The 72,089-nt window shown below is 36.9% G+C and overlaps 1 protein-coding gene across 1 annotated transcript; it reads left to right on the top strand.

The window, feature by feature from the left end:
* Window positions 1-32,823: 32,823 nt before the first annotated feature.
* TMEM47 (transmembrane protein 47) lies at window positions 32,824-63,034 on the top strand. The gene is made up of 3 exons (NM_031442.4): window positions 32,824-33,305; window positions 50,722-50,862; window positions 59,618-63,034. The coding sequence occupies exons 1-3, from the start codon at window positions 33,080-33,082 to the stop codon at window positions 59,794-59,796; spliced, it is 546 nt and encodes a 181-aa protein (NP_113630.1). The 5' UTR covers window positions 32,824-33,079; the 3' UTR covers window positions 59,797-63,034.
* The last annotated feature ends 9,055 nt before the right edge of the window (window positions 63,035-72,089 follow it).

Here is a 72,089-nt window from a genome sequence, read left to right as displayed (position 1 = left end):
TGATACTAAAACCAGAAAAAGGCACCAAATAAAGAAAACTACAGGCCAGTTTCTCTGATTAATATTGAAGCAAAAATCCTCAACAAAACACTATCAAACCAAATTTAACAATACATTGAAAGCGTCATTCATCATGACCAAGTGGGATTTATCTCTGGGATGCAAGAATGGTTCAACAAACACCAATCAGTGTGACAAATCATATCAACAGAAGGAATGATAAAAATCACATAATCATTTCAATTGATGCTGAAAATGCACTTGGTAAAATTCAACATCCCTTCATGATAAAAGAAAAATCCTCAAAAAATTGAGGATAGAAAAAAATACCTCAACATAATAAAAGCCATATATTACAGACGCATAGCTAGTGCCATACTGAATGGGGAAAAACTGCAAGCCTTTCCTCTAAGATCTGGAACACAACCAGGTTGCCCAATGTCATCATTGACATTATTCAACCTAATACTGGAAGTCCTAGAGAGAGCAATCAAACAATAAAGAGATATAAAAGGCATCCAAATTGAAAAGGAAAAAGTCAAATTATCCTTGTTTGAAATGATATGATCTTATATTTGAAAAAGCCTAAAGATTCCACAAGAAAAGTGTTAGTACTTATTTAAAAATTCAGTAAAGTTGCTGGATACAAAATCAACATACAAAAACCAGTAGCACTTTTTCTGCTAACAGTGAACAATGTGAAAAAATTTTTTTAAAGCAATCTCATTTACAACAGCCACACATAAAATTAAATACCTAGGAATTAACAAAAGAAGTAAAAGATCTCTATAAAGAAAACTATAAAACACTGATGAAACAAACTGAAGAGGACACACAAAAAAATGCAAAAATAGGCTAGGCATGGTGGTTCACACCTGTAATCCCAGCACTTTAGGATGCTGAGGTGAGCAGATCGCTTGAGCTCAGGAGGTCAAGATCAGCATGGGCAACATGGTAAAACCCCGTCTCTACAAATATGCAAAAATCATCCAGGCATGGTGGCTCACACCTGTAGTCCCAGCTACTCAGGAGGGTGAGGTGGGAGGATCACTGGACGCTGGGAAGGAGAGGTTGCAGTGAGCCGAGACTGCACCACTGCACTCCAGTCTGGGTGACAGAGTGAGACCCTGTCTTAAAAAAAAAAAAAATTCCATGTTCACAGATTGGAAGAATTAATATTGTTAAAATGTCCATACTTCTAACGGCAATCTACAGATTCAGTGCAATCCCTATCAAAATAACCAATGACATTCTTCACAGAAATAGAAAAATCAATCCTAAAATGTATATGGAACCACAAAAGACCCAGAACAGCAAAGCTAGGCTAAGCAAAATGAACAAAACTGCAGGAATTACATTAGCTGACTTTGAATTATACTACATAGCCATAGTAACCAAAATAGCATGGTACTGGCCTAAAAAAAGACACATAGAACTTTGGAACAGAATAGAGAACCCAGAAACAAATCCACACACCTACAGTGAACTCATTTTTGACAAAGGTTCCAAGAACATACACTGAGAAAATGGCAATCTCTTCAATATATGGTACTGGAAAAACTAGATATCCATATGCAGAAGAATGAAACTAGACCCCTATCTCTCAACATATACAAAAAACAAATTAAAATGGATTAAAGACTTAAATCTAAGAACTGAAGCTATATAACTACTGCAAGAAAACTTTGGGGAAAATCTCCAGGACATTGGTCTGGGCCAAAATTTCCTGAGTAATACTCCACAAGCACAGGCAACCAAAGCAAACATGAACAAATGGTATCACATCAACTTAAAAAGCTTCTGCATGACAAATGATAATACAATCAACAAAGTGAAGAGACAACCCACAGAATGGATTTGCAAACTACCTGTGTTAGTTTGTTCTCAAGCAGCTAATAAAGACATACCCAAGACTGGGTAATTTATATTTTTTTAAAAAAGAGGTTTAATTGACTCACAGTTCAGCCTGGCTGGGGAGGTCTCAGGAAATTTGCAATTATGGTGGAAGGGAAAGCATAAACATCCTTCTTGACATGGCAGCAGGAGAAGAAGTGAGAACCGAGCGAAGGGGGAAGCCCCTTATAAAACCATCAGATCTTGTGAGAACTTACTCAGTCTCACAAGAATAACATGAGGGAAACTGTCTTCATGATTAAATTACCTCCCACCGGGTCCCTCCCACAGCATGTGGGGATTATGGGCACTACAATTCAAGATGAGATTTGAGTGGGGACACAGCCAAACCGTATCACTACCCTTCTGACAAGAGATTAATAACCAGAATATATAAGGAGCTCAAATGACTTTATAGGAAAAAGATCTAATAATCTGATCAAAATATAGTCAAAAGATTTGAATAGATATCTCTTAAAAGAAGACACAAATGGCTAACAGGCATATAAAAAAGTACTCAACATCACTGATCATCAGAGAAATGCAAATCAAAACTACAATGAGATACCATCTCATCCAAGTTAAAATGGCTTTTATCCAAAAGACAGACAATAACTAATGCTAGCGAGAATGTGGAGAAAAAGGGACCCTCACAGACTGTTGATGGGAGTGTAAATTGTAGAACCACTAAGAAGATCAGTTTAGAGGTCCCTAAGAAATCTAAAAATTGAGCTACCATGTGATTCAGCAATTCCCTACTGGGTATATACCCCAAAGAAAGGAAATCAGTATTTCAAAGAGATACCTTTGCTCCTGTATTTGTTGCAGCACAATTTACAATAGCTAAGATTTGGAAGCAATCTAAGTGTCCGTCAACAGATGAATGGATAAAGAAAATGTGGTACATCTACACAATGGAGTACTATTAAGCCATCAAAAATAATGAAATCCAGTCATTTACAACAACATGGATGGAACTGGAGATCATTACGTTAAATGAAATAATCCAGGCACAGAAAGACTAACATCACATGTTCTCACTTATTTGTGGGATCTAAATATCACAACAATTGAATTCATAAGCACAGAGAGTAGCCAGATGGTTACCAGATGCTAAGAAGGTTAGTGGGTAGCTGGGGATGGGGGGAGATGGGGATGGTTAATGAGTACAGCAAAAATAGAAAGAATGAATTTAACCTGCCATTTCATGGCACAATTGAGTGACTACAGTCCATGATCACTTAATTGTGCATTTTGAAATAAGCAGTGTAATTCAACTGTTTGTAACTCAAAGGATAAATGCTTGAGAAGATTAATATCCCATTCTCCATGATTTGTTTATTTCACATTGTACACTTGTCTTGAAACATCTCATGTACCCCATAAACTTATGCACCTACTATGTACCCATAAATTTTTTTAAGAAAAGAAAGAACAAAACCTCTGTGCAATATGGGATTGGTACAGTTACCAAATGTATGACTCATTGGAAGCCCTGAAATACAGAGATAATAAATGAGAGAGCAATTTGGAAACATATTTGAGGGTATCATCGATGATAATTTCCCCAACCTGGCTAGAAAGGCCAGCATTTAAACTCAGGTAATGCAGAGAACCCCTGCAAGATATTATACAAGGTGAACATCCCCAAATCACATAGTCATCTGATTCTCCAAGGTTTACATGAAAGTAAAATTATGAAAAGCAGCAAGAGAGAAGGAGCAGGTCACCTACAAAGGGAACCTCATCAGGCTAACTGAAGACCTTTCCACAGAAAACCTACAGGCCAGAATAAATTGGGAGCCTTTCTTTAGCATTCTTAAAGAAAAGAAATTCCAACCAAAAATTTTATATTCAGCCAAACTATGCTTCGTAAGTGAAGGAGAAATAAGATCCTCTTTAGACAACTAAATATTCTTACTAAGGGGTTTGGTTACCATGAGACCTGCCTTACAAGAGGTTCTTAAGGTAATACTAAATATGGAAATGAAAGGCTATTACCAGCCAACACAAAACAGCACTTGTCATAGACCATTGACATTATAAAGCAAGTACACAATCAAGTCTAACTTAATAACCAGCTAACATGATAACAGGATCAAATTCACATATAACAATATTAACCTTGAATGTAAACTGACCAAATGCCCCAATTAAAAGGCATAGTGTGGCAAGTTGCATAAAGAAGCAAGATACAAATATATGCTGTCTTCAGGAGACCAGTCTCACATGGAATGACACCCACAAGCTCAAAGTAAAGGGATGAAGAAAAATCTAACAAGGAAATGGAAAGTAATAAAAGTAAGGATTGCTATTTTAAATTCAGATAAAACAGACTTTAAACCAACAACCAAAAAGACAAAGTAACGCTTTACATAATGCTAAGGGGTTCAATTCAACAAGAAGACTTAACCATCCTAAATATATGAGCACCCAACACTAGAACACACAGATTCATAAAACTAGTTCTTAGAGACCTACAAGGAGACTTAGGTAGCCACACAATAATAGTGGGAACCTTCAACATCCCACTAACAATATTAGACAGATCAGTGAGGCAGAAAACTAACAGAGATATTCAGGATCTGAACTTGACACTCAACCTAATGGACCTGACAGACATCTACCGAACTCCCTACTCAAAAACAAAAATACATGCATTCTTCTCATCTGCACATAGCACGTACTCTAAAATTGACCACACGATCATCCATAAAACAATTCTCAGCAAATTAAGGAAAAACAATGACCCAGTGTGGTGGCTCATGCCTGTAATCCCAGCACTTTGGGAGGCCATGGTGGGTGGATCACCTGAGGTCAGGAGTTCAAGATCAGCCTGGACAACATGGTGAAATGCTGTCTCTACTTAAAAAAATACAAAAATTAGCCAGATGTGGTGGTGGGTGCCTGTAATCCCAGCTGCTCGGGAGGCTGAGGCATGAGAATCACTTGAACCTGGGAGGTGGAGGTTGCAGTTAACCAAGATCACGCCATTGCACTCCAGCCTAGGCGACAAGAGCAAAATTCCATCTCAAAAAATAAAAAAAATGAAATCATACCAACCACACCCTTGGACCACAGCACAATAAAAACAGAAATCAATGCTGAGAAGATCTCCCAAAACCATACAATTACAGGGAAATTAAATAAGTTACTTCTGAATGACTTCTGGGTAAATAATGAAATTAAGTCAGAAATCAAGAAATTCTTTGAAACTAATAAGAACAAATACACAATATATCAGAATCTCTAGGACACAGCTAAAACAGTATTAACAGGAAAGTTTATAGCACTAAATGGCCACATCAAAAAGTTAAAAAGAATTTAAATTAACAACCTAATATCACATCTTCAGGAACTAGCAAAACAAGAGCCAACTAACCCCAAGACTAGCAGAAGATAAGAAATAAACAAAATCTGAGCTGAACTGAAGAAAAATGAGACACAAAAAAACATACTAAAGATCAACAAATTCAGGTTTTTAGTTTTTGGAGAGAATAAATAAGATTGATGGACTGCTAGCTAGACTAATAAAGAAAAAAGAGAAGATCCAAATAAACACAATCAGAAGTGACAAAGAGAACATTACTACTGACTGCACAGAAATACCAGAAATACAAAATAAAACCCTCAGAGACTATTATGAACACCTCTATGCACACAAAATAGAAAACCCACAATAAATGAATAAATTCCCGAACCAGGAAGAAATTGAAAACCTAAAGAGACCAATAATGAATTTTGAAATCGAAACAGTAATAAAAACCCTACCAACAGAAAAAGCCCAGGACCAGATGTATTCCCACTCGAATTCTACCAAAATGATACCACTCCCACTGAAGCTATTCTAAAAAAAATTGAGGAGGAGGACGGACTCTTTCCTAACTCATTCTATAAGGCCATTCTATAACTCATTCTATAAGGTATTCTGATACCAAAATTTGGCAGAGACACCACAAGGAAATAAAAGTTCAGGCTAATATCCTTGATGAACATAGATGTAAAAATTCTCAATAAAATACTAGCAAACCAAATCTAGCATTTCAAAAAGTAAATCCACCATTATCCAGTATTTTTTTTTCTGGGATGCAAGGTTGGTTCAACATATACAAATCAGTAAATGTGATTCATCACACAAGCAGGGACAAAACAAAAACCACACAACTATTGCAATAGGTGCAGAAAAGCTTTTGATAAAATTCATTATCCCTTCATGTAAAAAAAAAAACTCAACAAACTAGGCATTGAAGGAACATACCTCAAAATAATAAGAGCCATCTATGACAAACCCACATCCAACACCATTCTGAACAGGCAAAAACGGTATGCATTCCTCTTGAGAACAAAAACAAGACAAGATGGCCTGTTTTCATCATTTCTACTCAGCTGAGTACTGGAAGTCCTAAGAAGAGCAATTAGTCAAGTGAAAATAGTAAAAGGCATCCAAATAGGAAGACAGAAAGTCAAACTATCCCTGTTTGCAGATGATATGATTTTATACGTAGAAAACCCCATTGTCTGCTGAAAAGTTCCTAGATCTGATCAACAATTTCAGCAAAGTTTCAGGGTACAAAATCAATGTACAAAAATCAGTAGCATTTCAATACACCAACAACGTCCAACCAGAGTGCCTAATGAAGAACACAATCCCATTCACAACAGCCACAAAAAGAATAAAATACCTACGAATACAGCTAAATATAGCGGTGAAAGATCTCCACAATGAGAAATACAAAGGCTGCTAAAAGAAATCAGAGATGACACAAACAAAGGAAAATATATTCCATGCTCATGGATAGAAAGAATCATATTGCTAAAATGGTCACACTGCCCAAAGCAATTTAGAGATTCAACGCTATTTCTATCAAACTACTAATGACATTCTTCACAGAATAAGAAAAAAAAATTCTAAATTTCATGTGTATTAGTACCTTCTCACACTGCTAATAAGGACATATCCAAGACTGGGTAATTTATAAAGAAAAGAGGTTTAACTGATTCACAGTTCAACATGGCTGGGGAGGCCTCATGAAACTTACCATCGTGGTGGAAAAGGAAGCAAACATACCCTTCTTCACATGGTGGCAGCACGGATAAGTGCTGAGCAAAAGGGGGAAAAGCCCCTTTTAAAACCATCAGATCTCATGAGAACTCATTTACTATCATGAGAACAGCAGCATGGGGGTAACTGCCCCCATGATTCGATTACCTCCCACCAGGTTCCTCCCATGACAAGTGGGGATTATGGGAACTACAATTCAATTCAATTGGAAAAGCATTTAAACAGCATGGGATAATAACAACCAGAATGCTTAAGGAATTGGTTGCTGTTGATTAATTAAATTTTTTAGCTATTAAACAGTTTGCTATAACTTTTTTGTAAAAGGAGAGACAATATTGTCACATGCTACAACATGGATGATCCTTGAGGAAATTATGCCAAATGAAATGTCAGTGACAAAAAGACAAATACTGTATGATTCTACTCATATGAGCTGTCTAAAATAAATTCATAGAAACAGAAAGTAGAATGCTGGTTACCAGGGGCTGGGCAGAGGGGAAAATGGGGAATTATTATTCAATGGGCATAGCGCTTCAGATCTGCAAGCTGAAAAAGGTCCAGAGGTCTGTCTTACAACAATGTGAATATACTTAAGACTACTGAACTGTAAACTTAAAATGGTTAAGATGATAAATTTTATGTTTTGTGTTTTTTTTACCATATTTAAAAAAAAACATTGTATGTAGAGCAGTTCAATAAGAGTATTGTCAATTCCATAATCGTCTTACAAGAGAATATAGTTGCTAACAGCATTTAATAAGACCAGTCATGGTGGCTCATGCCTGTAATCCCAGCACTTTGGGAAGCCGAGGTGAGAGGATCACTTGAGACCAGCAGTTCAAGATCAGCCCTGGAAACATAACAAGACTTTGTCTCTACAAAAACATTTTTTAAAAAAATTTAGCCGGGCATGGTGGTGCACGCCTGTAGTCCCAGCTACTTAGGGAGGATTGCTTGAGCCTAGTAGGTTGAAGGTGGAGTGAGCCATGGTTGCACCACTGCACTCCAGCCTGGGTGAGAGTGAGACCCTGTCTCAAAAAACAAAAATAAGTTTCACCTATAGCACTCACCTAGCCTTTAAGATATATTTTTACATCATTGATCTCAGGAAATGTACTTTCAAATGAGAAAGTGAATGATTATTTCCTTTGGTGTATAGAGTAGATCTACACCACCACTTACACTGGTTATTTTGCTGTCTGAACCACCAATAGTAACATGAAAGTTCATTTTCCATACAATTTTAGCTATCTTTAGAGAAGAAATTTTTGAAGCGTGACACATCTTTGTCCTTAAGAAAAATTTTTTTTTAAATTTAAGTCTACGTGAAATGACCACTATAGGTAAAATGACCACTATAGGCTACTAGTCTTATTCGTGATTAGGTCTGCTTTTTACATCCTGACAAAAATCAGCCCCTCCTGCATAGAGGGATGTTTATTCCTAGGTCAAAAACCCTATCTAACTGCCAAATTGCTAGTAAACAAAATGCTATACTCCCTGCAAATGAGCTATTTAATATTTTAGCTCTTGGGCCACAAATTAATGTACCAGTTTCTTGGAAGAAATTAATGCAGTTCAGGGTTCATTTCTTTTATTATAACTGTAGGGATAAAATAAACTTCAGAAGCTTTTTTTGTTGTTGCTAAAATACATGCATTTTAGCAGCACTTTATGCATGAAAGATTTTCTCTTCTTTTAAAAATATTGTTTATATATGTGCATCTTATCTTTTACCCGTGGTAGAAATTTAATCATCCTTCACACTTTCTCTTAGAAATCACCATGATCTGGTGATTTTATCAAATAACATTATGAAATTCATTTTTTTGATCAGTTGGTGTTGTTACATTAAGAGTGTAGACTCTGGAACAACATATCCTGAAATGTGTCCAAGCTCACCCATCTCATTCAGTTCAGTTTGCTGAACTGATTTTCAGCAATGTACTTAAAATTTTTGTGCCACAGTTTCCCAAAAATGGATATACAAGTAATTGCTATTGATACCACTGTTGTGGTAACTGACTTATTATGTAAGAAGCTAAAAATGGGTTTGGCACATACACACTGCTAAATAATATTAGCTACTATCATATTGTCTGTATTATCATTATTGTAGTTTCAAGTTTCATGAGCTCATCACTGAAGCTCTATAACAGTCTCTGAATTGGTCCACTTCGATTCCATCTCCAAATACCCTCTAGAGTGACCAATCTGGAGTGCAAATCTGACCACATCACTCCCACACTTATAATCAATTCACAGCTTTCTGCCACTGACAAGACAAAAGACAAAATGTCCTGACATGGCAAACAAGTGCTTCCATGACTAGTTGGCATATTGTCTCTTCAGCCCTATTTCATGCCATTCAGCCACTCACATTACATTCCAACAGCAGTCAAGTATTTATGGTTCCCAGAATATGTCATGTATCATGCCTTCATACAAGTGAAAACATGCTGTGCCCAGCTGCATTTCTTTGAATGTTTTCTCTAGCCACTAAGGCCCATTTTTTCATCTACATGGTAAGCAAAAGTGCTGGGGAATTAACACTTCCCAGGAGAAACTCTGACTAACAAGAACTGGTGTATAAAACACCAGCTCCCTCAACCCTCGCAATCACTTAAGAATAACTCAAAAGTGCATATTCTACACTGTTCCCCAGAACTCCCTAGCAGGATCAAGCTCAAATTACCAATAATAAATGCTTGAAAACAAATTTTCTATTGTCTGCTAACTGTTCATCATCTTACTTCCTATCTGGCATGTCCTGCTGTCACTTCCCAAATAAACTACTTGTTCTTGAATCCTGGTGTTGGCATCTATTCCCGGGGGATCCCAAACCTAAAACGTACTGCATTAATCTAGGTAATTTACACTACCTACCACTAAAGCCAGGGTTCAAAAATCTCATCACTAAACACAATGTTTGTTTCTCACTTTTGTAAAGTCAAATCAAGACTAGTCAATCCTTCTCCATATTGAACACCATCACATGCACAGTTTCCTAGGGCATGTCTGAGAGCAGAATGGGATGGAAGAGGCTGATGAGGTTTGGCTCTGTGGCTCCACCCAAATCTCATCTCGAGTTGTAATCCCCGTGTGTCAAGGGAGGGATCTGGTGGGAGGTGACGGGATCTGGAGGCAGTTTCCTCCATGCTGTTCTCAAGATAGTGAAGGAGTTCTCATAAGATCTGGTGGTTTAAAAGTGGCAGTTTCCCCTACACTCTCTCTCTCCTGACTCCTTGTGAAGAAGCTGCTTGCTTCTCCTTTGCCTTCCACCATGACTGTAAGTTTCCTGAGGCCTCCCCTGTGAGTCAACTAAACCTCTTTTATTTATAAATTACCCAGTATCAGGTGATATCTTTATAGCAGTAATGAAAACAGACTAATACAGAGGCATTCCTCATTCTTAACTGCCTTAGTTAAGAAGTGACTTAGGCTATCTCTCACTCATTGTCTATTGGCCAGAACTAGCCATATGGTCAAATCTAACTGCAATGCAGGTTGTAAAATATAGATGGGATAACTATTCAGCACCAACTGTTTCTCACCTACCCAACCTCCAATGTTTCTGAAAAAGTCCATTATGGCTCAACCCCTTTGTCTTATCATACTGGATCAAGGGTCTTTGTTATGTGATTCCATGATGCTTTTTATAAATCTATTCACTGTACCCATATAATTTATGTTTTTGTCAGTCAGGCTAAACTACCACCCAATGATCTCCTTGAATATAGAGATAATTTTTATTTTTCTTTTAATTTCAACCTTTTAATTTTAATTTTTAATAAAAATTATATATATTTAAGGTGTACAATGTGATATTTTGATGCAGATATTCATAGTGAACTGATTACTACAGTCAAGCTAATTATCCTATTCAAACCCACATAGTTAGCATTTGTGTGTGTGTGGTTTGATATAGTCCCACTTGTTTATTTTTGCCTGTGATTTTGGTGCTACATCCAAAAATATTTGCCAAGGCCAATATCAAGGAGTTTTTCCTCTGTTTTCTTGTAGGAGTTTTATGGTTTCAATGTATTGTATTCTGAAAAATTGCTAAGATAATAGATATTAAGTGTTTTCACCACGATAAAAGATAAATGAGGTAATACATATGTTTATTAGCTCAATTGAGCCATTCCACAATACAAACATATTTCAAAATATCATGCTGTACACAAAAAATATATACAATTTTTATTTTTCAATTAAAATTTTAAATAAATACATAAATGCATAAATGCATACAAACACAAGGATCCAGTTTCATTTTTTTGCATGTGGATGTCCCATTTTCCCAAAAGCATTTATTGAAGGAGTTGTAATTTCTTCACTGTGTCTTGTTTGTGGCCTTGCCAAAAACTGGTTGACCATATATGCTTGGGTTTATTTCTAAGCTCTCTACTCTTTTCCATTGGTCTATATTTCTATTTTGGTTCCAATGCCATACATTTCTGACTATTACTGCTTTGTAATATAATTTGAAATCAGGAAGTGTGATGCCTTCAGCTTTGCTTTTCTTTATCAAGCTTGTTTTGGCCACTCAGGGTCTTTTGTGGCTCCATACAAATTTTAGAATAATTTTTTCTATTTCTGTGAAAAATGCCTTTGTAATTTTGATAGAAATTGCATTGGATCTCTGTATCATTATAGATAATATGAAATTTTAACAATATTAATAGATTTTTCTTATCGAGGAGCTTATCATTATTTTATAAAAGATTATTATTTTTACTGATATAATTCTATGCTCTTTTAGGCATATATCCCCTGGTTGTCAGAATGGAAGTCAATGACTTGACAGAAATTAGAAAGAAGTTCAGGGATTGCATTTTATCCATCTCTCTTTCATAGTACCTGTCCAATTACCTAACATTGCTGGTGAAAGTTAGAAGAAATATAACCCTAAAATAGAGATTATATTGTGCTGTTTTTGCTTGTAGCTTTCAGATTCCCAACTTGGAAAATGGTTGTCCACATTTTATACTAATAACTGTGGTTTACATTTGGGTGGTTTCTAGTAGACTTGGGTGATAATATAGTTGAATATTTTTCTGTGACATACTAAAATATTGTTTATTTCCAATTTTACCAACAATTATCAAATTATCAGGATTAATTCTTATCACAGTTTTCTCTCTTCAAAGTAATCTTCTGGGAGAGGGTAAAGGTCATACAATACCTAAACAATACTGTACACATAAAAGAGGAAAATAATGTACATGAAGAAAAAGAGTTTGTAAAGTGGCTCTATTTGGAGCCATGTGGCTGATTTCAAACCCTGAACATCCCTTCTAAGAAAAACAACAAAAAGTTGCATAAAATATGAACTTTTTCTTAAATGTCACCACTGATATGGCAAGAAATAAACAATGAAAAAACGACAAAAAATAAAATGAAAGCATAAACATCAGAATGTAAGAGATAAATAAGGAAGCCTTTGTCCACAGGGCATCTGTAAACCTTGGCAACCTTGAGCAGAGCATTATTTGCTGCTACAGAAGGCACAGGGACAAGAGAAGAGTCTAAGCCTTGCTCAAGGCAGGAGTCTAATACAACTCTGAGGATAAAGCTAGGACCCAAGAGGGAAAGACCTTCCATGTAACAGTAATAAGAAATAAACCTGACACACCAATAAGACAGCAAGAAAACTTATTGTCTTGACATTCACCTTGTACGAAGGGAGGAAACAACCTCCCCTGAGAATTTTTAAACACAGACTAGTCTCATGCAAGTTTGCAGCCTAAATTCGTGAAACCAGAAAACTCGAGAGGTGTATTTAAGATAACTGTTCTGAACCCGCAAATGACTGAAATAATAAAACAAATCCTCTTTGAGGGAAACAATTGCAACCCAATTCTCGAATAATTTCCAGAGGTAATAATCTAAGGAACATGAGTTCACAGAAACAAAAATACAAAAGCCACAAGAAGCCATTCACTATAACTGAGAGAGAGAATATGATGTGCAATGAATTCCAATGTTGGAATCATCAAACCCATAATACAAAGTAACTACGTTCATATACTTCAAACCATAAAATAGAAGTTTGAAAATTTAAACAATGAATAAGAAACAATAGAAAATACAAAAGCATATTTGAAATAGAATCAAAGGCATTTGTAGAAATGAAAATCATAATAATTAAAATTAAAAACTTGATAGTGGGTTAAACAGCAAATTGTTCAGTTAAGAAGAAAAGAGATAAATAAAAGATAGATCCATAAAGGCTCTCAAGAATGCATCTCAGAAAGAGTTGGAAAATGTGAAAGAGATTAAATAAATTATGCATGTATGAAGAATGTGTACAAAGTAAACTGAAACTCAATAGAATTTTAAAGAGTTTATTTGCACAAACAATTCATGACTTGGGCAGCTCCAAACCAGAAGCAGTTCAGGAGCTTCATGGAGGAAATACAAAAGGGAGGCTTTTATAGGACAGACACAGAAGTAAAGCAAAGAAAATATTTGATTGGTTAGTTATATGCTTGCCTTATTTAATCTATTCCATTGGAAAGTCCTCAGTTGTAGAATTACAAGTTTGTTGGTTGCTCCTGATTGGTTGAGCTTAAGTTCTGTTTTTCTTTAATATCAGCATTTATAGGAAATAACTCAACTTAAATTTCACTTATGTTTGCAAATTCATCAAGTTTAGGTCGCTTATGAGGTCTAACTGGTTTTGTCTACTCAGGGAATCTTCAGACATGGTCTCCATTTTAATTTATTTTAACAAGAGTTTTACAAGGTGAGAAAAACATTTAATTTGCAAGAAGAAAATTATTCTTAACTTATATGTGCCTAATAGTATAGCCTCAAACTATATAGAGCACATATTGACAAAATTAAATGAGACTTTAACATATATCTGTATCAACTGATGAATCAAATAGATTGAAAAATTTAGCAAAATACAGAAGATTTGAACACCACAATGAATAAGTTTGATCTAATGAATGTATATGTAACACTGCATTCAGTGATTGAAGGATATACGTTTTCTGCAAAAACTTGGAGAACATTGTAAATATTGACCATGCTCTAGGCCACAAAGCAAATGGAAATATGGTCTTTTTGCTTCCTTTTTCCCCACATTGTTTATTCTCAACTCCACAACTATAATGATCCTGTGAAAATCTTAGCTGGATGAGTCCTACCTCTCTTCATATTCCCTCAGTGGCTTCTGGTTTTGTCTCTCTTACCTCATCATGTCATCTCCTCCCCTCTCCCTTATTCAGTCTGCTCCAGATACACTGGCCTCTGTTGTTCCATTACCACATTAAACCTGATTCCACCTCTGAACTTTTCACTTGCTATTTCTTCTGTCAGGATCCTTTCTGAAAATATCTGAACACTCGCTCCCTCGTATCCTTTAGGTCTTTTACAAAAGTTTGTTTTGTTTTGTTTTGTTTTTTTTACTGAGGCCTTCGCCAAACACCTTCTTGATAACTCAATCTCTATCCCTCATCCATACTTTATTTTTCTCCAAATCATTTCACACCATATACAATATTACATATCTTATCATCTGTCTCCCCTCTCTAGAATGTAAACTCCCAATTCCTATAGTTTTCATTCTGCTATATTTACTGTTATAACACTAATGACTAGAATAGTTTCTGGTACTTTCTACATATGTGACAAATACTGGTTGAATAAATAAAAAATGAATGAATTTTGCAATTTAAAGCACTATTTGATATAACCTTTGAGTTAGAAAAAAACATAAATGAAAAAATCATAATGAAATTATAAGCTATTTCAAACTAAATAACAAAAATTATACACATCAAAATTGTAGGATATAGCTAAAGTTGTACTTAGAGAAATTTTTAAAGCCTTCAGTATGTATATTGGAAAACAATAAACATTTAAAAATAACTAACTAGGTATCCAACCTCAGAATAAAAACAACAGAGCAAACCTCACCCACATAATAGGGAATAAATAATAAAGATTATTTAAAAAATTGGAACAAAAGAGGCCAACAAAGCCTACCAAAAACCATTCTTTGAAAAGACTAATAAATCCTTAGTCATAATAATAAATCAAATAAAATAGAGAAGACAAAATAGACTATTAGAAGTGAAAGAGATGAAATAACCACAGATACTAAAGTGATTAAAAAGATGAGATACTATAAATAATTTTGTCAATAAATTTAAAATATTAGATGAAATGGGGAAAATTTCTAAAAAAATATAACCCACCTTAATTGGTTCAATTAAAAAAATTAAAAATCATTAAAATATAACATCAATAGTTTATTCTACCAAAAACACAGACACACACACACGCAGACACACACATACACACACACACACACACACTAGAATCAGATGGCTTTACAGGCAAGTAAAGAAAAAGAAGGAATACTTCAAATTATTCAATGATTCCATAAAAACCTTAATAGCAAAAATTTTTAAAGAATAGTGTATTAAAAATGTATAGGACTGGGCTTCCCTGAGAAATAGTTGATTCTAGGACTTGGGCTAGAAATGTACAAGATGAGCGTAGAGCATCTTGTAGTGCTAGAAAGTAAGGAAGTGTTTGAAAAAACAAAATGAAACAAAGTACAATGATTGTGATGTGTGAAGGGATCACAGGAACCAACATATGAGCAACAAAATAATGTAGCATTGGATTGTAACCCAAACTATAAAATAAATATCTATGAGTCCATAGCTACATAAATAAGTGATTAAATAAATATTTGGAAGAAAATAAATAAATCTCTTGTGCAGAAGATTTACAAATAACTTATGTAAATACTCATCCTTCAAGGAGGTAGATGATAACTCTCCACTCCTAAGTGTGAACCGTGTATAGTGACTTCCTCCCAAAGAGTGTGAGATGCAAAGTTATGAGAACATTTCATGAATATAGATGTTTACTCATAAGCAAACTAGTAGCAATATGAATATAGTCTTGTTTATTTTAAAAAATCATCATCAAATTGCTATCTAAGGAATTATTTAAATAGTAATAAAGTATTAGTGCAACTCACTACTTTAAGAGACTGTAAGAGGAAAAACCCAAGATGAACGTATCAATAAATTAATAAAACACATTTGATATAATTCAACATCCTTTCCTGATGTGAATTTTTTTTTAATTAGAAATGAAAGGGAATCATTAACCACTATTATTAACTATGGAAGGCAGATCAGCCATTGTCAGAAGGTTATTGACTGCAAGGGAAAATGAGGAAACTTATAGAGTTGATGAAAATATTTTATATCACGATGAGGGTGGAGGTCAAATGACTACACATTAGTAAAAACTCATTGAATTGTACTCTTAAAGTTAATTTTACTGTATGCATATTTTATTTCATTAAAGCTAATAAAAATCAAAAGATAACTAATAACTCGATAAAGGATACCTACAAACAAAAAATAACACAAGAAATACAAAAAAATGTTGTACTCTCTTATGTATCAACTCTTATTTCATCCCCTGCTTTAGCAACTGCTTCCATACTGTCTTTAATGAGCTTGCTCAGGAGTTACCTTAAAGAGCTCCCTCTCCTGAGGGTACACCCTGTACCTCTCCTTTCCAGAATCCATGCTGTCTATGGTTGCCTGCATGAACTCACCTGCATTCACATATATGAAACCTAAAAGTACAAGGTAGTTAGCTAGCAGCACATGAGTCTGTCTTCACCAGAAGGGTAGAAGAACCCGTGGATCAATCAGTCCTTCCTTCCTTCTTCCCCCAGGTGGACAATTCTGAGATGTTATTGCAAAAGCTTCTCAATAACTCAATGCTCATGAAAACATGGATCAACATAAAATTTATTTCATTCAGTACTGGTAGAAGTATAAATTGGAAAACAGTTCACTATTGTCCAATAAAAGTAAATAAGATTATACTTTATAACCCATAATTCCACTCCTGAGTACATAATGCTTGCACATACACCCTAAGCAATGCTTACAAGAATATTCTTAGCAGCATTGTTCTTAAAAGCAATAAATGGAACTAGCTCAAATGGCCTTCCACAAAAGAATGGACACATATTTACTCATTGTATGAATATACATTGGAATATTATACAACAGAAGAAATGAATGGATAGCAACTACCTGTATCATTGTGGAAGAAACTCAGAAAAGGGTCACAGAAAAATGCGTGCTGTAGAATTACATTCATATAGCACTAAATGAAGTAAAGCTAAATAGCACATTGTTCTTGTGGGAAAAATACAAAGTAAAAGCAAGAGAAAATTAATATAAAATTTTGTACTGTGGAACCTCTAAGCTGAATAGAGAGGGGAATATGAAGAAGAGCATACAGGGGTTTTAAGGTGCTGATAATAATTCTATTCTAAATGTGGGTTGGGCACATGAGTGTTCAGTTAATTGTTGTTGCTTATATTTATACACCCTTTGTTATAAGTATGTTGTACTTCTATTAAGAACTAATTGGGAAGAAACATGGTTTTAGAGTTGGTAATTTGCTCAGAGGCAGAAGCTGCCCAATGTGAACTTGCTTCTTTGGTGTGGAGGAACTCATTTACCATCTATATGGTGATTTGGTATAGCAACCTCTGAGGACCTATCTACACCAGGTTGCAATACCCATCCCAACCCCATCCCACGCCCACTGGTGTTTTCACAAAGTTAGAACACTGTGCATGAACCCAGTGGAAACTGAAAAAAAAATTTCTTCAGCTGAGAAATTACCCACCACTGTCCAAGCTATGTGAGAGCTAGTGACAGCTCCCTCCTGAACAAGTGTGAAGTCTTGTACATCTTGTAAAAATCCATGGCAGCTACTGCTTCTTCTCAGAGGATTTCTCAGTATTCTACCTCTCCACTTTTCATTGTGGACCCTCTAGATATCATCTCATTCCTTCAGTCCCATCTGGTTGCCATAGGCCTGGATTTTACTTCCTGGTCTGCACCTTAGGGTTGAAAATCTGTTGATGTGTTTTGCCGGGTTTCTCCCCAGGATGCAGTCCCTTACATGTCTTCAATTAGCTGCATTCATTGCACTGCTCATGAAGAAGTAATGCTCTGGCCCAATGCCAGAGCTCTCTCATACTTCTTTTCCTTCTTTTTCATGAGGGAGGAAGGGTTATAAGCACCTGCTTTAGCTTAGGTGTTTTAACTACATATTTACAGAATATTTATGAAGCTAAAAACAAATAAGCTGGGTGGAACTAAGTACAGACATTGGCTCACTGTGGTAGCCAAAGCAAGAAAGCCTATGTTTTAACTATAAAGAATATTTCTAGGGTATGTACCTATAAGTGGAATTATTGGATAAACCAAAAGCAAGAAAATAATGTTAAATGCAAGACATTATACAGGTTGAGTATCCCTTATCCAAAATGCTTGTGATAAAAAATGTTTCAGATTTCAGATTTTCGGGGGCTTTAGAAGAGTTGCATTATACTTTATTGATCATCTCAAATCCAAAAATACAAAATCTGAAATGTTCCAGTGAGCATTTTCTTTGAGCACCTTTTTGGGGATGTTCGAAAGTTTTGGATTTTGAAGCATTACAAATTTCAAATTTTCTAATTTGGGATGCTCAATCTATAATTCTTTTTTATAAAATCATTGTTTCTCTAAGTCTGTATCTTCTTCCATTTGCAAATAAAGTGATACTAAATAATCTTTTGTAAAGATAGCTAGATTTACATTCAATCTAATAATATGTCCTAAAATCAGGTTTAATGTGTACGACCTTCCTCAGTAGGTTGAGATGTAAACACGGTCACATCTCTTTTATTTTTCTAATGCATTGTTTAAAACCTCACATATCTTTATTAGCAGAACATCCAGTTTCTTCTTTTTAAGCCCTTTAGCTTGCAATCAGCAAAAAGATAATTTACTTGATCCAAATAAATCCGTTTTCCTCCCAAAAGTTATCCTTATAGAGGGCTAGAAAGTCCTGTTCTAATGCCATTGTGTTGTTGCCATAGGGATTCTAGTTTAACTCTGGTTCTCTAAAGTCTGATGGTTGCCTGACCCAGGCCTTTGGTGATTTGCACCCTTCATGGGACACAGGGGTACCCTGGCAAGGGCTCCAACTTTATCTTTGGGGTGTGTGTGTGTTTGTGTGTATGTGTGTGTGTTTAGTGTCACACTCAAACATTCTCAACCCTTGTTCTTCAACATAAAATAAGACTTTCTCAGAGTATGAGCATCAATTGACCAATCATGTGATACAGGCTCAAGAGACTTTCTTTGAATAAAGGTCCACAGATAGAAGTTCCCTAATATCTTTCGTGAATCAATTATTATTCTTTTTGTTCATTTGTTTGTTTGATTTTTAAGAAGAAAGAAAATTTAGATGATTTGGAGTTATTCTGGATTTGGGCTGCATCTAGATTTTTGTCCAATTATTTCCAAAGCTCTACCATTTCTTCTTCCACAGTTAATTTAACAATTACTAGAACATGTGCAATATCACAATGCGGTATCACAACAAACACAAACCCTTCCTGGTAAATATCTCCATATGTGAGTGGGCCAACAATAATGTGGTCTACTAGCCACGCGTCTTGCATGAGTATGTCTTGGCTTGCTTTACAGACAGAGTGCAGAATATTAAGTTAGTGAGTTGGATAAGTAGAAATAGATTCCTTACATGAGATCATGATACATCAAAATGATATATAAAGTATTATAGTACAAAAGAAATCTGAACTAGGAAACAATAGTGTACTGACATCTATTATCTCTCGCTTGAGACACATCCATTCATCTCTGGTTAATATACAGATAAAGCATCCTTAATCCAAACATCTTAAATTGAAAATGCAGGAAATCTGAGTCTTTTTGAGAAGCAACATGTGACCAGAAGTGGAAAATTCTACTCCTGATATCATGTGACAGGTGACAGTCAAAAAGTAGTCAAAACTTTGTTTCATGCACGAGATTATTTAAAAACACCGTACAAAATTACCTTCAGGCTATGGGTGGAAGAGATAGATACAAAACATAAATGAATTTCATGTTTAGACTTGGGTCTCATCCCCAAGATATCTCATTATGTATATGTGAATATTCCAAAATCTAAAAAACAACCCAAAATCCCAAACACTTCTGGTCCTAAGCACTTTGGATAAAGGATATTAAAACTGTAGTAGTCTTACAAATTTTTTCTTTGTATGTGTATTCAGATCATGCTTTACATAAAATTAACTTGGTGTGTGTTTTTTTGTAAATACTGCTTAGTCTAAAAGACTCAGTCTCAAGGTGGAAAGGCAATTAGCAATACCAAGGCGAAAAGGGGGAGTGATGGGAGTCAGTCCTGAGCTGGTCTACTATAGTTGTAGGAATAAAACAAAAGGCAATTAGCAGTGCTTGTCAATCCTTGTTCCCTCTGTATAACATAGCTTTTATGTTTTATCAATTTCAGTTTACATAAGATTAAAATTTCAGCTTTACTACTTAATTATGTGGCCTTAGGGAAGTAACTCAAACTTTGTGCAATTTGGTTCCCTAACCTGAAAAGAAGGGCTAGCATCTAGTGTACTTATGTTCGTTTAACACATATAAGCACATGTGCAGAACACCTAGAAAATGATGGCACATAGTAGGCATTCAGTAAGTTATAAAAAATGATATTAGTAAAATAACGTGCAGTAAAATCTTATTAGGAGCTATTTAGATCTCACATGATGTTATTAATACACACCTGTGATAAGATTTAAATCTCTGACAGTTCTTGACCAGCCATCTGAGTGATGTTCATACTGTCCCCTCTCTTTTTCAACCTCCTGGCCAAGTTTGGCAGCACATTGTAACTGGGTGTCATAATGGAACTCCCCTTTCCTCAAATTTAAGTGAGGTGCCAAATAGAACAGATACCAAGACACCAGAGTGTCTTGATAAAGGTGAAACAGACCCCCTTTCTCCAACTGCTGAATTTACAAGCAAAACAAAGTGGGACCAATTTCATATTTATTGAACCCCTCAGCCTGATCAAAGACATAAAAATATCCCTAGAAGGGAAGCAGCACCCCTTAAAGAAAGGCTCAGCTTTATATGTCTGACCTGGATCAGGCCTGAGCTACAAAGAAGATTTAATGCTAAGTCAAGTTTGAAGTTTTGATTAATGTATTGCAGCTAGCTATTCTAATAACTGAATTGAGATTGTATTTGCAAACTAAAGTGATCATGGGACTCTATTACCTGAGAGTGAACAGAACCCATGAGCTCTGTAAGAGATTTCAACTAGGAGTGAAGAAAAATTAGCCCATACTAAAAATGTTTAAAGTGACCTTGAGAGAGAATGAAAAATAAAGTTGCCTTTTGAATCAGGTTTTTTTTTTCAAACAGACTGATTACCTAAAAATTGTGGAATCATTTCCAACTCTTCACTCTTTAGCATTCACATATCTTGATTGTTTCCAAACAGGCTTTGCATTTTTTCCTATGCAATGCTTTTCCTAATGTCTCATTCTTATAGAATCGCTACCAAATCAATTATTCAGTGTTCAGTGAACTCTGCTCAATCTAGACTAACTTCTCTACTTCTGGCATCTCTGCATTTATATCATCATTAATGATCACCACCAAAAGTATCCTCTTTTATGCACATATTCTACTTTTATCTTACATTATCCTTATGCTTCCCAGAAGGGATAATGATAAGGCAAGAAATACCTTCCAAGACTAAATAGTGCAGTATTAATGCGTATGATGAGAAACTTGGGCATGGTCAGAAAAACATTTGGAAGTGTGAAGGCAAAACGGAGTGAGGACAAAGCCATTTAAATGCTTGGCTTCAACGGTAAAGAAGTTTGAGAGGAGAGATCAAGGACAGAGTGAACATTTTGCACTGCAGATTTAGCAATCCTATGTTGCAAATTTGGCAAGACATGCCTGATTTTTAATATTTTGTCTAGTTGTTCCTTCGGAACACCTTGTCTAGTTTGTCACACCTTGTGTCCCAAATTTGTGTTTGATAAACATACTGGTTGGCATGGATCTGACTTGGTAATGGCAAAAGAAGCACTATATTCAGTAAAATGGCAGTAGAAATATTATCCCCAAATATGCAGATAGTTTTCAGTTTGGTGAAATGTGACTATACTTCAGAGAAAGATGGTTCTACATCTTTCCTGGGGCAACACAAGAATATTCACAAGGATGGGATGTCACAAAATAATACAGTATGGTCTGTGTGTATGGTGTATGTGTGTGTGTATATATATATGTGTGTGTGTGTGTGTGCCTGTGAATGTGTGTGTGTTTTCACACAATTTGATTTACTGCTTTCTTATTCCAAAAAAATGTGGATCATGCGAGAGACTAAATAAAATAAGAGCAGAAAAAGAAATAAAAAGTAGTAAGATTTTTTAAATGGAAAAATTGTAAATTTGCATACGTACTTTAGGAATGCCTTTTGACTGTTTTTATCTCTTTCTGTCTCTGTTTCTCTCATTTTGGATTTGGAAAATGGTAGTAAACATTGAAAACTATCAGGAAAATACCATAAATGTAAACTGATATCATAAATGAATATAGAATTAAGCATGGAATAACTAAAACTATTTTGCAGCAAGTCTATAATTATAACCATATCCTTTAAAATAATCACCACTTTGGTTTTGCTGACTTTAAAGCAAAACTTTAATGTATTTATTTTCTTTTACATTATTTGATCCTCCATTCAGAAACTTGAACAAATAATGAAAAACAGATTTGTTTTTTTCTCTTAAGAGAAAGCCTGTTTCTAAGAAAGAAACATATTCTAGGGAAGGCATGAGCAATGCACATTAGTTCAGTCACTGAGAAACTAATGCTGTAAAAAATAAGAAGACTGAAGGCATGCATACACACACACACACACACACACACATTATGTGCTCCCCTTCCTGAGAACACTCAAAGTATTAAAATGCATGACCAAAGAAATGCCCAGAGGTTGAAATGAAAGTGACAGTGAATTGATAAAAAGATTCAAAACCTTATGAGAAAAATTGTAATTGGCATTGAATAGAATATATTGGAAAAATGTATTTCTCTGAATATATTTAAGAATCTGCTTTATCTGTCTAGCTTTATCAAAATTGGTGATATCTTGTCAAGAAATAATAAATGGTTATCAGATATCACAGCTTTACTTAGTTCACTGTAGGGCAGTGGTGTCAAAACACAGAATGATGGTGTCAATCATCCTGATTCAATGTCAGCCATGAAAAGTTGATCCCTACAAAGGTAACTAGCCTGTCCTTTAGTCTTAATTATCAACTCAAGTAATCAATGTTTTATTTCTCTTCTATTTTTTCTCCTAACCTATCAACCATTCATATATAATTGAACTTTTCTAATTCTATTTAAAGTAAATTTTACTTGGCTTCCACTTTAATTTTCTCGCCATCATTCTAAAAACCCTATATCCACTATCTCTGTACATCATGTCACCTGGATCCATTTTTCCAAATGCCATCTCTAATGTGCTTTGGCTTCCATAAGCGGCTTCTATTCACAGCACTGTTCATGGGCACACCATTTCTTGTTTGTCAATTAAGAAGACTATCCTAAAATCTGACAACTGGGTTGGCTAAAGATAAGGGATTGAAAAGGAGCTCAGAGAGCAAATGTCAACGTGGCCACAGTTTGAAACCACAATGCAGCTTCATCCTCTTACTTTAACTAGAGATATCATTTCCAAGTCTGTGACCCTTCCTATTTGATAGTTTTTATCAGTGGGGATTAGCAGCTTTTTTGTACTTTGTTTCATGATGTTTTTTCAGATGACTTGGATAAATGAACTTTTGCTTTTTACTTCTAAATTTCTAGTAGTTTATTTATGCATCGTGAAGCTGTATGAATGTCACAAACTGAATTCACAAGAAGCCATATGTCACTCTTTTTATTCCTCTGTCTTAAAAGTTGGTGTTTTAGGTGTACCTAGAGAGACATCCTCATTTATCTTTATCAGCCAATTAATACATTGTCAGAATCACGGGCTGCACTGAGAATCACAGCCCCCAGTAGTGGGAGCATAACAAAACAAGGTGGTTAAGAACAATTGAGTGAAGAATACACTTATGTCAGCTAAAACAAAGCTGATTCATCATTGTCAATGGGCCCAAAATCAGTGACAAATAGAGCCTACTGAGAAGTGGACATGAAAGAAACACCATTCACCTGGTCACCGCATAATGTGTTGAAAGGTAGGGTATAAAATAGTGACTTTTTATTCTCTTAACTTTGATACAGCTACTGGGGTAGACGTTGAGCCCTAACAGGCCTGAGAAGATGAGGTGGATCAGCACTTTTCAGTCTTTAACCTGTGCAAGAGTCACTAGGAATCCCGTTTAAACTACAGATTTTGATTAAGTAGGTCTGAATTTCTGGTGGGGCCAGAAATCTGCATTACCATCAAACCTCCAGGTGATGCCAGTAATGATGGCATATGCACTTCATGTAGCAAGAGTTTAGAGCACTAGGGATGGAAACTACTGAATGAGCACTGGGGAGAAAAAGGAGGAGAAGGCTGACAGAGAAGAGGGCGCAGATGTGGGTTCTGATGAACCAAGCAAGATATGGAAGTCTTTCCTCTTCACTGTGTAGCACCCCTTTCTTATGACTTCTGAAGCAGTCAGAAAAGTCTTGTATTAACTCAAAACTAAATAGTGCCGTTTGATTTTTTTTTTCCAGAAATTGGTAAAGGGGCTGGCATTTGCACCTAGGTTTTCAAGGGGAAGAATTCAGTGTAAGATGCAGAACCAAATGCAGAGACAAGAAGAAGTAAGAATTTTGGAAAGGACTTTGTACTCTGAAGGATCATGAAATTGGAGATTTGAGCAAAGTTTACCTAAATCTCTCAGGGACCAGGAGGCCCTCGTTGACATCTGGATTATAATAATGTAATAATCATGGTTCGTGCATACCATATGCCAGACATTACACCTTATGTAAATTACCACATTAATCCTCACAACAACCCAGTGATGCATCATATCATTTTATAAAGGAGGGAACTGAGGCTCATGGCGTGCTCAAAGCCATACAGTCAGTAGGTTCCAAAGCGAGTATTTTAACCTTGGTCTTGATGAATTTAAAGAGATTCCTATTCTTATTTACCAAAGATAAGAAAGCTTGAAAGGAGAGGGGGAAAAGTGTGAAACATGTAGACTAGAGAAAAGTTGAAAAGAAAATGATTCAGAAATGACATAAGCACAGATCTTCATATTGTTCTAATATTTTTCCACCTATGTTTGTTTGGACATGAATCAACTGACATTTTGAATTTTGACAGACTGTAGACATACCATGCAGTAATACTCACTTTACAGACTAATATTAAAAGGTGAAATCTAAAGGTGAGAGCTACACTGAAAAAAAATTTCTAAGAGAATCTTTATTCCACTATCCTCAATCCCCTGGTACTGCTGACATTTAAGACCAGCTTTTGGAAACTCAAGAGAAATAGCTTAGCTGCATTCTTCTAAGTTGGAATGTGAGTATAAACTGTTGTAGGTATTCTTTCTACTAAATGCTTTTTAATTTCAGTTTTTCCTTTAGTTGACATTGAGCCATCACTATACTTTAGATGTATGATTTGGGGTCACTTTTGGCCCCATTGTACATGTGAGTCCTTCAGACCACAAAGGGAGGAGGTACCCATACTTCCTATGAAGGAGAATTTTCTGACGCTACAGATACTGTGTCCATCAGGAGAACATTGGGGAAGGGCTCCCAGCTACAACAGTTTTGAGATTTTCTATATTACAAAAAATAAGCACATGGCAGCGAATATAACAGTGCTGGTCATCTTGTCAATCAACATCTATTGCTAACGTGGGAAACTGACAAAATAGGACTCAAATTCAGGAAGGGGGTGTCTAAGCTGGAAATTCTTAGACTTTTTCCATCTATCTGCAAGCATCTTCATTCAAAGGCACAAGGGCAAAACGTCTCTATGAAGACTGTCTATGAAAATTCACCAAGAAGTCCATAAAGATGGATTTGACTAAAATTTAAAGTCACAGATAAAGCTTAGCGAGCCAGCTCCAAGAAGAGCAGTGGGGGAGGGCAAATAACTTCCTGATGCCTTCCTTCTCTACTCTGACCTCTTGATCTGTGTCTCAGTCAACACCTAAGTCATGAGTCTACACTTAGCCCTCCAAGCTCCAGCAAGAATAAGCTAAGCCTGCTCATTCTACCAATGTTTCAGCTATTCAGGGTACCTATTTCTGAGGCTATGGTGTTCCATTTTCCATTGAGTTCCCAAGCACAGGACACTCCAAAACAGATATAGAAATGATGTATCATGATGATGATGTCCAAGGATAACCAAAATTCCACCATGATGAGAGTAAGTTGGTAGGCATGCACTTGCTTCAGTGTAACCAGAAGATTCAACTTGTAGTTGTAAAAACAAGGAGACAGAAAGATTAAAACTGCAGTAATGATGTGCTTGATATACATACACCTGGTCATTTCTTCACATAGCTTTAAATGAATACAAATACAATACAAATGTGGAGGAAGAGTTGTGCCTATATGTAATCATTGTTAAGGAAATGAATGCTTGACAAGGAAATGGAAAAGGCATTTAGAATTGGTCCCAGTGAGAATAGTCTAAGTTTCCCATATTCCTACCTCCTGGTCATCTGACGCACACTTCTTTCATTATAATGAACGTATTTATTTTAAAACTAATCATCCTTTCCCTCTCATGTCTTTTAGTGTTTCCAATTCCATGATTTGTTTTCTTTTTTTGTGGACAACTATATTTTTATGGTCATAGATCCTACTGTGAAACATCAATTAATCTGAAATCAAAACAGCGTCTAATGTGAATAGTAAGTTACTTGATATTATTGACCGAAATCTAACTAATTCAACTTTATAGTACATTTTTAAAATAGAAAAGACATTAGAAAATGATAAAATTTTGATTTTTAGATGCAGGATTATTAATTTTTATAAATGGTATTTTTTAAATAAAAGCAGAAACAGCAACTATCAATCACCGTCATTTATGATAATTTTAAGCCAAAAAATTTGCAACAATGCAACAAGAAATCCCAGAAATGAAACAGAATGCACCAGAATCTGGAGCCCTCTTGACCTCGTTAATTACCATAAATATCAGGTAGGCCTCATTATATTATGGTTTCACTCAAATCACAGTCTTTCTGGAGTGGACTTCAAGAATAAAAGTATAGTAAAGACAGTAAACCTCTAACGTGCTCTTTTCCATTTCTTATTCCTAAAGTATCTTGTTGACCTTATTACTTGTTCCACTGGACAAGCAATGGGTACAATGGTGTTAACCTTATTCATAGTTTTGCTTTCCTCGGTTTCAGTTACCTAAGGTCAACCACGATCTGAAAACATGTTAGCACAGTAAAATAAGATATTTTGAGAGGGAAAGAGATACTACATTCATATAACTTTTATTACAGTATATTGTTATGATTGTTCTATTTTATTATTAGTTGTTATCAATCTCTTATTGTGCCTAATTTATAAATAAAATTCTATCTAAGGTGTGTATGTATAGAAAAAACACTATATATATGATTAGGTACTATCTGTGGTCTCAGACATCCACTGGGGTTCTTGAAACATATCCCTGAAGATAATGGGAGGACTAGTGTATTTCTAATTTTTCAATGAATATTTAATTGTTTTTCTCTCAAGGAATCTGTTTGTCCCTCCATTCAATTTCTTCTCTCTGAGAGCAAAGAGGTCTAACCAGTGCATGTCTGGATGTGATCCCAGTGCTGAAATCCACAGTGTATGAACAACTTTCCAGGATCTGGAAGGAGAAGTGCAACTGAAAGAGCCCAACCAGGTGGCCCTGTACCCAATGGACAGAGCCTACTCTATATGGATGGAAGTCGGAAAAACTGGAGGATACCTTCCCACTGCCCATCTAAAAAATGGGCTTAAGATTGGCAGTGACCAGTGGCTGCTGTGACAGTGACACATTGGGAACTTGGACAATGTATGAGATTTGCTGGGCTTGAAAACAGTAAATAATTTTTTCCTTCCTAATTGGTTAAGTCCTTAGTGGTTTATCCCACGTGACTGAACTTAAGTAGTTGCACATTTCAACTGTTAAAAAAAACACAGAGTTAGTGTACTTGCTGATAGGCTATAAGCTAACAGCATGACAGTAAGTTCTCTTTATTTTCTTAAGACCAGTTCAACATCTGAAATGTGTTCCCCACATCTCTTCCACACCTTCTACCTCCAGCTATGACACTTTCCACTTCCCTGATGAACTTCCCAGTTTCTTCCATTTGACCTTGACCTCTCACATTACTGACCTGTTTCTGTGGCCTCAGTGGTTCAAGCTTGGAGATGATCTCATCCTTTATTTCAGGGTTCAGAGAGAGACAACTTCCTGCCTTTCCCTGGCTATACAACTCATATACCCAATTTTCATGGAGCTCCTGTACTATATGACTCTAGTTGTAGCCTTTGCCCCATAAGGTCCCAGGACAGGGGTGATCATGGTGATATGGTGCCTCAGCTAGCCTCGGGTAAAGGAGGTGGCTTCTGGCCTTTGTGTGATGTGACAGTGCAGGGCCAACAAAGCCATCCCTTTTAAGAGATCTTAAATCTCCTTGACTAGGGACTTGAATTTTCTTCACAGTTCAATCCATTTCTCAAATCTGGGTCTATTTTAACTTTTGTTTCTGCCACACACACACACACATACACACACACATACACACGCACACATATATATTCACATATATGATACATACATAAGATACATACATAAATCTTAACTGTCACTTCCCACCCCAACTACCACCCACTTCCAGTCAGATACCTTTTGGGGGGTAGGTTTTCATTCAATGTTTGCTAATTTTGGAATCTCCCATTCTACTTTTCCCATTTTTAGGGTAAATACAAGTCTATCATCTTTTTTTTTTTTTTTTTTTTGAGACAGAGCCTTGCTCTGTTGTCCGGGCCAGAGTGCAATGGTGCAGTCTTGGCTCACTGCCACCTCTGCCTCCCAAGTTCACGCGATTCTCCTGCCTCAGCCTCCCCAGTAGCTGCGATTACAGGCATGCACGACCACGCCCGGCTGATTTTTGTATTTTCAGTAGAGACAGGGTTTCGCCCTGTTGGCCAGGCTGGTCTCGAACTCCTGACCTCAGGTGATGCACCCGCCTCATCATCCCAAAGTGCTGGGATTACAGGCATGAGCCACTGCACCAGGCCAAGTCTACTGTCTTTTATATGAAACTTTTGGGGCCAGCTATGTTGGGCAATTCATGATTTTTCAGATATTCGAAGAATACTATGGTGCATACACTGTGGGATCTCTGCCTACATATTTCTTCACACTAAATGGATAAATTGAAACCATAGATAGCCTCACATCAGTTTGAAAGATGTTTTCCCACTGTTGGGGATCAGAAAGCTCTAATCTGAGAAATAGATGCCCCTATATTAGCTAATATGAACCCTGTGGTTAAGGAAACAAAATGACTTATGGGTCTAGGGTTCAGGGCCTAGCTGACATGGCAAATTTCCAGATTCCTACTGTTCTGAACTTCCAAACAATAGGAGCTATCAGATTCCTACTAATTCTAAGTTACAACCCAGACCACTGCAGCTCTGATTGGACATAGTACGGACCTTATAAACATTCTTTTCTCATAAGCAATTACAGACCTTAAGCCAGTTTCAGCCAGCTTACAGAGGCTGCATAGAAACTGTCTTTGTGTCATACAGTTCAACTTTTGATGTAAAGAGCCAAATTCCACCTCGTTTTAGTGCTAAGACCCTGCCCCAAAGTGAACATGGGATGTTACATATATGTTTACCCATTGTGCATGCTTTCTTCTCCTCTGATAAATATGTATTGCTTTTCTCCCAAACTTGCTGAATATATATGATTATATTTTGTAATATGGACCCCGTGAGGTATAAAACCCAACCTGTCCTTCCCCTATTCAAAGAGGGAGCACCTTCGGCTCCTGCCAGAGACCTTCTCTTCCCAGTTTGAAAACTAATATCGACAATAAAGCTCTTCTTTCTAGTATTTAGCCATCCTGGTGGTCTTTTGGATGATAAAACAAAACCCCCAAATATGGTGCTTTGACATACTGAACTCAAGAATCAGCCTCAAGGACTCTCTCTGACTTTTCCCTGCCTCTCTGTCTCTCTGACTCTCTTTGCTTCCTGAAGCACCAGGAGGAATTCCCTCTGGAATTTCCTTATATAACTAAGAAAACTCCTTTCCAAAAAAATGCAATTATCTTAAGACCCCTTCCCTTGAAATCTCATCAAATAACCAGGAAAGATCAACCACCCAGAAGAGACTGGGAGTTCTCACTATGTCAGGACTGACTTTTCATCTATTCCTTCCAGGGCAGTTCAGAAATTACCTGGGAGGCTCAATCTGCATAACAAGACAACCTTTGTTCACAGTGACATTCCGCCCCTCACCTTACTGCCACCTTCCCCAGAGCTCAGAAAAACTTTGTTTCAGGCCATGTTCTTTGGGCCCAGTTTCCCCTGGCAATCATTTACTCCTACACCCCTCATCTCTCTTTCAGTGAAGAAGGGTATATAAGCATCTGGACCTCATTGTGTTATTGGGTAATCACACTCCTGTGATTTTTTTCCCTGTGCACATAAAATAAGTTTTACATGCATTTTTTTTCTCCAATTAATCTGCCTTTTCTCAGTTCATTTCCAGTGAACCTTCAGCAGTTGGAGAGGAAGTGTCCCTGTGCCCCTGAGTTTGCTACAAATATATGAAAAGAAAAAAAATACTTTTGAGAGTTTGTTGTATTTTGAAATTGAGGATTAGGGATGGTTGATGGGCCTATGTTGTGCAAAATTCTATAAATTATTAATAGAGGAATAGAGTTTTTTAAGGAAAATTTGGCTTTTTGTTAAAAATTGTTTACTTTTCTAGTTTTGGAGACAGTATAGAGACAATTTTTTTAGATAGTATAAAGAAGGATGGAGTAACTCAAGCAAGCAGTTGAGAACAAGCCAGAAAAAAATTAAGCAAAAATGTGGGTGGAGGTGGGGGTTGGGGTAGGGGTAGAGGGGAAAGAAAGCCTGCATTGAAGAGAATAAAGAAAACTATTGGCTAATTGGAAAATAAACTTATTAAAGAGAAGATGATAGAAGTTGGAGGCAAAATAAAGATTTCTTTATATCTTTGAGAGCACACTCAAGACATTTTCTTATTACTTTTGAATACACATTATAAATCTAGATAAAAGAACAGTCACACAATCCTGGTCACCTCTTAATTGTCCCGGTTTGTAAATTTTTCAGTGTTCCCTAATTTTTTAAGGAGAATATGCACTTAGGCTTCTTTCTAGTTGAGAAGCCAAGAAGCCCTTTGGGATTTGGAGGTTAGTGAGCTCTGGATGCTCTAGGCATTCTTTGTTAAGGGTCCTGCAATAATTAGCACGGTAATGATTGAGAGGTGGGAGAAAAGTTCCCGAAATTGTAAATATAAGAAAAGCCCGGGCGTTTATTTTACATTAGGTTTGTTCTCATTTGACACTAACTCGATTGTTTCTTAGCCCAAAATGTTGCTGCAGTCAACATGTGTTCAACCTATGGAAAGATGTGGTTGGGGAAAAATAATTTTTATCAACCAAAAGTATGAAATCTTGCAACATTGAGGATTGTGTTTCATAGAAGAGAGAACATGTTTCTTGCATTCTTCAGCTCTTAACCACTGTTTTGGGAGTCTCACCAAGTTTTTGGGATGACTAAAGATCTAGAAACATCGCCCCTCCTCATTAATGTATTCAATAAATTATTTATTTTATAGAAAAGATGGAGATGAGTCAAAGAGCTACAAGAGACAGATAACCCACCAATCACATGCTGAACCAGGCAATTACAAAATTTCAATTTCAATTTCAAGAGGTGTTTAGTCCTCACATAAGGGAGAAAATATGGTGCATCTACTTAAGAACAGGACGATGTCCTATTGTGTTGAATCCTTAGCCCTTAGATGCTCAACAAATATTTGTAGACTGCTTAGTTTACCATTCAGGAAATATACACATCACTTTTCCTATTGCAGGTCCTGGGCTAGATCTTGCTAAGGACAAGGACATCCTAATACCCAGGAGGGGAATTAGATCCAGCTTGGCATAATGCAAAGCGGAATTAATAAAGGTTTTAGCCAACACCCAAAGGGCAGAGCAGTGGAGATGGAAATAAGACTTACTTCATATTTCGCAGGAGCTCTCATTTCCTTTTTAGCGCCTGCGTTTTCAGAGCAAATGCCCTTCATAGGGGGGCGCAAAAGCAGGTGAGCCCAGAGAACAGAAGCGGCAGCAGGCTAGCGGAGAAGTGAGAAAACAGGGAAAACCGGGGGACTCCTGGGCCCGTCTGGTTTTGAAAAGAGGGCAAAATGCATTTAGTCACTTTTCTCCTCCGTCCCGCAAATCTCTCAGGATGTGAAATTGTCCGGGGAGGGGCGTGTTACATCACTGAGAGACAGAGGACCTGTCCTTGCTCCAAGAGGCACAGCTTAGGAAACCTAGGAATCCACCTCTGGCGCCTTCTAGAAAACCGCCCACTCCTGCTCCCTAAGAAAAGGAAACCCACGTGACTGGGCGAAAGGGGAGAGCCCGGCGACCTGGAGCCAGCGAGGCTGGGGGCCCGGCGAGGGCCGGGCTGGGCGCGGGGCTGCTTCAAGGAACTGCCGCGCGCTGCGAATCGGGGGCGCGGGCTGGCACTGGGCTCCGCCCGCGGGCCAGAGGCGGGGTAGGGGCGGGACAGGCGCGAGCCTCCGGCACTGGGAACTGGAGCCGAAGCCACCAAGTGCTGGCCCTCCGCCCCTCCCCGTACGGCACCGCCTCCCGCAGCCCGGGGAGGGGCCGGGGCGGAGCGAGCCCGGCCGAGCCGGGAGGAGCGGGCGCGGGCGCTGGCAGAGCGCGGCGCGGGGCCGGCGGCGAAGGTCCGGGGTGGAATCGACGTCGCTGCGGCTGCCGACGACCCACACCCGGCCGGCCGCCTCCGCAGACCCACCTTGGCCGCGCGGCAGGGGGCGCGCAGAGCCCCGAGGGAGCGAGTCCCCGCGCGTGGCAGCTCGGCGGCTTCTCCCTTCGGGAGGTCCGGCTCCCGGCTCTCCGGACCCGCCTGGCGTCCTCGCCTGCGGCGGGGCGGACGACAGCGGCGCCCAGGAATGGCTTCGGCGGGCAGCGGCATGGAGGAGGTGCGCGTGTCGGTGCTGACCCCCTTGAAGCTGGTCGGGCTGGTGTGCATCTTCCTGGCGCTGTGTCTGGACCTGGGGGCGGTGCTGAGCCCGGCCTGGGTCACAGCTGACCACCAGTACTACCTGTCGTTGTGGGAGTCCTGCCGGAAACCCGCCAGCTTGGACATCTGGCACTGCGAGTCCACGCTCAGCAGCGGTGAGGGCCTGGCGCGCCGCGACCCCTGCCTCCCGCCCCGGACTGCCCCGCGCCCCACTGCCAGGACAGTCACCGCCTGTCCCCACGTCCCCGCATCCTCTGCCCTGGCCCGTCCCACCCCGTCCAGGCCCTTCTCGGATCCTGGGGCTCCCGCCACCTCCCTGGCATCCACCCCTCTTCCCTCCCCATCCCTGGTCGCCAAACCTAAAGCGACAGCCCACGCCCTCTCCCTTCCCCGTGGCCATTCCTCCTGTTCTGGAGTAACACGTACGCTATTTTGGGTATTTGTTATCATTTGAGGCGAGAGCCATGTGGCTGTGTAAAAAAATGCGACGCCTTCCACACCCCCGTTAAAAAAGAAGCAGGCAAAAACGCCCCAACTCCACCGAGATGCTGCGGGGGTTCGCTGTTCGGTCTTCCCCACTCTTTTTCCTTCCTCTCTCGAGGACGAATTTGCCTAGTGTTCACATTTCTGCCGGTTCCACTCCACCTTATCTGCGTTTTCACCAATGTATTTCGGTTTGGATTTTATTTCCTTACGTTTTTGATGGATATGAAGAGTTGAGAGAGGGACAGGCTTGTTTTCCTTTCCTTTTTTGGTGACGCCGCCGTTGATTGTGAGTTGCCTTTCTTTCTCTGCCACTCTAAGTAACTCTTCTCTCCTCCAGACCTTTCTTTTCTCCATGAGCTACTCACAGATGCCTAGAAAGTTGTGCTTTATTCCGCCAGCGCTGAAAGCTGCAAATGGATAAGATGGGGGTGGGGAGTGGAGAATAAGGTAGCTACTGAGGCTACCAGTCCCAGGGGGCTTTACTGCTTTCCGCCCTCCCTGACCCTCCAGTTGCCTTCCCCGGCGCCCCAGTTATGCCCTTAGCAAAAATCAGTCAACTTATGATTTCTCGCTACAAACCCCTTCCTTTCTAATTTTGATTCTTCAACTGCTGGTGTCAGCGAAGAGAAAGGGAAATAAAGAGAGAGGACCTGCCGGCGATTTTCTTTCTTTCTCTCTCTTTCTCTCTCTCTCTCTCACACACACATACACAGACTCACACACACACACATAGACACCTGAGAAACTCATTACATTCCTTCCAGTTTCATGTCTTCTCTGGGACTATTTATAAAGCTTTCCTGGAAACGTTTCAAGTTGTAACAAAGTTGAAATAGCACAAAAAGCCACAAAAATCTGATTTTCTTTTGTCTTTGGTTTCCTGTTATAACACAGGAAAATTTGACCAAGTTTCTTCTGTAAATTTAATTTTGTGTTTAAAAAAGGCTTTTTCTTTGATACTACCTCAAAATTCCCATTGAAGGGTTTCCTCTTTGTTGGTTAATTCACTGTGGAGGGAACTGGTTGGCAGCAGGAGGTCAACATTTAGGTCCTTCAATTCTTTCAGGGTTGGCAGTTTACAACTAAAGATAAAATAAATCGGCAGAATTTCTTTCTTCGGTAACCAGGGGATCCAAATAAACTTTGGCGAAAATATCTCCTTTCCCCTCTTCAATAATAAAATTTATGTAGGAATGACAGCTACTGCACGACTCCTTGGCAACGTGAATGTTTTGCCCCTTTCTCTCTGTCTCCTGAAATAATAGACCCCTGATTGCATAAAGACTTTTCAGATAGGTTAGAGAAACCAGTTTCAACTCACATTTGCTTTTCAAGCCAGTACCCTTTTTTCTTGGCCAGGAATGTAGGGAATGGGGAGAAGCCAGCTCGAGTTTGCAGAGCAACATACAGTGTTTGCTAACCTTTTCTTAATTGCCTCCATACCCATTTATCTCAGCTTTTTTCCTCTCTAGTCAAGGAAATATGGAGACGCAAGCCTAATGCAAATATAGCGGTAATAGCACTCTGCAAAGTAAAAATCAAAGGCAGGCCCAGTTTGGGATTTTTCCCTGTTTATTCTACCCCCTTGCTGAAAGTCATAGCCCAGCGTATATTTCTATTTGGATTTCTGAAAATCAGCTTTCATCTTATCTTGCCTTAAAAAAATAGTTTTCAGCCCAGATAAAGTAGAATTCATAAGCAAATGGGTAAAAAGTAGAGATGATTTTGTTAGAGGTTTTCTGGAACAAGTTCTTGACTTTGTGTATATATAATAGCAGTTCATTTTTTGCTCTCCACGGTGATGGTGGGACACAGGGCGGGGGTGGAGGAAAGGAAACAAGATATGGAAAATTGCTCTGTGTCCCCACTTTACAAAATGTACTTTCTTATGTTATGTGAATTTGAAGCTTCTGTCCGCCAGTGTTTTGAAAGGAAGGGGAATGCCCGAATCAAAACCAGCAGTGCTTTTCTTGTCTGTTCCAAAGGGCAAGCAGCTTTTTTCGTCTGTTTGCTGTGTGGAGTAGCAGAAAACAGGGAGGGAAATGTCTTCTCTGAAGATTTTGAGAGATCCACATCTTTGTCTTTCAAAATAAATTACCTTGGGAGGAACCACCAAGGACACTTTTACTGAAGGCCCTTCACCAGGATCTTTAAGGCTTAATTAAAAATGTTTGTCTTAATTAGAATTAAAACTGCTGTGAAGAGGCAGGCCTGTATTTACTGAAGGAGCATTTCAGGAATGTTTCTACTCACAATAGTATGCCCTACTTAGACCCAGTTTCTACTGAAACTTTCCCCTAAGCCATTATTTTTAAACTTGCATTTTAATTTTGGTACCAAATGTGCATCATTTGCTGTTTATAACCTGTTTTATGATTTTAAGCAAAAGTAGAACCATGCCTCTTGTGTTCTGGTGTATTGAAGGTTGCGTCAGCTCTTCTAGTACGAACCACTAATCCGGTTGTCAGTCAGCCGTAATGCTTTTCTCTGGTGTTCCAATTCAATGTATGGAGGACAGTTGAGGCACTCATCTTAAGTTCTAAGTGTTCCAGAAAGACATATGAGAAAGCGGCTAATTGACTGTGATTAATGGTGGAAAGAGAAAAAAAAAATAAAGTGTGCTTGTTAGGAAGTTTAGAATACGCAGTACTCACATGGCTGCCGGCCACAGAATTCTTTCTAAGGGTAGTTTTCCCCAGTACTGTTTTGGGGAACCTTTTAATAAACCTTAAATCTTACACAAATTATAGTAATATTTTAGACTTCTGCTTAGTCACATTTAGTTTGCTAACTTTATTTCTAGGATATAGTTGCTAGGATTTCACAGCAATTACAAGAATCCTTAGTGTAAATAGGATTGGCACAAGTGTATACAGAATGCTGATGCCCTAAATTTGATATCAAATGTGCTCTATAACCTCTAAGGAGACTTTACATTTCTTCTTTAAAATGTATAAATACATAGCTATTTCATGTAAAGCAGATTGCTTTTTGGTGTCTGTGTAATTTGTTGACTAAGGAGAAAGCAAGGACATACAGATGGCCAAATGAACACTTTTACTAACAGTAATTTAGGGATATAACAAATTCATTTTTCCTTTTTTTATCCCAAAATACTTGATCAAATAGTACCTTTTTTCAAGGGATATTGTTAACATCATTCACATACTATCCTAAAAATAGCTGCATTTGTAACGTGAGTCATTGGTAGTTTTGAAATGGCAGTATACCATATGCTAATAACAGGTGAATATTATCATTTCTAATTGACAAGAAATTCTTTTTAGAGTGCTTTATATGTAGATCTTTTTTTAACTTTAGTATAAAAAGCTACTTTAAAAGGAATTTATAAGAAAGCCTATCTTAGGTGTTAAAGATAAATGGAACTGCCTAACCACCTGCACGTCTTAGCAAATCTGAGATATAGTGATTCTGAGTTCAAACATGTTTCATCTGTTCATATTTTGCATTTATTCCTTAATTCGAAAACACAGTTTCATTAGGAAACCTCACAATGTGATTTGCTCCGGGGAAGGTTCAGCTTGTTGCTTGAAATGTGTTGATATTGATGCATTTTTACAAATAGCTCCGCAAGCCTGGAAGTCACTATTGTTATACCCACTTCTGGCTTCCTTGAAAAGAACATAAGAAGAATAAATGCAGTTTTGTTTAACCTAGACATCATAGACGGGTGGACAGTTAAGAGTACCAGAGAGCACCAAAACTTTCTCCACTGATAAGCCAGAGAAAACCAAGTATAACTTATTTCAAGATCTTCCTGATGACTTTCTCTTAATGTCTTTTAGATTTTCAGGTTCCTTAGATTTACTTTTACAAAGGACATTTTAATGTGTGAACAGATATAATTTCTCTTTTGCTCACATTCATAGAAGGATTATAATTCCCAGGGAGCCACTTAGATCAGTCTTGGCAGCTAAGGGATTTGATGGGTGTGGGAAAAGCCTGGCCTTTCGTAAAACATTTCAAAACAAAACAAAAACAAACAAAAGAATATCTCAAGCAATAGATTTTACTTGCTGTCGGGAATACATTTCAAGAAATTTCCTGCAAGTTTTTGTTTAATAGTAAGACCACTTGCAGAGACCATAGATATAGTCAGTGCTACTAGACATGCTAGTGAAAGGAATATAGATGCTTCAAAATGTGTCTCTGGAATACCTAACCTAAATACCACAGCAGGGAGCTCTCTGAACCACTTCTGGTTCTGAGGGCTACCCCAAAATAACTAACCGAATAAATAAATAAATACCACAACAAACTTCCATGTGAGCTATGCTAAATTGTAATGTAATTCTGTATCAGAGTAGAGTAGTATGTTGGAGAATAAATGAGACATTGGATTCTAACTGACCTGAACTTGGCCACTTACCAATCATGTGACCTCATACAACTTAATGTCCTCAAATGGTTTATCATAAAGATTAAATATATGAAAGTGCCTGTTTGTTAGTGTTATGTTTCTTCCTGGTTACGTATTCAGAAAATCCCAGTGATACTTTTTTCAATAATTGAAGATTTTTCCCCTTTAAGTAGTAAAATCTCTGCATTGCATAATGAATTGCATAATGAAGTACTTTGTCAATTTCAAATTTAAATTTTGATATGCATTACCTAACATTTAACAATGCTCTTGGTAGATCATGATCACAAAACTATTATCCTTTTATTCAGTCCTATTACAAGCCAGACACCTCAGTTATTCCCAATGTCACAATAAACTTGCAAGGTAGCTAAAGTTATCCCTATATATTATTGAGGAAACTTTGGATTTTTGTTAAGATTACCAAGGTCTCAATTAACTAGTGGTAAAGATGGATTCTTACCAAGAGTATTCCAGTTGCTAATGCTGGGAAACTAACCACAACAAAAGTTAGTCGTGTAAAATAACCATTTTATTATACTCATGAATTCTGTGGGTCAGGAATTCAGATAGGACATAATGAGGATGGATGTCTGGAGCCCTTGTGGAAGATAACTTGAATGGCTAGGAACCAGAACGTCTGGAACTGTAGGGTCATTTTCCAAATGATTTCGCTCACAGGTTTGGCACCTTGGTGGGGAAGGCTGTGAGATACTGGGCAAAGCTGTGACTCTCCCTGGAATGCCTACAGGTGGCCTTTCTAGCATTGTGGTCTTAGGATATTGGAATTCTTACAAATTGAGTGGGTCCCGCAGGACAAGAGTCATAAGAGCCAGAATCTCTCTGAACTAGGCTGAGAAATCACACATGTCTTCTACCACATTCAGTTGGTTACAAAGGAGCCATATGGCCAGCTTGGATTTAAGGGAAGGAGAATTGAATACCACCTTTTGATGGAGCAGTGGCAAGTTCACATTGTAGAAGAGAATGTGGGATAGGAGTTGCTGTTGGGCCGTGTTTGGAGCACACAGTCTGACACTGAGTCTAACTGCAAATCTGCATTCTTTATTGCCTTTGAAGAACAACAACAACAACAACAAACGGCCAACCAGTTTGTCTTTGCTTTGTAGCTTCTGTACTTAAGAACTTTGAATTGATTATATAAATAATGTCTGACTGGGACAAAACCTTCCCTCAGCCAGCATATGGCTTTAATGACTGGTTACTTGTACTTTGGATATGAGATGGAATGAACTCGAGAACCTAACTTTTCCACAAACAGAGAGATACATGTAAAACCTTCCAAAATCTTTGGTTTAGTCTCAAACAACCAAGGCTCAAACTGATTATGAATCTGGAATGTAATTTGCTACTTTATGTTGTATGATAAAATTTTATTCTTTTTTTAGAAAGTTATGAATGCATCTGATGATACGCTTGCTACATGAACACTAAAACATTAAAATTCCAGACAGGAGCCAAGTTTTATAGTGCTAGAGAAGTGTTGGAGTTAGAGTTATTTTTTGTTTGTTTCCTTTTCCTTTGTTTTAATAACATAGCTCTTCTCTTAACTACTGCCCATGTATTGAATCTCAGAGTTGTAACGTGTTTAATAAAATAGACAAGATTTTTAACATAATCCAGTCTAATCAAATTTATTACATGATTAAGGAAAATGAAGAAGGATACAATGTTAAACACTCAATAGAGAGGGTACATTTTGCCATAGTATTTTTGGAGGGTTGGTTTTTAAAATGTTCTGTAATATTGTAGATAACTGTCACTTGGTGTTTGAAGTATTGTTGAATGATGTCATGTATGGAAGCTTGGATGAAGAGGTGAAGGACTGCATGTGAAATAGCTGCCCACTTTTTGTAAGATTATTTATCATCCATGATTTGATTTCACATAGAATTAAAGTCTGAAAATAGAATTATATGTGTTGATAAGTACATTTCAGATGTTTATTACCATCAAATTTACATTTTAACCATGACTAGTGCTTAAAAATAAACACTTCTACTTTAAGTTTCTCCATGATGGGGTACGTTAAAATAATGGCTTGGGGGCCAGGCGTGGTGGCTCACGCCTGTAATCTCAGCACTTTAGGAGGCCGAGGTGGGTGAATCATGAGGTCAGGAGTTCGAGGACAGCCTGACCAACATGGTGAAACCCTGTCTCTACTAAAAATACAAAAAATTGGCTGGACGTGGTTGCGGGCTCCTGTAGTCCCAGCTACTCGGGAGGCTGAGGCAGGAGAATCGCTTGAACCCGGGAGGCAGAGGTTGCAGTGAGCCGAGATCGTGCCACTGCACTCCAGCCTGGGCAGCAGGGCAAGACTCCGTATCAAAATAAATTTGAAAAAGCTTAATTTTTTTTTTAACTTTTATTTTAGGTTCGGGGTACATGTGCATGTTTATTATATAGGTAAACTCATGTCACCGGGGTTTCTTCTACAGATTATTTCATCACACAGGTATTAAGCCTAGTACCCAATAGTTATTATTTTTCCTGATCCTCTCCCTCCTCCCACCCTCAACCCTCAAGTAGACCCCAGTGTCTGTTATTCCCTTCTTTGTGTTCACGAGTTCTCATGATTTAGCTCCCACTTATAAGTGAGAACATGCTGTATTTGGTTTTCTGTTCCTGCGTTAGTGTGCTAAGGATAATAGCCTCCAGCTCCTTCCATGTTCCCACAATATGCATGACCTCGGTTTTTTTTCTGGCTGCATAGTATTCCATGGTGTATATGCGCTACACTTTCTTCATCCCATCTGTCATCGATGGACATTTAAATTGATTCCAAGTCTGCTATTGTGAGTTGTGCTGCAAAGAACATTCTCCTGCATGTGTCTTTATGGTAGAACAATTTCTGTTCTTTTGGTATATACCTAGTAATGGGATTGCTGGGTTGAATGGTAGTTCTTTTTTTAGGTCTTTGAGAAATCACCATACTGTACTGCTTTCCACAATGGTTAAACTAATATACACTCCCAATAACTGTGTATAAGTGTTCCCTTTTCTCCAAAACCTTACCAGCATCTGTTATTTTTTGACTTTTTAATAGAAGCCATTCTGACTGGTGTGAGATGGTATCTCATTGTGGTTTTGATTTGAATTTCTCTAATGATCAGTGATATTGAGCTTTTTATGCATATGCTTGTTGGACACATGTATGTCTTCTTTTGAAAAGCGTCTGTTCATGTCATTTGCCCGTTCTTAATGGGGTTGTTTATTTTTCTCTTGTAAATTCATTTAAGTTCTTTATGGATGCTGGCTATTAGATCTTTGTCAGATGAATAGCTTGCAAATATTTTGTCTCATTCTGTAGGTTGTGTACTCTGTTGATAGTTTCATTTGCTGTGCAGAAGCTCTTAACTTTAATTTATCCAATTTTTCAATTATTGATTTTGTTGCAATTGCTTTTGGTGACTTTGTTATGAAATCTTTGCCCGTTCCTATGTCCAGGATGGTATTGCCTACCTTGTCTTATAGGGTTGACAACGTAGTTTATAGTTTATGGTTTTGGGTTTTACATTTAAATCTTTAACCCACCTTGAATTGATTTTGTATGTAGTGTAAGAAAGGGGTCAATCTTCTGTATATGCCTAACCAGTTATCCCAGCATCATTTGTTGAACAGGGAGTCTTTTCTCCATTGCTTGTTTTTCTCAATTTTGTCAAAGATCACATGGTTATAAGTGTGCAGCCTTATTTCTGGGCTCTCTATTCTGTTCCATTGGTCTATATGCCTGTTTTTGTACTACTAGTACCATGCTCTTTTAGTTACTGTAGCCCTGTTGTATAGTTTGAAGTCAGGTAATGTGATGCGACCAACTTTGTTCTTTTTGTTTAGGATTGCCTTTGCTATTCGGGCTCTTTTTTTGGTTCCATATGAATTTGAAAATAGGTTTTCTAGTTCTGTGAAGAATGCCAGATAGGAATAGCATTGAATCTGTAAATTCCTTTGGGCAGTATGGCCATGTTAATGCTATTGATTCTTCCTATCCATGAGCATGGAATGTTTTCCCATTTGTTTATGTCTTCTGTGCTTTCTTTGAGCAGTGTTTTATAATTATCCCTGTAGATCTTTCTCCTCCCTGGTTGGCTGCATTCCTAGATATTTTATTTTTTTTGTGTGGCAATTGCAAATGGGATTGCCTTCCTGATTTGGCTCTCAGCTTGGCTAACAATAGCTTAATTTTAAGTTGAAAAAGAATTTCCAAATTTTGTAGAAGTCAACCATGTATGTTTCTTAAATTGATTAAATGAATATTAATTTTCATTCAACAACTTAATTGCATTCTGGCTTTATTAAAAGTATGTATTAATTTATCCAAAAAGATTGAATGTTCTTTCAGCAGAATTTCAACCTCACACATTAAAGGCACTGACATTTCAATTTTACTAATCTTTTCAAACTATTGGTTCACCTCCCTTGAAAATTAGACAAGGACACCTTTCCTTAATGTTTTTACTCCTAAGTTTGTGTGTGATTTGGGTACACTTGTAGATCATCAATTTTCTATTCTAATCATGGACACTGAAGACTCTCACTTAAAAAATGTACAACGAAACATCCATGGTCTTCCAAAGAAGTGAGAAAAAATATCTATAACACCTTTGTCTCTATCAGCTTGTTGACTGTTATGAGGTTTAAAATGATATTTTAATGAGCCATGTTTCAAGAGATCACATATTTATACTTTCTGTTCAAAATTTCTGTTTATTAGGCAAAACCATGTTAAAAAAATAGAAGTCGAGACCCCTGAATTACTTATTCTCTGTACATAAAAAGGGACAGACACAAAAGAACTAAAATTTTCATCAAAGAAGATTTTATTGCCATCATGTTTAAGGTCCCTAAACCAAATATTCACCAGAATGCTGTCATGATGCTCTGTGAATGAAGCCTAGAATCTATTCTTAGCTCCTCTAGGTAACTTAAAGGGGGGTACATTCGAATGCTTCCCTCTATTTTCCCATCTTCTCACATATACTCAATGAGTTAACTTCATTGAAACGTAGTCATTGGTTTTCTAGCAGAGGGTAGACATTATTCTGATACAAAGTCAGCCAGTTAGTCTGTGTTCCAGGCATCGTGGAAGGTAGTGAGAATAAAATGATGGGTGAAACAAATGGTGTCTTTTAAACAAATTATTAATAATTAAATAAATGTGCAAAGTGCTGTGAAGGAGAAAACAAAGGTTCTACTTCTGCAGCGGGGCATTAAGAAGGAGCTGGTGGGAGTACTAGCTTTGCCAATTTTATTCCTCCATATTTACTAAAGGGGTATCTTAATACTATCGTGGGTGGCTGTCTGGCTTTCTTCATTCTACTCTTTGATTATTCTTAGCTCCCCTAAACCCATTACAGTAACTTTAGTTGCTTAGAGGAAGTTTCACCCACTCCTAATCCTGGAGTAGTAGGTTTTCTTTGTGCTTTTCAAAATAATCAAGTTTTCCAAGTTGTAACCTAATTAGGTTTTTATTCAAAGAGTGAAAAAAGAACAATGTTCAAAATACCAAAGTCATCACAACTTTGTAGAAATACCATGATTAGAAATTATTATTGAAAAATACCAGTACTTGTTAGGTAACACTAGTTACCATCAAATGCTTATGAAAACTTTCAAAGATGGTGCATGGTAAGAAACAGCAGTCATTAGGGGTGATAGTGTCTTTCTTTTTGTCCAAATACTGGAACTTGCCTTAACAGCAAGGCTCTTTGCTAAATACTGTATTCAAGTGGTTTTATTTGAGGAAAAAACACCATATGTTATTGTGTTTAGATTATTAATTACATTTCCACTGAATTATCTAAGACAGAATTCTGTGAAGCAGCTAAAATGTTCCATTATTTGTTGAAAATAAAAAGTATGTGTGTTTTTTTTTCTAACATCAACATAAAACAACTCCAAGATCTTGAATGAAATTGACATTGTTAAACACTAGTAACCCATCTGGCATTTTGGACAACCGGGATTTTCCAAAATTTGGCAAAATTAACACGCATTTTGGTCGTTAGGGTTATTGTATCATCTGTTTGGATGGTTACCTGGAGTCATTTATGTCTGTAGTTTAAAATCAGGTTAGCACTATACTTTGGAGGCAGTCTTTATCTGTGAACGGGCCTAAAGGGTAGTATTCGAAATCAAATTGTTGCCAACCTGATTACTACTATGGATATCTAACATAGTTGCTTTGGCAAACATCTATTTTGCTTTGTTTGTCACAACACACATAGTATTTATATTGTAATTTTATAAAATACAAATAATTACTTGCCTTAAATTGGATGGAAAGGCAGTATCCTCATATACAAAGAAATATTTCTTTGCAAGTGAAAAATTATAGTTTTGATACCAGTTTTAATAAAAGAAGTGGTCATTTTAATTATTGAAATTAGAATCAGAATTCATTTGGCTGCCTTTCTTTGTGTCTACATCACAGAGTGGTGGAAAATTAATGCAGTATTGACAAATTTAGGTCAGAATGCAACTTAGCCAATAAACCAAGATTTAAGCTGCCTCAGTAACGTTTCAGTTTTCCACCTCATTAGCACATGCAGACTAACTTTTAAAAGTTAAGTAGATCATTTGATACCTTTAGAAGTAGTTAGGCTAAGTTTATGGTTCTACACAAAATAGCATTCCATTCTTTGTGTATGAGGATACAGGCTTCCTATCCAAACTCAGAAATGCGTAGCATTAATATTAAGATAAATTCTTTAGTTACATTTCGTGAAAATAATTAAATGCCATAATTTCTGACAAAGTGAGCTAGTTGGGAAAAAGACATAGTCTTTGGTGAATAGATGGATAATTTAGGGAATGTGAGTTTGAAATATTCTTCTGTATCTGAGCTTTCTTTTTTCCTTTAGTACTAAACCATCCTACTATTTCCGGTTCCTGATGATAGAATGGGATTGGCAATACTAACTTAACTATGTTCTCAACAATGTAATTTAAATGTTTTGCTATAAATATGTCCTACAAATGAATACAAGTGTTTAGAAAAGCTGAATGTTTGCTGGGAATGAGTGAAAATAATCCAGTCTGTTTGGGTGAATTAGGAAGAATTTGTATATAACTTGTAATTCAAGATGATAGGTAAAAAAATCATTGTTCTAAGTTGTCTGGTGAATTATTTTATTGCAGTTATAGATATCATTTTAGTTAATATAATTTCCTTTTGGAGGGGTTCAAAAATGAAAATACAAGTGCCAGTCTGACAAATGTGAGTGTGATTTAAAAATCAGTGTTTTAATTTGTGATGAGAATGATAGAAAAGCGAGAATCATCCATAAAAACAACGGAATACATTGAGGGGAATACTACCCACCTAAACAGTAGGACTTCTGTTTATGAGGTTAAAAACTTGTTTTTCCATTGCTTTTTAATTATATCTAATTTTCTAAAGGAAATAGGCATTATGTGCTCAGGGATTTACATATAGTAGAAAGAATCTCAGCATATAACCAGTAGCTACAGAGGTAAATAAATTAGCCAGTGTTTGACAAGTGAAAGGTTTCTAAATGAGGTGAGTGGAGGCAGAAAGCTTTAGGAACTGGTTTTGTGCATTGCCCTTGGCTCAAAAATATCGAAAATGTATCCTTGTTAAAATTTTGTCTTTTCTGAAAATTGGAAGTGACTTTTGATCATGAATTCCCTAAGGGAATGATAATTCTCCAATTGGACAGTTATAATGTGGTCCATAGAATTTTCATAATGCAGTGGCGATTTCAGGCCAGTCTCATATGTTACAATGCTAAAATAAGTCAGCACAATTCTGCAGAATACTAAACTGTTTATAGACATTGGAAACTCTGATGCCAGCTAATAAAAATACCTTGAAAGAGGACTTGAAATCAGTTCCTGAGTTGCATGTTAATGTTAAACTTGATGGTGTAGTATAGGGACTGCCCGATTTTTATCTTGTAACTGCAAGGGGAATATAACATTATGTGTATGTATTTTCCTGGAGTTTTTTTTTCTTTTTACTTTTTTTTTCCTGTTATAGAAAACACTAGTAGAGAAGCATACACTTATCTTGAGCCTCCACTTCTTTCGGTGCAGTTTGAATGCCCCCAGTGTGTCACTGTGTCAATTTTGCCAAAATTCTTTTGAGAGAACCTGACACGTAACATGGCAGCCTGATTTCAGGTTTGGTTTTCAGATCCAAAACATGCCTCCCATCCCATTCGAGCCCTCACCAATTTATCAACCAAGGATGTATGTTATTTCCTCAAAACTGATTATCACCTGTTCTCTGTGGTCTCAGAAACCAAACTCAGGTTTCCAATCAGCTGGCGTGACATTGAACAATGGCCCATTTTAATTGTGCAGAGCACTGCAATTTGTAAAACAGTACCATGTTCATTGATGTTCTGCAGGTCTGGTTTGTGTTTACTGTTCCACTATAGTATTGGTATATTATTTATAGAAAGGTAGAAAACTAATGCAGAGTAATAAATCTTTACAGACTCTTAACTCATCTGACTAAATACTGTGAAGGCTATAATTGGACAACTAAAATTGATATAGAAATTAACTGATTGTGAAAACTTAAAATGCATGACTTTTTTGAAGAAATGGTGCTGGAAACAGAGAATTTTATGAAATTTTAATTTGTTTTGCAAACACTGAGTGTAGGTTAGCAGGTATTTGTGGCATGCAAATCTTTTGGTGGAAAAGTCAGGGTAGAACAAGTTTTCTGGTCTCTTATAATATTACTATAAAATTGTCCAAGTCTTATGTATATGTTCTTGCTAAATCTAGTATTGGACTTCGGATGGTAAGTAAATATCTGTCTAACTGTGTCAATGTAAAGCCCAGCCTATTATTTTAATAGCCATTAGTAGGTGTCTATAAAATATTTTTCACTTTTTTTTACTCCCCATATCTTAGTCTTGTTCAGTAAGAGAGAGGGAAATGGTAACTGGCTGATTTACATAGTCCTTGATTTTAGTTCACCTCTTAGGCTGGCACTATTATTTGGACAATGGATTCTAGTTGTTTACTGAAAGAGATATGATGCCACAGGCCCTGTTTGCAGCTCCAAAGTACCCACACTGAACCTTGAAATGCACCTCAGACCTCCTTGACTATGATAGCCATATCGAACCACTTTTTCAGCTTCCTGATCGAGGTTAAACTGATCAGCAATTTAAAGTTTTGGTGCTGGGCAACTGGCCTGAGTGAATCATTCCAAATGGATATAATGACAACAATTCTAAAACTTGGCACCATTCGCCAGGGATATAGTCTCAATAATCCAGTCTAAGCCCCAGGTTTTGGCCAGAACAGTGGCAGTCATGGCCCATTTCTAGTTTCTTTTGGAAAATAAAATAGCTTTTCTGTTTGAGCAGTCATATCTCTGGTTGTGGACCAAAGGAAAGGTAGAAATATCACAACAGTGGTAATGCTGATGATTCTCCTTGTTGACTTTACATCTAGGGTAACTTTGTCATTAGCCACAACCTCAGTGCTGAAAATAAACATAGGACATTTAGAAGAAAATCCAGAACTGATTATGTTTATCTACTTTTTAGAAGTATTTCCTGTGCTATAGGAGGTTCTTTTTCTAATTAGGTTCTAGTCCCTTTTACTTTTATTCTCCTGGTGCTTTCTACTATAGCATTTTACTGGTTTTTCAAATGAAATGAAGAATTGCTATATTGAGGAAATGTAGCAATATGCGATTAGGAATTTTTTGGAATTTTCTCTCGCTATATTGGTTAAGCATCACTTTGCACTCCTGTATTATTCATTTATTAAATTAACTTCATTGTGTGTTTTGTAGTTTAAAAGATCTTTGCCTAGAAAAAAGTTCAACATTTGAAATGCTAAATAAAGTATAATGGTTAGCAAACAGCAGCTCAGCCATGGAGTCCAAACCAACTCACCACCTGTTTTTGTAGATTAAGTTTTATTGGGGCTGGGTGCAGTGGCTCACGCCTGTAATCCCAGCACTTTGGGAGGCCGAGGCGGGTGGATCACTTGAAGTCAGGAGTTTGAGACCAGCCTGGCCAACATGGTGAAACCCAGTCTCTACTAAAAATACAAAAATTAACTGGGCGTGGTGGCACATGCCTGTAATCCCTGCTACTCGAGAGGCTGAGGCATGAGAATCACTTGAACCCGGGAGACGGAGGTTGCAGTGAGCCAAGATCGTGCCACTGCACTCCAGCCTGGATGACAGAGTGAGACTCTGTCTCAAAAAAATAAATAAATAAGTTTTATTGGGGCACAGCCAGCTTGTTTACACATTGTCTGTGGCTGCTTTCACACTATCATGCAGAGTTGAGTGGGTACAACAGAGACCATAAATCATAAATCCAAAAATATTTCTCGTCTGGCCCTTTATATGGAAAGTTTGCTTATCATTTTCTACCTTAGTCTGTCTTTACAAAATGCAAAACGTGTATTTTAGCTATTTTTTTGAGGATATTTAAAATAGAGAAAAGTGATCAAAATTCATTCCTGTTTGAATTATGGCTGAAAGTGAAGAGTCAAATGTGTGGCATTTTTTTTCACACTGAGCTATGTGAAAGAGCTAATCAGGAAAAAACAATCTATTGCACTTTCACTTTAAGATATTTTATATGGGTAGATATTTAGTTACATTTTGATTTAAATGAATCCAATGCTTTAAAGTTTTTACTTATGTAAAATAATTTAGGGAAAGTTGCTAACAGTAATAATCGTTCTATAAGAGTAATAGACCAACTAGAACATATGGAGCATAGGCTTTCTTAATCAAACTCTCCAGGAATTGCATAGATGGATGGATGGATGGATGGATGGATTTTATTTTTTTCATTGTACACTTTTATATAATTAAACTTTGATTTTTTTAATTCAGAAATTTCAATTTACACACCTGTTTTTAGAAGGATTTCCATCATGCCAAAGTGCAATATAATTGTGCACTTGTGTAAACTTTTCCCAAGAAATTTAGAGACTTCAAATGTAAGGACTATTTTTTTTTTTTTGGCTTTTTAATTCAAAGCTACATGCTGTTATGGAATAAAAAAGCCCAGTATGGCTAGCCTTTTAACTTCTAGTTAAAAGCCAGATCTACTTTTGTTTGAAGTTGTATGGCTTTGTTACAAATAGATGGCATTAAGAAGATGCTCTCCACTTTGTTGTGACTCATCTTTATATTTTAAGAAGTTTGGATTTGTTCAATTTCCCCTTGTTTGTTTGTTTCTTGATTGCAGTGCAAGTTCTAGTTGAGAGCCTGTGAAGCTTCCACAATTTCGTAGGAGGGGAAGATGTGGAAGAGGATGCTTGAGACAGGGATGTACAAATATAAATAAAAGAAAATCTTAGGGTATTGGCAATTCCTCTGCTCATCGTTTATCCTACCGTAACAAAGAGTGCATTTTGGAAGCTTTCTGGGGGGATAATTTCAGAGGGAAGCATCAAAATATCATGACTTCTGGACTTAGGATAGAATCCATTGCAATTTAATGATAGATTAAAATCCATTTGCATTTTCTGCACTTACATTAAACTGAGGGCCAGAAGAGGCGCTTGGGGCTTTTAAACAACTGCTGCTCTCCATAGTATCGTTTTATATGATGTTTCCCAACCTGTATAGTACTTTCATAGATTCACTTTGTCTCTTCTGAGAGAATATTTTACCATTCTTATGAATGGAAAATGGGCCAGTTTTTCATCATACTATTTCTACATTTTTGTTTTATAAGAAATGAATGCATTTCAATAAGGTTTATGTGTCACTAAGAGTGTGAGAAACTGTTTGGAAGTATCTGTGAACAGAGGCCTGCACATAGTAAGTGGTCAATATATGCTTACTGTTTCCGTGTATGAATGAAGGGGCCGAGCAGCCATTCAGAGTCCATTCTGGCTCCCTGGGAATACTTAATTTTAGAAACCACACCCGTGATGGTAAATACAGCAGTGAAACTAGAATCAAATAAAAAAGAAGTGGAAAAAACAAACAATATTCCTGATGCTAATTTGATGGGGAGTTGTTTTAGAGGGAGTGGAGGAGAGACAAATAAAAACTTTGGAGATTTTTATATGGTTAAGGAAGGCTTTCCAAGAAATAGCAATAAAAAAAAGAATATACTACTGTCACATGCAGCATGGATGAATATGAGAAACTTAAAAGCCAGACACAAAATAGTTCATACCATTTATATGAAGTTTAACAGAAGGCAGAACTCAATCTGTGGTGACGGATGTCCTCAGTAGCCCAGGTGGGAGGGTCATTATTGACTGGGAAGGGGCGCAAGAGAAAAATCTGGGTGATAGAAATGCCCTGTATTTTAATCTGGATGGTGTATAAATATCTATAAGAATTCATCAACTTCTCTACTTTCTATACTTAAGATTTGTGAACTTTATTGCTCGATAAAAATTTAAATCATAATAATATTGAAAATAGGTCATGGAGGGGACACTTGATTTAACATGAATGCCTAATAGAGTCCTTGGAAGAAAATCCTAGCAAACCCCTGGTCTAAAACTCTGCTGAGCTTAGCATAGGAGACTTTTCTGAATAAGGACATTTCCTATTCATTTTTGTTGCAAAACATTTCAAACCCCAAAGGATGCTTAGCATGCAGTAAAATCACATCTGTTGAGCCACTGCAAGGTGAAGGCTGCTGAACATAGTTCTGTTGATTCTTTGAGGACTTACTACTCAAAAACAATTTCTTTTTTCTTTCCAGATTGGCAGATTGCTACTCTGGCTTTACTCCTGGGCGGCGCTGCCATCATTCTCATTGCATTCCTGGTGGGTTTGATTTCTATCTGCGTGGGATCTCGAAGGCGTTTCTATAGACCTGTTGCGGTCATGCTTTTTGCAGCAGGTAAACAGATTCATTACTTTCAAATGAGTATTAAAGTTTCATGAACCTTTCTACCATCTTCCTTTCCTATGCAGAAGAGGTATGTGTTTGCTGCATTACGTAAAAATTGAGAGGCATTTACTATATTTTTAAGGTAACTTGGCTAAAGGTTTATCAGATTATCAGTTTTCAGTGTGTTAAGCATTTCACAGAGCACAATGGCAGCTTCTAAACCTCTGACTAAAGCATGAACAAATAATACTGCCTGACAGGGCTATTACCTTAGGAATTGCAGCAGGTGTATTTACTAACAGTCTTTTACATCCAGTTTTTTCCCCTTTTTTACTGCTCCCCTGGTGATCTTAAGGCAGCATTATTTTTTCTGATAAGGAACTGAAAACAAATTCCAAAATGTTTACCCTTAAAGATGTATATCTCTTTGAAAATGTGTGATGTATGACTCCAACCATTAGACAAGTCAATTATATGAAGTCAATTGTATGTTAATTAATTTATCAACCATCATTGTATGAAGCACAGCTTGGATTAAAATATCAACCAATGAAATGAAAAGACGGGACTGTTTAGAAAAGGGGCTTGCAGACTAAAAGCCCAATACATGATTTGATGTGAGCTTTAATTTTCATTTATAAAAATACCTTTGAATATATTGTTCTTTTTGACTCAAACTGCAATATTCTGTGGTGCCTTCAGTTTGCCCTGTCAGTCATATCTGATTTGAAGACTGCAAAGTAAGCTTCTGTGACTATCAATAATGAAGACACTGACAAAACCATCTAGGCTGTTAGATGGATTTTTAAAAGCTGTTTCAAGATTGGAATAGATGAAATTTCTCAGGATTTAAAGGGTAGTTGGAGCTAAAAATACAAAACAGAAGTGTTCTGCTGCCCCCTACTGTTTGTGTTCATTTTCTTATACCCATGAAGGCTGGTCAGAATTGGGGGTGTCATAAAAATGAAGGTCCAAAGGGCTGAAGGAATCCAGAAGTACATCTAATTCAAATCTTTAAGTGACTTGCTCAAGATCGCATAGTAGCTACTGGCAGACCTGGGCCTGGGAGGCTTCTGAATCTTAATCTAGTGGTTCATTAACCACTGACTTCCTCACTTATTTATGCAACTATTTCTTAGATGCCTATTACAGGCTAAACACAGTATTAGACACCTATAAAACTGGCCACAGTATCACCACAGATACTCACTAATAGAGTAGAAAGCACAATTTCAAAAAATATTTTGAAGTCTTAGTCCCAGTTATTCGGGATGCTGAGATGGGAGAATCACTTGAGTCTGGGAGCTTGACGCTGCAGTGAGCCGACAGCACACCATTACACTCCAGCCTTGGCAACAGAGTAAGACTCTATCTCAAGGAAAAAAAAATAATAAAAGTACCTTTTTCTGCCGAGACATGTGCAGTACATAAAATCAAAACAGACACATTACTACTACCGCTTGGAAACATCTCTATCCGAGACTTCACACTTACTTGATTTAGTACCGTGTGCTATGCCTGGTACTCATATACACTCAATAAATAGTTTTTGAATGAATGATATAAAAATGACTAAGGCATGTAGCTCATAATCTGGTGGGGTAAAACAGGCATGTAAACAAATAAGTAACTGTAATGAAGGGTTTTTTTTAAGCAATTTCTCTTTTGGGGTCTTAGGAAGCAGCTAGTTTCACATGACTACAAAGCTAAGACCAAAAGACCTCAAAAAAGTAATAAATATCAAAAGGATGTTTTTTCATATATTTATGTTTTTATTTATTTAATAAATATGTTGGGCACTTACACTATACAAGTAGACAGTCTTGGTGTTATAAAATATACTCTAAGGGTTTTTACTGAAAACTGATAATTAAGTCTCATAAAGATAGCCAAACAGATTATAAAGATTTTGTCTTCTTTTTTTTTTCTCTGAGGTCTTTTATTTAGGGCGGGCTTATTACCTTCTTGAATAGTTGCTAGAATAGCTAAGAGCTAGCCATTGCTGTAGCCCATCTAAAACACTGTCCTTTTTTCCACAACTCTCTTTCTCACCAGTCCTATAAATCTAGACTTCAGAATTAGATATTTTTATAATAATAATGCTGATAAGAATGATTAATTAAGCACCTGTCATGTGCCACGTGCTAGACACTTAACATACACTGTCTCTGATATAACAATCTCAAAGTTAGATATTTATTTTCTCCGTATTATCAATGAAGAAACAGGTTCAGAAAAATTAAGTAATTTCCCAAGGTCATTTTAACTAGTAAGTTGTACATCTAGGGTTTAAATTCAGGATACCTATCTGACTTGAAAGCCCGAATGAGGATTCCCCAGTTATCTTTACTTCAGTACATATCACATATTGGAAAAATCAGTGCAGAATCAGCCTTGATTTTGAATTCAGTTGCCAACTGTGCACTGCAGTTGGAGTCCGTCCTGTAACTCCAGTTACTCCGTTTCTCGGGAGCAACACCTGAAGGCATTTAGTACCTTGAGATGTCATAAAGACCACAAACTGATTGATGCAGCATGACTGCACCATAGCACATAATGAAAGTTGTGCACATTTCCAGTACAGTTGACTACAGCATATTTCTTTTTGTGTAACTGACAGTGATAGGTAATATATGATGTGATTCTGATAACTGGCATCCAGTTCTCACTAAAGACTTGGTGAAATTAGAGGGACTGCCTCTTGCCACGTTCTCTTCTTTTATTGTCTACTTTTGAACTATCCGCAGGTCATTTGTATGTCCCACAGGAATATAGGATGAGTGTTTTCTTTCTTTCCAAGGCCTTTAATACAAATTGCAGAAAATTCTCTTTTATAATTCGATTTTACATACAGAATCCCCATTTATTATGTTATTAAGGATGATTCTTTATGTTATATCTGCAGAAAGCCTCCTATAAGGATTGTTTTTATAGAAAGGTGATGTTTTTTCAGGGTCCTGCAGCTGATTTCCATCTCTGAGCTATCTCTGATTGGAGGCTTGTGTCTTACAGCCCTCATCACCATCCTATAAGTCACAGTGAGATAGCTGGAACCATTTCAAGTCTAGATTTTGGTAGAAAAATCAGTGTCCAGTTTAGATTTCAAACTAAAAGAGAGTTCTTCTATTCAGGATATTTAGATTACATGTTAATTTCCCTGTACCGTTATCAAACTACACTTCGGCTAGAACAATTTACAGTATCACTTCCCAATAATTAATTTCATACTGCTGCCACTAGTAGTTACAAATTAAATTTTAAAAAGAAAAGAAATGGATACCTTCATATTAACCTTCCACTGGCAAATGCTTTTTATTCTCCAAATCATTGTTTCTTTTATGTCAATTTTATATTTAGGGACCAACCTGGCTGGTAGGGCCTATCAACCTTTGCCTTTAAATTATCTCCTAATTTTGTACCTTTTTTTCGTACACCATCATTATTGCCTTAGTCGAGGCCACAACTTTTCCCTAAATGGAACGTCTCATTCCCCAAATTTGGTCTTCCCCTACTTTATTTTGTTTTTCTATGGCAATATCTGACTGTTTTAAGATGTTTATGTGACTCCTTTATTTTGCCTTGTTGAGTATCTAGTTTTTCAGTTCTTTCTTTTAGTCTTTCTTTAGATTCCCTGACTTTTCTTTCCCACTGATGACACCTTAGTCATCACTGCCTACAGGTCCCCACACACTGAATGACCTTCTAGGGGCCTGTCCTTCTCTAATCTCTTCCCCATGTAATCTGTCTTGGATACAACACATGAGGTCTCCTTGTGACATAAACATCTGGTCTTGTCACTTGTCCCTTTGATTTCTTCAGAAGCAAACCCTGAGACGAGAAATCAAGTGCATATACTTTATTTGTAAGGTAGAAGAAGGGATATGATAAAGAGTATGGAAAATGAGACGGGAATGGGAAAGCAGCCATTAAAAGGTTACATTATCAAGCCAGTTGTCACTCGAAGCAGCTGGAGCTTAATCTTCTTGGGGAAACTTTAAAAACCGGTGTAGAACACGCACCTCGAGAATAATCTCATTCAGAGGACTACGGAGCTGGAGTATTAATGCACCAAATTTGGAGCGTCATTGGTTGAGAAATGTCGGTTATAATCAAGGGAGAGCAGTGTTAATTTTCTGGACCTGGCCTGCCCCATAGGCAGCTGAAGAGGCTTTAGTGGCCAGAGGTAACTCAGGCAAAGAAATACAGGTGCTGGCAATTGGAAGTCAGGGTAGCATGTACTGAAGTGGGGAAGATAAAAATATATGGATAGGACACCAACCGCATATACAATTACAATAACCTCGCAGATGGTCTCCCTAGAGAAACAAAAGTTTATTACTTTATGAAACACTATGGTATTATAGTATGAACTAAACAGCCTTGTGCATGCGCCCTTCATTTTACCCATGCAAATTGCTTCTAGTCATACTCTCTTAATAGCTGTAAGCACTATAGAATATGCTTTGTCTTCCTAGACGTCTTTTCTTTCCTCTGCCTCTTCTGACCACCTTTCATCCATCCTTTAAGAACCAATTCAAATGATGTCCCTCTGAAGCCCTCCTTTCTTTCTCTAAGCTGAATCAGTACTTGGCACAATGTTTGAGCTCAGTAAATGTGTGTTGAACATATTATAAACAAACATGCATGCCTCTACTATTGCTGTTGAATGCATTGATTTATAATTACTTGTGTGCCTGTCTCCACCATCAGAGTATGAATCATCAAAGGGCGAGGGCCATGTCTTATCTATCTTATCCCCTTCATCTAGCACGTAGGCACCCAATATATGTTTATCAAAATAGTGAAATGTCCTTCTTAGAAGAAAATATTGAATATTTCAATATCAATGCTTTGAATATTTTAGTGTTGAAAACACTGAAAAATATCCCTTTAAAACTAGAATAAAACACAAGAATTAGTAGGTCTACATTCCCGTCATGCCTCTGATCCACACAATTTCATGGTTAGTAGTTTCATTGCCTGTTTTCAAAAAAGTGCAGGGGGCATAAAATGAACCCCAAATCTCTTAAGATTCTAAAATGTTCCAGAGCTGTACCTATGTTATCTTTGAGGAAGAGCATAGAGAATACCATATCCAATGCCTATTTTGTTTCATTGATTGGTAGTAAAATAGAAATATAGTATAATGGCATTTTCCTGACTTCTGAACTCTTTATGTTTTTTTTTTCTTCCCTCTACAGCATCTATGAAAGGCAAGGAGGCATTTTTACCTACATCTGTGAATTTTATTACATGGAGAAAATTATTTACAAATGCAGAATTATATTTTTCTCAGTTTTGCTATTACATTCATTTTTCTCTGTGATTCCAAAGGGAGTCGAATAATTCAGAGGCATGAAGTGTTTTACAGTAATTTTTATTGAGCTCCAACACAATAAAAGTCTAAGAAAGTTGTTCGGGAGAGTATGCCAGTAGGGCCTAATGGAGTTGTATTTCCATTTTTCCACTAGAGGGAAATTATATCATTATATTATACCATGGAGGCCAAATATTTGCTAAATAAAACACGTTGAAATGAATATTAAAAGCAGCGTAGGTAAACACCTCACTCCAGGGACTAGTCAGTTCACAAAAGAAGCAGTGTAATCATTTTAGAGTAATTCAGATTAGTTATTACTTCTCTGCTCAAACTCTTCTACCAGCTGCCTGTCACACGTAGAATAAAATCTAGACCCCAGATATGGTTCACAGGCTGTCCATGAACCACGAAGGGCCCCTGCTGTTTCTTCCATCATATCTCATGCTTCTCCCTTCCTGCTCTCTGTACTGCAATCACAGCCTTCTGACTTCTGTTCCAGTGCACCAGATATGCTCCTGTGATGGGAGTTTTGCAGTGCCTATGCCTTTCACGTGGGAATGCTCAGTCCCCACTATGTTGTTCTGCACCCCCAATTCATTCAGATCTGTGCTCAATATCTCCTCCTCAGAGCAGCCTTCTCTCACGATTGATCTAAAAGAGCAGCCCTCATCCCTGTGTTCTGTCTGCTTTCTTGCATTTCTTGTCTCTTAGCAATATGTGACATTATATTCTATATTTGTTTACTAATGGACTGACTACCCATGAGAGTAGCAGCTTTGTCTCTTTTGATAGCATAATGCCTTAAACTGTATCGCTTTAGAAACATTCAGATATTTATTGAATGGATGCATTTATTGAATGAGTAAATGAATTACTATACCTAACCCACATTCTTGTTTCAGTCATATCCTGGTAGGATCAGTACAGATTTGACGAGTGAACAGAGTATAGAAACCTAAGGAGAAGTGCCTTTTTTTTTTCAAATGTACTTGGCAACTTTGGAATTTTCTTCTCTGTAGTTATGGTTGATAGTAATTGACTTCTTGTTAGTTTTAAGACATTTAAAACATGAAAGCTCCCTTTTCCTCACAAAGGCAAAGAGCCAACTGGGCTTTTTTTAAAATTAATGCACATTTTAGCACTTACTAACTGGAAATAGATGAAGTGTGGGTCATACAATATGCCGTCAGCTGAGTCCTAACAACAACCAAAACCTTTTCTGAGAAGGTCTGATTTCTATTTTGGATATCAGTAGGGTATCCTCTTATACAAACTTACTTGTGTATCCACTCTCAGTAGTAATGGTAGGCAAAGTGCTGACTCAGCAGTGTTGTGCTACACGGCAGAAATGTTGGGTGTTTTTATATCTAGTTCTAGGTCGGTCCTTTGACACCTAGCCAGAGCCTTATAGAAAGAAATTTTGAGGAATCATTTCCTCATGAATTTGCTGTATTTCATCAGTTTTATGGGAGAGAAAGATGACTGTTATGTAGACTTTCTAGGAATCTTCATCATACTGGTAATAATCTTTTACATGGGCTAAAAATAGATGAGAGTACATTTTAAAACATAAAATTCCATTTTAATTAAACACTCTATCCATCCTAGTGTTCTTTTTTAAAACATATAAGCGATATCAAAACTATTTATGTATATAGTTTTACTATGTCAGTTTGTTCCCTCCTTTTCTTTAATTATTCACATTTTTGTTCTTTTCAGATGAATTAAACAAAAATTATTTTACCCCCTAAAATTATTTCATATATCAGAGGTTAGCAAACTTTTTTTGTTAAGGGCAAGAAAGTAAATACTTTTGGCTTTGTGAGCTGTGTGGTTTCTTTTGCAGCTTCTCAACTCTGCCATTGTTGCATAGAAAATACGTAAATGAATGAGTGTGGCTGTGTTCCAGTAAAACTTTTTCAAAAACAAAAAGCAGACCAGATTTGGTAGTTTGCCAACCCCTGTTAAATATAACTGTACTCTGTATTTTTTAGGGAAAAAGATTGTCTATTTCTTGAGGGTGGAAGCTGTCCTATGGTAGAGAATGAAGCTGTAGTTAACTAATTGTAGTTAAACTAATTAAAATAAAATTACATAATAATTGATCTAATAGGAAGTTAAGAATTTTAAGTGGAAGACATTATGTCTTGTGCATATCCACAACATAAATTTCATTTTATTTTAGATAGTAGAAACAACACAAAACAAAACAAAAACAAAATAAACATTCCCTTCCTGATTATTTTGGTTTATTTTATTCGGTATGACTAATCATATTTCCCCTTTGGCCCTGACAGAAGTAGGATCTAACCAGGGACTAAGAGCTAAGTTTTGACCTCTGTTACAGTAGCCATAATTGGCCTAGGTTTTCCTGTACCATTATCTCTCTTGCCTTTATCGACTTAATTCTTTTTTGAAAGTAGGTGGAAAACAGATATGAAAATATCATCTGTTAATAACTTTTAAGCCACTTTTTAAAGACAAGAGGCATAGAGTGGATGAGAAGAAAATAATGAAAGTAGCTTTGGATCAGAGTAATGTAAGCAAAGACATCATGGTGAGACTTTCTGGCATATTGGGCTGAGTTAGTATTGCAAAGCAGCAACAACATCAAAAGCACATTATCACTCACAGGATGACCAGTTGCATCAGTAGAAATTAATTTGAATTTCCTAATTCCTTAATAGCATAAATAAATAACAAGAGTTTCAGTTGGCATTGGGGTCACTATTCTTTTTTTTTTTTTTTTTTTTTTTTTTTTTTTTGAGACAGAGTCTGGCTCTGTCGCCCAGGCTGGAGTGCAGTGGCATGATCTCAGCTCACTGCAACCTCCCCCTCCCTGGTTCAAGCGATTTTCCAGCCTTAGCCTCCTGAGTAGCTGGGATTACAGGTGCACACCACCACACTGGGCTAATTTTTGTATTTTTAGTAGATACGGGGTTTCACCATGTTGGTCAGACTGGTCTCGAACTCCTGACCTCATGATCCACCTGCCTGGGCCTCCCAAAGTGCTGGATTTACAGGCGTGAGCCACCGCACCTGGCTGGGGTCACTATTCTTGAGGAGCTACTTATACGGTTTATTAGTGGCACAATTTAGTTTAACTAGTACTACTTGCCATAATAATAATGATAATTATATTTTTAAGGTGAAAATCACTACTTTGTATGCTCATATAAATTATTATATTGCACTAATTATTTTATCTATACTAATAATGATTTACTAATTAATAGGATAATTCTTATATATTGGGAAAAGGTATTTAAACAAAAAAATTATTAGTATTTTAAAGTATACCATCTAGAACAAGCCATCTTTAAAATTTTTGGCTTTTATGTATATTTGATTACAAAGTTACTCTCATACATATATAGTTACATATTTATATTATTTTATTTGCTGCAAATAACATTTTCTAATTTTGATTTGCTTTTCTTTCAGTTGTTTTACAGGTTTGCAGCCTGGTCCTTTACCCAATCAAGTTCATTGAAACTGTGAGCTTGAAAATTTACCATGAGTTCAACTGGGGTTATGGCCTGGCCTGGGGTGCAACTATATTTTCGTTTGGGGGTGCCATCCTTTATTGCCTGAACCCTAAGAACTATGAAGACTACTACTAGAACCAATAGTCTCAAAGTAAAAACAACCACCACCATCCAACAAAAGGATTACGTCTGCATCTTTTCTAACTTACTATTTTCTAAAACACTTGTGGAGCATCAAGCAGTTTGCTCAGTTGATTTAATCTTTTTTGCCTTTTGGCTGTCAACATCATAACCAGCTTTTACATCCATTTTAGAAATCTGCACAAATTAAGAGAGCTGATTAGACATAGGCAAATGCTGCAAACTTCCAATATGTTCATATCGTTTTTCTTGACAAATGAAGGGTCTATATGACAGCAACCATTGTGAGAAACTAGTTGGAATGAGATTTGCCTCAATCTCCTATTGCCTGCAGGGGAGCAGTTGGCATAAGCAACATTTAGAAGTTCCTTTGCGCTGACAAGGATTCCACTGTTAGAGCCCTTACCGCCTGCTTATCCTACCCAATGACTACATTGGCTGTTGGTTATTTGCTTGAGTGAGCCCTTGAAAAATGAACTGCCCTTCAGCATCTAATGGGAGTTGTGAATGTAACTGGTTAATGATACACATTCCACCTTCAGGAACACTCTTTTTAATGGGAGGTTATGCTTTGGCAATCAGCGTCTCCCTGGGAAGAGAGTCAAGACTTGGAGACATGTGCTTCTCATTATGTGGTTAGAAATTGGTGCCTCAGCCCTATCTAGACTGGGGAAAAATTGAGGATCTCTGTTTTTCCTGGGGCAAACAGAAAGAAATCTGCATGAGTTGCTTTTGTACCCTTTAAATCATTTGCCAAACATTGCAGCAAACAAGTGTGCGTATGTAACAAGCTTCACTGTTTTTATAGAAGGTGAACCATTAGTATAAATGGTAATAAGTTGTTCCCTAACCCTCCACATACATTTGCCTATCACACGTAAAATTAATATTTACTCTAGTGAAGTGGTTTGAGCACTAACCTTGTACACATTGTTAAGAGGCTTAGATTGGTATTCATACTTATTTACCATACAAAAGTATGGTACCTTAAAGCTTTTGCTCTATGTTCTTTACTGTTTCACTGGAAAGTGTCAATAGAGTTGCCTAAGAATAAAAATTGAAATGGTGTTAATCTGAAAATTAATGATTCTCTGTAAGCACTGTAGTTGAAAAGAGAGTAGCAATTAGGATGATCATTTTGTGTAAAATTCATTAAAATAGAAGGCTGCTATTTTTTGCAAGTATTTTAAATGTCTTCATTTTTTTAAGAAAGGAATAGCGATAGATTTATATAAATATCTAAATGTCTCAGTAGAGGAGTAGAATTCATCTGGTTATCACCTGGTCCTCTGAAGTTAACTGATGGGCTAACCGATTTGTGCACACACTTAGGATGGATTTATGTTAAGGGAATTACTTACTGACTGTTCAATGGAAGGAAGTATTAATAATAGGGAATAAGTTTGCAACTAATCTCATGCTGCAAACTTGTGTTAATTCTGTTTAATATACAAATTTGGATAGCTTAATTATAAACATATTTTTATATCAAATATACAGTTCTAATATAAAAGTTATAAATAATTATTTTTGTTAACAAAGACACTAAAACAGTATGTTCTGGTTTTGGCCCTCTTGCAGAAAGAAGCATTAGAAAAATTACTTTAAAAGTAGCTATATGTTACTGTATTGCAAAATCTGTTAAGAGCAGGACCACATCGATAGTATTTAATAATTTGTTTTACCTCCCAAAACACAGTTCTTCTTTCAGCTTGTCTTAAGAATGGTTGCCAAAAACAACAGCCAAAAAAAAAAAACCTATTTTATTATCCAAATGCTAGAAAACACACATGAATTTTCTATAAAATCACGAATATGAAGTACCAGGTTTAGTCTTACTTTAGCAATGATAGACAAAAGCGAATAAATACATCACAGACAGAAACCTTTATAAAAATATATGATTCTATAAAGAATCATTAGAAATTATGAGTGGAAATTCTCCAGAAAGATAGTATTATAGAGTCTTTTGAAGCAATTTTTTGAGAAATAGTAAAATCTGGGGCAGAGTGTCTTGCAGTTAATTGCATATTGTCAGAGCAGCATGAGAAATATGATATTTGGATAGGGATTTCAGCAACTAAACATTCTCTGTTCTGAGATCTCTTTATTCCTGAATAATGAAAGAATAGTACTTTGGTGCTGACACCAATGAGGCACTTCTCTTGGTCCTAGTAGAGGATGCAGTGTACTGTTAAACCAATATCATCACATCTCGAGTCTTATCAAGTTTTCATTCTCTGTCAATATGACAAGCTCAAAGTGACAGAATATGTTATAGGTTGAAGCACACATATTTGCAGTTTACTGAAAAGTAGATTTCTTATGTGACTTTTTTCCCTTCTCAGCAAAGAGCCCTACACTAGATTTCTACCATCACTAATATTTGGAAGTATTTCATTACTAACAATCTCAGTACAACATGAAAATTGTTGCTTCTCATCTAAAATACAATTTTGTCTATCAGAATAAACACAAGTGAAATTTTCACCTACATTAACATTATGTCTTTGCAGCTTTAGGTTTGTTAGATGTGTTCTTAAGCATAATTTTTAGCCACAAACCCATTGTTAGATAGATATCTATGGATATAGATCTACATCTATAGATATAGATATACACACATATATATACTCACACACATATAGCATAAAATACTCAGCAGGGCTAGTTATTCCGATTTCTTGCACAATTATTTAGCTTTTTGTAAGTTCAACATGTAAATTTTAAAGACATAAATATAGAGAGACTTATGTGTTTGAATATAAATGATATATATGGATTAGCATGTACCTGTATATTATTAAACATGCAATGAACTGACTGGTAAGTGACGTCTAATTGTATGGCTAGCAATGTAATTTATTCAGACTGTATTTTTGTACAGAGCAGTGCACTCTAACCTATGCCTCTGTGTCCTCTTTAATGCCTAAAGCTGTGCCTAGAAATTTCATCTGTCTTAAAAGTAAAATATACTTCATGCTGTTTATGCTATTAGTTTCTGTACTGCTATTCTATATTTATTATTTTTAAATATATGACATGTTTACTACTTAAACATGAATTCATGGTATCCTGGTTATTTTTTTTAAGTCATCTGGGGGAAAACCTGTTTATCACTCCAGTGATTTTGAGTTTGCAGTTTCACAATCAGTTCTTCATTTCATGATTTTTGTAGTTGACATGAAGTCATCTATGTGGAAAAAAATAAAAATAAAAGTGATTTCACGGATGTGGTTTGAATTTGTGTCGTCTCTGTTGTGTAAACTCTTTAGACAACGCTTCTAAATTACATATATTCATTACATTTTCTCCTTCAAAATATATATTATTTAGAAAACATCTTAATATGACATGCTGATTTTACTTGAAAACATTTTTAAATTTTTTATTACAAATTATCTCCCAAGATCCTTCTATTCTCCACAGCCTTTGCACGGTCAGTGATAAAGGGATACTATTAAATATCTTTTATAACCTTCTGTTTTAAAATGTACTCAAAGGAGATGTAGTGCAGGCTTCCCTTATTCCGACTCTAATCACACAATTGGAAATGATTAGTCAAAGGGTTTGATATGGTATTTTGTTCTTTGTGTAGTTTTCAACGTTTGCAGAGTGTTAAAGCCAGCTTGTCTGTATTATCTCTTAGAAAGACTAAAAATTCAGTGTGTATGTGTGCATGAGTATGTGTGCATGAACGTGTGTGCATGAGCATGTGTGTGTGCAATGTGCATGTGTGAAGAAACTGATAAAGTCAAAATTCATCACCCTTTGATGTATATAAATGGTGAGAATATGTGAAAAAGCAATTTAAATTAGACATTCAATAAAATTCACTTGCATGTATGCCAATTTTTTTTTTTCCTGAAAAGGAGTCTCACTCTGTCACCCAGCCTGGAGTGCAGTGGCGCAATCTCAGCTCACTGCAACCTCTGCCTCCCGGGTTCAAGCGATCCTCCCACCTCAGCCTTCCAAGTAGCTGGGACCACAGGCACGTGCTACCATGCCCTGCTAATTTTTTGTATTTGTAGAGATGGGGTTTTGCCATGTTGCCCAGACTTGTCTCAAACTTTTCAGCTCTAGCTATCTGCTGCCTTGGCCTCCCAAAGTGCTGAGATTACAGGCGTGCACCACTGCACCTGGCCCAAAAATTTTTCTCGAAGATATAAATAGAACCATAGTTGAGCAAACTTTCTTGTGTTGATAAAATCAGTTTGAATATAAAACATATATTTGTCATCAAGACGTTTTTTCATGTCTCATAGGAACCATTACATTTTGCAAAGATCACAGTATATTTGTTTTGCTAAGAAGAAAATATTACAAATCCCCTGTAAGCCTATGATATATTTAATATCACACTTTCAAATGTAGCCATACTTAAGTTATAACTTCTAACCTTTTCAGTTTTTCTGTCATTTTAGAAATTTTCCTTTTCAGTGGCCTTATTCTAATTTGATGGAGTAGCAGCGTTCATTTGATGTATTTTCAGTATAAGTACTTTCATTTTTATACAGCATACTCTTGAGTAAATCACCTTTACAAACATGGCTTGCCTAGTAATTATCCATGACCCAGTCTCTCTGAATTTGGAAGACATGGAGACATAGTTTCACTAGAATTTGACAAGAAAAAATCCTTTGCCTTCAGAGCTTTCATTGTGAACATAAAACAGAAAAGCAATTTCAATTTACTTTTCCATAATGGCCATATGGGCTGTTGCAGTTTGAATTATGAAAACAGGCACATGCTATGTCAACACTGTTCCATTTTGATGGTTTTTAAGTCATTTTGGTTACAAAGTAAATTGACAGTGAAATTATTTTGTATTCTGTAGACTAAACTACTGAATACCTAAATTATCAAATTTTCATGCTATTATTTTCTGTTCATAGCTTTTCAGAAGTGTGATGTTAACTAAAATTAAAAGAACACAAATTAGGCCTGGCGTGGTGGCTCACGCCTGAAATCCCAGCACTTTGGGAGGCCAAGGCAGGTGCATCACAAGGTGAGGAGTTCGAGACCAGCCTGACCAACATGGTGAAACCCCATCTCTACTAAAAATAAAAAAAATTAGCCGGGCGTGGTTGCCCGCGCCTGTATTCCCAGCTACTCAGGAGGCCGAGGCAGGAGAATCGCTTGAACCCGAGAGGTGGAAGTTGCAGTGTCCCAAGATCACACCGCTGCACTCCAGCCTGGGTGACAGAGCGAGACTCCATCTCAGAAAAAAAACAAAAAACAAACAAAAAAAAAACCCACCAGAAATTAGAATTAAGTGCTTAAGAGTATTTTCACAGGAAGCACTAATTTATTTGACTTTTTAACTTCTATGTCAAGTATTGGGTCATGGTACCATGGCACCTTAATCCCAATAAGTTAAAATCAGACTAGATAACAAAACTCCATGTAATAAAATGCCAACAGTTTTTCCTATACAAGGTAGGCTTGGGGACTGTAAGAAGTCCTCACATTTCTAACAGCTACTGAATGATGTCCTGGGCAGAGTGTCCATATACATATATATATAATATATGTACACATACGTGGAAAATCTTTTTCCAAAAAGTCATCAGCTAGGTGACTCACATTTGTATTCTACAAGTAACTCTCATGGTTCCAAAGTATAACTAAAAGAACAGGAGCTGAACTGTTCAGTTGGGAAGGAAAATATGTGGTGTTTCTAAGCCAAGATTAACAGCACACAAAGAATGGTGTTCTTTGTAAAACTAAAGCTGTGTTGAGTGGTTCACCAGAGAAACTCAGTTTTGGCAAGCAATTATTTCCAAGTTGAATGACTTCATAGAAATAATGGTTATAAAAGAAGCTTGGAACAAGTACTGGAAAATCATGCCATCGAAGCACCAGAAACCTTGAATACTTCAATCTTTGCATGTGACAAGGATTAATGAAGAAAATTGTATCTAAAAAATAATTCGATATATGCTACATCTGCATGTATGAAGCTACGTCTATGATGATGTGAAGGCACTCTTATACTAGATGAGAGCGGTCAGTCATGGAATTAAGCCTAAAATACGACATATATGAAATGATGGTACCATAGGCTACCCCTCAGTTTGCTTTGAATTTGTCATCATAAAGGTAAAATAAATGAAAATCATCCCTACATTCTATTTAATTTTTAAAGTAAAATATAGTTAACGAAGACATCGAAGGAATTGTTTTAAACCTGAGCGGGGAACATTTCTCTTAAGGTTCTTATGAATGGAGAGTTATATCGTTAAGGGTTAAATGGAGAAGAAAGACTACTTTGCTAGTCTTTGATACTGTATGTTAACAAAAAGGCAGATAATACTATCATGCTTGATAACCTCTCCCAGGCAAACTTCTGCTGTATCAAAGCATGTTTGGAGAGTAGGTCCCTCTTTGTCCATATCAGTGCTCCGTGGTGATGTGACAACTTAATGACATCAAACACAAGTTTTCCTATTTTTAACTTTTAGGTGATTTCTCTTCTTAAACACTATCTAGCTATTACAGTTGTATTAATTCTTTGAGGCACATGGTTTGTGTGAAGGCAGCAAAATAAGTTGTGATAAAACATTTAACACTTATAATCATGAAAAGTATGTTTCTCGTTTGACCACAAGGTACAAATGCTGTTTCCCATTTGAACCCACTGGCATAAATTTGACAATATAGGAATCCTTATAGGGACATAATGTTTCATTAAAAATTTCCAGTTATATTCTTTGAAGACATTAGCATTTTTCACTGCTTCATAATGGAGAGGAATTTTGCAAAATGCATTGCTCAGTATATTTCTCAAACCTCAGTATTTAGCACTTATCTTTCCAGCCAACTTGTGAGACATGGAATATTTTGAGTTACTTTCCCCCATTGTTCAGGCTTGAGTAAAAATAAGTTTTCCCTGTCTGTCTCAGACAGTCAATAAACATTAGTACATATTTAGCCAGGCATTTGAGCTTTGAGGATGTTACAAGTATGAGCCAAAATACAGCAAACTACTGCTACCAATGATTGCATGACACCTTTGAATCAGAAATGCTCTAAAAGATGAGACAACAATTAAGCCCTCTTATGCTCATTCAAACCAAAAGTGCTGCTTGGCTTCAGTTAGGCTTGTTTGACTACTGTGCTGTTTGGATGGAGAAATCACTTGTAATATGCTATTTTCCTGAAGTTGGGCTGGTTTTTATTCATAAGTATAAATATGTATAAATTGCATACATTTATATACTTTGAATGGTTTGTATAGTATCTATTTTGAAATGAGAGCACTTTTAAAATTGTTTGTAACTTATGGAAATATAAAGAGTAAGAACTGGGGGAAGTTATTTAATAGGAAAAGGAAGTCAAAGATTTGGATCTTCCAAGTGCTGCCATTTAGTCATGATTGCATGCTATAAGAGTGCGCAGGTATGAGAAAAAGTAGAAATCTGGCCGAGGCGGGTGGATTACCTGAGGTCAGGAATTCAAGACCAGCCTGGCCCACATGGTGAAACCCTGTGGTAAAACCCTGTCTCTACTAAAAATATAAAACATTAGCCGGACGTGGTGGCGGGTGCCTGTAATCCCAGCTACTCAGGAGGCTGAGGAATCACTTGAACCCAGGAGGCAGAGGTTGTAGTGAGCCGAGATTGTGCCATTGCACTCCAGCCTGGGCAACAAGAGCAAAACTCTGTCTCAAAAAAAAAAAAAAAAAAAAAAAAAAGAGTAGAAATCTGACTGGTTGATGGAATTGATTAACTTTGGAGTTTATGCTCCACCCGTAATTATTTCTTAGAGACAAACAGAAGATTTGGCAGGCAGTCACATTTGTACCACATGACCCTACACCCCTGGTCAAAGATGATTACACAGAGATAGTTCCTGCCTTTAGCTAGCCACTCTGTTTCTCTTGCCTATTAATTTGGAATTGGTCTCTGCATGTAGCTAGTAATAAAATGCGTAAACTACAGGGCTTTGGGGTGTGCAGAGATGCAAAGAAAACTAACTGGGAAGAATAAAGAAATGAAATAGATATGCACAGAGAAGTAGTCAAGAGAACAAGAGTGGGTGGTCTCAGTTCCTAGTAAGGTCAAGTTGCCTTATATTCCATAAAATACTCCTGTGTTCTTCCAATAATTTCCTGTTTTGATTAAACCAGGTTTAGTTGGATGCAAGAGAATCTTGACGAAGACCCTTGTTTTAAATGGTTCAATATTCATGTTGTGCTAACTCTCCAAAAAGGAATTGAAAAGTACACAAAGATTTGTTTACAAACTTCCCATCCCACCCGGGAGTGCCAAGCACTCTCTACTGTCCCATCAAAAGTTGGTTCCAATTGTCTTACAGTAAAATATAACTAAGTAAAAAACATTTTAGGATTAATTCTACATTTTTGTGTTTGTTTTTCTCCGGATCAAAGTCATGTGCTAAGGGGAGAAAATCAATCATTCTCAGATGACATGAAAACTGTCCTGGAATCTCTGAAATCACTCATGGTAGTTTCTTCTCCATCTTATCTTTAGGATACATCGGCATTCTGCATTGGCCTATAAGAGAGCATCATTCATGTGTGTTCTTCAGTAATGCTAGTTTAGTTGACTGTTTCTTTGTGCTTATGGCTGCTCTTGAGGATGTTACAATAATATCTCACACAAATAACTACCAAATGGGGTTTCTACCGCCTTCACTCTAGTGCCACTTTGGGCTCAGGTGAATCAAGCCCAGGTAGAACCAAACTTGTGGAAGCAGACATGTTAATTGACTACGGACAACGATTCTACTCATCCAAATCTCTGGTGAATTGACCTACATGACTGCTTAAGCAAGTCAGCCTAACAGTTACAACTATTGTTAGATCATCCCTTGGCTAACATAGTGACTGTGCATATGAAAAAATGATTATACACAAGTACGGACAACTGAACCCAAGGTCAGGACCTAGTCTCTACATTTGTGTTCCCAAGTCAGCCTGGGGTTAAATAAAAGAAGAGAAGTAAAATCCCCCTCTCTTGCTATCAGGTTTCCTAAAGGCAAATCTGCTTATTCTCTTTTTTGTGTGTGAAAAGATTATGACTTGTATGTATTCCAATCTCAAGTGCACATATGACATAGATAAAGACCTTCAAATAAAGGACAGCTTCCTATGACATAGATAAACACCTACAAAAAAAGGAAAGTTTTTTTTTTTTTGCAAAGAAACAATAAAAGAAATTAGGTGTTTAAATTATGTGGTAGAATGACTTTGATAGCTGTAATCACAGTGTATTACAGGCAATCAAATTATCTGTCATTTCCACAGCTTTTTTCCGCGGCCAAAGAAAAGCATCCACTTTGAGAAGATTTTTTATTTTTTTTCCTCCACTTCGAGAAGTTTTAATTCTGAAAAACAAAGTTCTATTGATTGATGGACAATCAAGCTTTGATGGATATTTTTCTGATTCTGTATGACAGAAGATAGCCTTAGGCCCTTAAGACAAATTGATTCATCATCAAAAGTATCCACTGGTATAATACACCATCCCTAATTTGTTGTAAACAGTATCTTCAAGTTTGGTAGCAAAGCCACATACACTCAGAACACAAGACAAAGGGATGATTTTGACAACTTTTGCCATGGAAAGAAGAGCCCTATAAGACTTGATTGACAGAAAAAGACTTGAGCAATATGGGGGGGACTTCTGACAGGCCATTTTAGTTCTGTCAGTATTTGATATTACTATGTAGTCTACATTATAATTTTCTCATTTGTTTACATTTCTCAAGCCTTCAAAAGACTCTTGGACATATATAATGAAAACTCTAACCCTTTAGCCCATTCCCTTTTCCTATGGCCTGCGTAGCAAAAGCTATTTGTCTTTGAAATACTAGGAAACTGTCACATTTCCTGGGTCAAAAGAAAATACATGCCTTGTTATTTTCCATTCTGCTTTGGATCTTACAATGTGGGGTAAAATAATTTTGCATTCCTGACTCCTTCATCAGGAAAATCACATAAGAATCCACATAACAAACATAGCATGAGGCATTTAAGAGTGCTGTATTTTACACACTATATTTAAGTGTAGCAGGAATAAGAATAGAGTCTTAAAAATATATCCGGTCAAGACTTGCTTCCTCCTTTCTCCACAATCTTTAAATGCAAATACATGCATACTGACAGCTCTCAGAAAAATAGGCCTAATGAGAACTCTCCCTTTCCCAAGGGATGCCCTCTGCCACCATCTATTTATGGAATAATAGCTGGCTCCCTACTTCATTCTTACATAGTACTTTTAAAAGAGCAATTTCCATTTTTGAAGTATTGCTGACAGGAAATAAGTAATCTTTTATCACAGTCAGGAAAGGTCAGCAAGTCAGTAATCCTCCATTCGCTTACTGAAAGAAATATCCACTTTTCTTCCACAGCAGACCAGAAAAGTGATTTATCTGAGATTGGCATTAATACATAAAATGGCCAATGCACCTAGCTATGCCAGAGCAATCTCTTACATGGTCCAGAGGCTTCTTTTATTACCTGCTAAGGCTGTGAATTGAATCTGTTGGAGCAAGCATTGTAGATAGGATTTCCAATCTCCTCCCAAGCACTCTTCCATAATATCAAATCCTGGCAAGGCCAAGACATTTTCATAATGAAGATCGACTCAGAAGCTGTCTTTGCTCTTGTGTCCTGATATTGACCTTTTCTTTGCATTCGGTTGTATACACACACACACCCACACAAATTTACAGAAGTTTTTGTGTTTCTTACAACTGTATTTCATTTCATATGTTCATTTTTCAGCTCTCCAACCATTCAACAAGTTTTATTGCATCTTTAATATGGGCCCAATACTGTACAAGGCAGCAGGACATTACTAAAAATATAATCTTAGACTTCTAGGGTCTTAGAATTCAAGTTGGGAGTGCAGTATGCACATAGAAATAATTATTCCTTATATTGTGGTATTACTTACAGTTCTCAAAGTAAGTTCACTAATCTTATTGCAACCTGATACTTTTACTAACAATATAGAGTATGTAGCAAGATTTTGATCAAATTTAATGTGTGCTTAAGCAAAATGATACATGTAAACGTCAATCTGAGTCTTCCTATCCAATTCTGGGCTAAATATTTTCTTTTGGAAACAAAACCAAATCTCTAATTACCTGTAACCTGTATTTTGTATAAAATAAGGCACCAGTGATTGTAAGATTTTATGTACCAATAAGAAAGAAATAATGCAACCAAGATTTTGTGGAGAGGCGATCAAACAGGAACTCCCTAAATAAAACAGAGACACCAAAGGCTATACCTTCATTGCAACACTACATGACCCAATAGTGTGGCCACAGAGAAAGAAATAGCAAGGGAACTTTCATATCTCAACCTTGGCATAGGGTGGAAAATTTTAACCACCAGTTAGTATTTAGGCAGGTTTGAGGTCTGAATTCACATTACCAGTGTGACCCAAAACACCTCACGCAGAGAATTTAATTTAAAGTGGTCTCAGGTGGCTAGTACCCGAAGTTGGCTGGCCAAAGCAAGTGAAAATTCTCTCTGAAAGACCTTGACTTCAATCTAGGCTGACAGAAATTAAGCATATTATTGATTATAAGATGCACTCTGATTTCATTATGTAAAAATATGTTTTAGAATTGATGAAATATAGTTATTACTTATTTTTAAGTAAAGGACTTTCACTTCACAGTTACCTCTTAGGATTAAAATATCTGAGATTTAAGTACATCGGCCGGGCTTGGTGGCTAGCACCTGTAATCCCAGCACTTTAGGAGGCCGACGCTGGTGGGTCACCTGAGGTCAAGAGTTCGAGACCAGCCTGACCAACATGGTGAAACCCTGTCTCTACTAAAAATACAAAAATTAGCTGGGCATGATGATGCACGCCTGTAATCCCAGCTACTTGGGAGGCTGAGGCAGGAGAATCACCGGAACCCGGGAGGCGGAGGTTGCCCTGAGCCAAGATCGTGCCATTGTACTCCAGCCTGGGCAACAAGAGTGAAACTCTGCCTCGAAAAAAAAAAAAAAAAGAAATCAATTGTCTCACATATCTTAGTCCTTATTCTTTAATGCCTTTTATTTTAGAAGACTTACATATGAATCTTCTTCTGAAAAATGTTTCCAGACTAGCATTTCCAAGCTAATATGTCATTTATTTTTTTTTTAAAAAAAAAGGTTAAAAAACAGATAAGACTTTAAGCAGTTTATTTGAAACATTTGCTCTTTATAAAAGCAACCATTTAAAAAATTATGATGTTTAATCGCAGCTTAGGTTCAGGACTGGAGATGAGCTGGAAGATAATCTTGAAGGGGTCCT

The sequence above is a fragment of the Homo sapiens genome, chromosome X, assembly GCF_000001405.40.
Source record: "Homo sapiens chromosome X, GRCh38.p14 Primary Assembly".
NCBI lineage: Eukaryota > Metazoa > Chordata > Mammalia > Primates > Hominidae > Homo > Homo sapiens.
The sequence above is the reverse complement of the archived record's forward strand: the minus strand, read 5'-3'. Positions and strand labels throughout refer to the sequence as shown.

Bases quoted from the DNA above. Each gene is read 5' to 3' on its own strand.
- TMEM47 (NM_031442.4), top strand. From the start codon at position 33,080: ATGGCTTCGGCGGGCAGCGGCATGGAGGAGGTGCGCGTGTCGGTGCTG. The intron at 33,306-50,721 runs GTGAGGGCCTGG...TTTTCTTTCCAG, and splicing joins CGAGTCCACGCTCAGCAGCG to ATTGGCAGATTGCTACTCTG. The intron at 50,863-59,617 runs GTAAACAGATTC...CTTTTCTTTCAG, and splicing joins GGTCATGCTTTTTGCAGCAG to TTGTTTTACAGGTTTGCAGC.